The sequence below is a fragment of the Apium graveolens genome, chromosome 5 (assembly GCF_009905375.1).
Source record: "Apium graveolens cultivar Ventura chromosome 5, ASM990537v1, whole genome shotgun sequence".
NCBI classification, from domain to species: domain Eukaryota; kingdom Viridiplantae; phylum Streptophyta; class Magnoliopsida; order Apiales; family Apiaceae; genus Apium; species Apium graveolens.
Window position 1 is genome coordinate 207,551,250 of NC_133651.1, and position 72,089 is coordinate 207,623,338.

The window sequence follows — 72,089 nt, forward strand, 5'->3', positions numbered from 1 at the left end:
AATATGAACTACTGAGAATACAGAGAAATGCTAATAATTCTGCTTACAAATGTTTCTCACTTTTTATTTCTCAGATCTATTTTTCTATTTGCTACTTCTTGGTTTATATATTACCAAGATTACAAAGTCAAAAGACAGGATCATTATAAAAACTATCGGGTCTAATGCTTTGCTACTTTGTTCTCTATTACCCAGTAATAGGCTTCCTCATTCCATTTGCATACACTTCGACGTATGTGACCAGTTATCACTGTCAACAGATATTTGAATTCTTTATCCGTTGAGTACACGATCATCCGTCGACTTTATGATCATCCGTTGATGGCTTCATTTATCATCTGTCGACTGCTATATTAAACATCCGTTGATAGCTATTTAATCATCCGTCGATGGCTTTGATAATCATCCGTCGATGGCTTTGATAATCATCTGTCGGTAGCTATTTTGGCACTTGACTTCAATTCATTTATGCAGAATTACAAGACATCATCTATGTACAATTAATCAACCTATTCTGTATATCTAGTTAAAGTCAACATGACTTATATGCTACTACAGAATTTATACAAAGGTGTATACAGAAATGTGCTACAGACTTATTATTACATAAGCTACTCACTCGATGGATAATAAGTCATCATCCGTCGGGACTATAATGAGTTATCCGTCGGGACTATAATTCTTATCCGTCGAGTGCTACATTATCTCACTAAGTAAAATCTACTTAGGTGTTTTGTTCATGTAATCATCAAGTACACAACATATGCACAACAATCTCCCCCAATTTATGTCTACTGGAATTGTAGCCATAAATTAAGAGATATTTGATGATAACAAAATACCCTAAACATACAGCTTTAAAGAAAAGTAGATAATACTGAAAAGTGCTTCAATTAATCAAAATGTACAAAGTTTGGCTCACAGTCATTTTCAAGATGCTCCTCTAGCCTGAGCAGATTTTTCTAGTTTCTTGAAGGTCTGGATCTTCTTCCAAGCTTTCTGTTATTTTCATCAATCTGATTTTGGAGCTGCCTGTGGAATTCCAATTCATCAGATTCTGAGAGATTTAGTTTTCCTTGCATTTCCAAGAGAGTCTCATTGTTGGAGATGCTCAATTGGTCTTCTAGTCTGAAGAATCTTCTCACACCTTTGTCATCTATGAACTCCATCATCCAGTAGGGCCTTAGATGCACTCTTCTCCCTGTGTATGGGATGATTAGAGTCTTTGGGAGTGCATCTTTAGCTCTAACACTCCTTAGTTCTTCAATCTTCTTCAATACTAGTCTTCTTGCAGTGATATTGAACCCAAAGTTCTTCTTGAAGGATGAATAAACTTTAATCAATACAGCTTGGCTCTCTTGAAGAATCATATGAAGTGGCCACTGAATCTCCTTTCCTCCTTTATACTTGAACACTAACCTTTCAGGTAGGTTTCTGTATGCATCAATTCCTCTCACCTCATCTAGTTCATCCAGATAGAGGTTTAGATCAGAAAATTCTTTGATGTCACACAAGTACAAGTAGTCTCCCTTATTGACTTTGGGCTGAGCTTTAACTACAGACTTGGATTTGAGAGGTGACAACTTCACTTTCTTGACTGCTCTTGACTTTGTCCTTTTTGGCTTGCTAAGAATTGGTAGATTGAAGTCTGGAATTGGTATGTTCTCCCATTCTATTGGCTCATCCTTGGGCACAATAGGTTCACCATGAATATTCATGTAGGGATCCACCACCTTTATGTCTTCAAATACCACAGAAAGCTTTGTTGCTTGAGTTGTAATTGGTGTGGATTTCTTAGGAAATTGATCTTCCAATTCCTTGTCAACAATATCCAGTTTCCTTTTAGTTCTTTTAGCCAATTCTTTCTTTCTTGGAGATTTCTTCTGTTCTTCAACTTGCTTCCTTGATTCGGTAGCTTCAGATGGTTGAGAGGGGATTTGTTGTGATGTGTTTACAGCACGTAGCTTGGCCAAGATAGCAATCTGCTCTCTCTTTTGTTTAGCCTTTTTAGCATCTAGAGCAACCTGCTTCTTTTCCTACTTCAATATAGCTTTTTCTTCTCTCTTTGCTTGAGCAAATTGAGGGTGTCCGGCCACCACACAAATTTCTTTCCCATTTCTGAAAAATTTAGCAATCCTTCTTTTTAAAACTGAATCAGCTGGATCTTTATAGAAGACAATTGATCTTGATAGAAGCTTCTTTTCATCAGGCTTGGGTGTCTCATACACAGTGTCCAAGGGGTTCTTCAAAGATGATTTTGAGTAGTTTGCCCTTGGTTTAAGAATCATTTCAGCCTTTGGAGACTTGATGCAGGAAGATTATCCTTTTTCCAGATAGTTCATGCTCATCTCATGCACACTAATTTGCTTGACTTGAGAGTGATGGATGGCTGACTTAACTGGCTCCTTGACAAGTTCAAACTTTTTCTGTATCTCCTCATCAATCTTCTCCCAGTTGACCAAACTCAACTTTTCCTTCTCAGCAACTTTCAAGTTAGCTACTGCTGCTTGAATCAGATCTATACCATCTGCAACTGGTGGCTTTGAGACAGTAATTGAAGGCACAATTACTTTACTGATTTGTATATGTAGCTTTTCCCCCTCACTTGGTCCTTTCTCCCCCTTTTTGTTATCATCAAGTTGAGGGGTCAAGCCTTGTGCTTTAGCCAATTGCATTAGAAGACTGGTCTGAGAATGTTGATTTTGAAGAATGGTGACCACAGAGTTTTCAATAACTTGAACTCTGTCCTCCAATTTGGCCAGCTTCTTTTCAGCATCTGATTCTCTTCTCAGTCTCAGTAGCAGATGCTGCATGGTACCATAGGGCATTATTGAATCCAGCTTCTCGGAATTGTAGGTCTTCAAGTCAGCTATATCCTTTTTGAGTTCATCCACACTCAGATTCTGTCTTAATTGCTGTAGCTTCATGAGATGTAGAGAATCTAGGTGGGCTTGAAGAATAGCCTTGGTACCAGCATTTGAGGTGTTCTGAATGGCCTTTTGGATATACATGATTTGTTTGACTAAGGATACATTGAATTGTCCTGGTGTAGACTCCTTTGTCAATGCTCATTCAGGTAAATCTGGAATAGAACTTGGGCCTTCATTTCCCCCTAAGTTCATGCTTCCATCAAATAAAATAGAGTCATCATCATTAGAATTTACTCCAAATTATTCAGATGGCTCACCAGCTATAGGAGGCATCAAATTGACAGCAGCTTTATCCCTTTGTAGAGATTTTGAAGTATGTACTAGATTTAAAGTCTTCTATGCCTCCTCATTGCCCTGAGCAGCCAATAGTTGATAGGCTGACACAGGATGAGTAAAAGTGTCAACGTCCAAGGAAATGTTATCAATTACAGCTTTATAATGTTGCTGAAATTGTCTTTCCTTTTTAGCATCATCCACAATCATTGACTCATGAGCAATGGCTGGATCCACCTTTATACCCTCTGTACCTGCTTTTCTCTCATGTTCTCTCTTTTGTTGCATCAGGGTCTCACCCTGGCTCCCCACCCTCACACCCTCACCTTCACCTACTAAGGTGGGACTCCTCTCACTCCCTTTTGCCAATCCTGAAGAAATGGATTGCAGATTTTCACTCATTTTCTCTCCTTTTGCCTGGGAGCAACCCAGCCTCTCACTCAAAACACTCTGCTCTCTCAATCCTAAGAGTGACTGTACAACCACTAAATCTTCTGCACTTGAAATAATTGAAGTTTGAAGTTGTGCAGAGATACTCGACGGATGAGTGATATCCATCGAGTGAGTGGTTTTGCTATCTGACGGATAACTGCTGTTAGGCTTATCCGTCGGGATACAATCACTACTCGACGGATGAGCAATATCCGTCGAGAGAGTAGAAATGAATGAGGTGGGAATAGAAACTATTGTTGACTCTGTGCTGATTGAAGATATTTTAGGCACAAATGACACAACAGTTCCTGAAAGAATTGTCAAGTGAGCCAACAAATCATCTAAAAGATGATGCTCACTTGCACTAGATTTTGGCTTCCCCAACAAAGTTAAAGAAGGGGAATCAGGAATTGATGTGTTTATCATATCCACATCCAGAGAATTTGTTGGTGAGTATGGTGTTTGAGGTGCTTCTATAACTAAAGATTTTGGTTGTGACTCCACATTTATTGGAGCCACATCAAGCTGAATTTGAGAAGGTGCAGTGACTGTGTCTTTAGCACCAGTTTGCACTGTGTGTGTACCCTGTGCATCCCCAGAGGTTTTTGATTTCTTCTTTCTGGCATAAGTTTAGGGTGAGCTTGTGTCCCTAACCCTTTTGGCCTGTGCTCTTGGTTGAGAGCTTTGTTCAATAGCTACATCCTTTTGGGAGGATGCCGCTAGAAGTGAGCTTTTGTCCTTTTTAAGCACTACAGTTTGTTGGGAAACTACAGTGTGGCTAGGCTGGGATTCACTCAACTCTCCAACCTTATTCTTGGGGTTTCTTTTATGTTCACCCCTTCCCTCACCTGACTTACCCTCCTTCACACTCCCCTCTTTGGCTTTTGTGAATTTTTCAACTGGCATCTTTTGAGAGATACTAGAGGGGGTTTTCTTTGATTTGGATTTGGAAATAGTAGTAGGTCTGGCATCTTTGGTAGGCAACTGTTTGGTCATTGGCACAGTTTCCATAGCTACTCCTGAACTCAAAGAAATTGTGGAGATTGGAATAGTTGTAGGGATGGATGAACTTACCTCACTTACCTGAGGTGCTTACATTACAGGAAAGTAGAATATTGGCACATCCTTGTGATGATTGGCCCTGTTCAAATCTGCAATGAGCCTTCTCTCTTGAACCCAACAATCCAGTTTGTTGTTAGGGTTCTCAAGCACAATCTCCTCACAGAGGTGGTTAGCCAATAACATAAGAAATCTAGCATAATACACATTCTTACCTCTTTTAGCTAACTCACCTAATTTAAAACCTAACTCAAACAAAACAAGGTCACTAAAATTATAAAATTTATCAGTAACTAGCATGTATAGCATGTTAAGCATGGAAATATTCACTGAATCAAAATTACTGATCTTTTCTGAGAAAACCTTTGTAATTACATCACACAAGAAACTCCACTCCTTCCTAAGACCCATTCTCCTAATATCACTCAGTTTAGAAGTAGGAAGTGCATAGTGCATAGAATTAAGCATATTGATAATATCAGTGTCATCGTGTGGTGAAGTCACATTGTTATCAGGAATTTTAAAACATGATTTTATCACATCACTATTGATACAGAATTCTTTACCTTTGATGGTTAGAGTGATGGTCTTATCTGTAGAGTTGTAGGTAGCAGTGGTCCATATCTCTTCAACAACTTCACAGAAGATTGTGGGTGATTCCAGCATGGCATAATTGAGCTTGCAATTCTTCACAAAGTCCATCATCTTGTGATAGTCATCCGATTGCTGAATACCCTTGTTAACTAATGCAATGAAATTGTTCTTCTCATAAATGAACCCAGTTTGAGACATGATCTTTACTACAGGTGCCATTGTTAGAGAATAAGAACTTGAAGAGAAGGAGAGTAGGTGCTTGAGAGAGAATGAAATTAGAGTAGTTGAATTTGAGAATGATAAAAGAAAAGCAATTGCAATGAAATAAGCTTTTATACTATCTCAAAAATAACTGATAAAAAAGATAAAGTAAAATAAAGTAACCAGTAGTAATTGCCTAAAATAGCCATTTAAAAATAAACTGTAAAAATTCCACCCATTATCCTTCGTGTAATGCTTACAAACTGTAAGTATACTCGATGGATAATGTACAGGGAATTAACGGCTGAGATTAAGACAATTCGACGGATGAGGATCAACTGTTATCCGACGAGACATAAAATATTCCAGAAAAGTAATTGATTTTTATTAGAAAATTGTATATCGACGGATGACCAAACTCTATGGATAAGGGTCATCCGTCGAGATGTAAATTTTGACTTAGTCAAAATTCATCCAAGACTGAAAAATCAATTAAATTGTTGGCTGCATATCAACTTGCAAAATAACTCAGATAGATTTAAGAGTAATTAAGCATACCTAACTCACTTACCAACCTTGAAAAGGTGGATTCATCCAGTGGCTTGGTAAAGATATCTGCAAGTTGCTTCTCACTTGGAAAAAATTAAGTTCCACAGTATCATTCATCACATGTTCCCTTATGAAGTGGTACTTGATATCTAGGTGCTTTGTTATTGAATGTTGTACTGGATTTTCAGTGATGGCAATTGCACTTGTGTTATCACAGAAAATGGAAATTCTTTCCACTTGTAGACCATAGTCCAGCAATTGGTTTTTCATCCACAAAATTTATGCACAACAACTACCAGCAGCAATATATTCAGCTTCAGCTGTAGAAGTAGAAACTGAATTTTGCTTTTTACTGAACCAGGACACAAGCTTGTTCCCTAGAAATTGACATGTTCATGTTGTACTTATTCTGTCTATTCTACAACCTGCATAATCTGCATCTGAATAACCAGTTAGATCAAAACCAGAATCTCTAGGGTACCAAATGCCAAGGTTTGGTGTTCCCTTGAGATATCTGAAAATTCTCTTAATAGCTATTAGGTGAGATTCTCTAGGATCAGCCTGAAATCTAGCACATAAACATGTAGCAAACATTACATCTGGCCTACTAGCTGTTAAGTACAGAAGTGAGCCAACCATTCCTCTATAACTTGAAATATCCACAGACTTTTCAGTAGTGTTTAATTCAAGCTTAGTTACTGTGGCCATGGGAGTTTTTACAGATGTGCAATCCATTAGATCAAACTTCTTTAAAAGATCAAAAATATATTTAGTTTGACTAATGAATATTCCATCACTAATTTGCTTAACTTGTAAACCAAGAAAGTAAGTTAGTTCTCCCATCATGCTCATTTCATACTTACTTTGCATCAATTTGGCAAATTTTTTGCAAAGTTTCTCATCTGTAGAGCCAAAAATAATGTCATCTACATAAATTTGAACAAGTATACTAGAGCCATTAACATTTTTGAAAAATAAAATTTTATCTACAGTACCTCTTGTGAAGTGATTTTCCAAAAGGAACTTTGATAAAGGGTCATACCAGGATCTAGGTGCTTGCTTTAGTCCATAAAGTGCTTTCAGAAGATAATAGACATATTCTGGAAAATTTGGATCTTCAAAACCAGGAGATTGACTGACATAAACTTCTTCCTCCAAATCTCCATTCAGAAATGCACTTTTGACATCCATTTGATAGACTTTGAAATTGGCATGGGCTGCATAGGCTAAGAAGATTCTGATGGCTTCAAGTCTTGCAACAGGAGCAAATGTTTCATCAAAATCTATTCCTTCTTGCTGACAATAGCCCTTAGCAACCAATCTAGCTTTGTTCCTGACAACTATGCCATTTTCATCCATCTTGTTTCTGAATACCCACTTGGTGTCTATTGGATTCTTTCCTTTAGGCTTGGGCACCAGCTTCTATACATTATTCCTTTCAAATTGGTTTAGCTCCTCCTGCATAGCTAAAATCCAATCAAGATCCAACAAAGCTTCTTCTACCTTCTTTGGTTCTTCCTTGGAAAGAAATCTGTTGTATAGACATTCTTCCTGAATTGCTCTTCTTGTTTGAACTCTAGAAGAAACATCACCAATGATAAGCTCAAAGGGATGATCTTTTGTCCATTTCCTTTGTTGAGGTAGATTAGCTCTAGATGAAGAAACCTCATTGTTGTCTTGATATGTGATTGAGTTTTGATTGTTAGAAACTCCCCCTGAGTTTGTGGATCTTTGATTCGAGAAAGGGGAACTTTCTATTGGTGATCTATCTAGACTTTTTGCTCCTTTTGACAACCCGGCGGATGGTGAATTTTGAGTACCGACGGATGAAGCAGGTTGTCTCCCGACGGATAACGCAGATTGCCTTCCGACGGATAAGCATTAAGCAACTCGACATATGTTCAGTTTTGTGCTTCATTGGAGGTAGATTTATCTGTATTATCCTTAGATACATTCTCTTGATCACTTTCATCATCACTGTCATCACTAACCATCTCCGCATTGTCAAATTCGAGGCTCTCATGGTAATCTCCATCCTTCAGTCCTTCATCTTTTTATCATTAAACACAACATGTATTGATTCCACAATAATGTTGGTTCTTAGATTGTAGACTCTATATGCTTTACCAACAGCATATCCAACAAAAATTCCTTCATCTGCTTTAGCATCAAACTTCCCATTTTGATCAGTTTGATTTCTCATAATATAGCATTTGCAGCCAAAGATATGAAGAAAGTTTAGAGTTGGCTTCTTGTTCTTGAACAATTGATAGGGAGTCATGCATCTTGCTTGATTAACCAGAGAAATATTCTGAGTGTAGCATGCAGTATTTACAGCTTCAGCCCAGAAATATGTTGGCAGTTTAGATTCTTCAAGCATTATCCTTGCAGCTTCAATAAGTGATATGTTCTTCCTTCCCACTACTCCATTCTGTTGTGGAGTCCTTGTTGCTGAAAACTCATGCAAAATCCCATTTTCCTCATAAAATGCTCTCATGACAGAATTCTTGAACTCAGTTCCATTGTCATTCCTGATTCTTCTAACCTTGAAATCAGGATGATTATTGACTTGCCTTATGTGATTGATGATGATTTCACTACCCTCATCTTTAGTCTTTAGGAAATATGTCCAGGAGAACTTTGAGAAATCATCTACAATTACTAGGTAAAATCTTTTCTTTGAGATTGACAATATATTGAATGGTCCAAACAAATCCATGTGAAGCAGTTGTAAAGGTTCTTCAATTGTTGAATCAAGTTTCTTCCTGAATGATGCTTTAATCTGCTTCCCTTTTTGGCAGGCATCACATAGTCCATCCTTTGAAAACTCCACTAGAGGAATGCCTCTGACCAGTTCTTTCTTTACCAGCTTATTCATGGTCTTGAAGTTTAAATGGGATAGCTTCTTGTGCCATAGCCAACTTTCATCCTGACTTGCTTTACTGAGAAGACAAGTTACAGACTCTGCATTGGATGAGTTGAAATCAGCTAGGTACACATTTCCTTTTCTCACTCCAGTGAGAACCACTTTGTTGCTTCTCTTATTAGTCATAACACAGGCTTCTGAGTTGAAGGTTACTGAATTGTCTTTATCACAAAGTTGGCTGATACTCAACAGATTGTGTTTGAGACCATCCACTAAAGCAACCTCCTCAATGATGACATTGTCCTTTGAAATCAAGCCATATCCCACAGTAAAACCCTTGCTGTCATCTCCAAAAGTAATACTTGGGTCAGCTCTCTCCTTGAATTATGTGAGCAGGGTAGAATCACCAGTCATGTGTCTTGAACAACCACTATCCAAGTACCAAAGATTCTTTCTGTTTCCCTGCACACATCAAAATCAAATCAAGTTGATTTTGGTACCCAAGTTTCCTTGGGTCCTACCATGTTAGCTTTCTTTTTCTGTTTCTTAGGTTTTATCTCATTTGACTTGGGAATTTCAGATTCATCCTTAGTCATTTGAGTTGGGCCTTTGAAACCATTCATTGCAACAGAATTATCATGCACATTATGACTAACAGGAAATGGCATGCTATGGGTAAACATGTTATTCCAGTAAGGCATGCTAAATGGCATTTATGGCATACTATACGCAGCATAATAAGGATTAGGTGCAAATAGCATATTAGCAAACTGTGCATCCATGTTCTGTGTAGACATAGCATTAACAGGCATGGGAGGCATGGCATTCATGATAGGAAATTGAGGTTGCACAGACATGGAAGTAGGCATGGCAGATTTGCAATTAACAGACAGATGATTTACACTACCACACTTGACACAGATTTTTCTAGGAGCATATTTATCAGGTGTGTAGTTATTGTGTTTGTTAATCCCTACTTTACCATTCCTATTGTTTTTCCTTTTAGTCTATGTTTTTACCTCAATCTTTTCAAGTCTATCACTTAAATGTTTGACAGTCATATGACCAACATTAGCCTTTTTCCCTTTCTTAACTTGACTCGACTCTCCTGAAACAAAGTTCTTGGAAATAGACCCATACTTCTCATTCAGCTTAACTAGTTTGGCTTTACTAATGGGCTTGCTCATAGCCGACGGATGAGGATTTTCAACATTCGACGGATAACACTTTTTGTTATCCGACGGATAGTCCTCATCATCCATCGAGTCTACATCTGTTACCAGTCCATCTACCAATTTAGGTTCTAGTTTCTCTTTGTTCTTTTTCCAGGCTTCATCACAGAAGGACTCGATTCCTTAAACTTTGGTGATTTGAGCATGGACATCTCTGGATGTTTTCCATGCTTTAATCACCTCTTGTTCACGCTCGAGCTGCTTCTTCAAAATTTCTTCCTTCTTTAAGGACTCAGTTAATTCCTCCTTAGCAATCTTACACTCAATTCTTAATTTCTCAAAATAAATAAACTGAGACTCAAGCACATTATTTCTCTCACTCAAAAACAAATTATTTTCTTTATTTTAGCAATTTCTTTAGTAAAAGACTTAAGTGTAACACGCAAATGATATAATTCTGTAGACATGTCATTTATGGCATCATTACACTCAGCTTTAGATAAATGTGCAAGGTTTGTAGTAATTACCTGATTTCTTGAGGAACTTGTCTCTGTCTCATCAGACTTGGCCATTAGGGCTAGATTGACGCTGACATCTTCATCTTCATCCAGACCATCTGCTGCCCAGTCATTTTCTTGTGTAATAAAAGCCCTTTCCTTTTGCTTGAGTAGATCAAAATATTTTTCCTTATAATCCACAGACTCAAACTTTTTCTTACTGGAATCTGACTTCCTACACTCATTGGCAAAATGCCCTGCCAAGCCACATTTGAAACATTTGAATTTTGACTTATCCACCATGTTTCTATTTGGCTTGGCTGTTCCAAAGTTCTTCTTAGCTTGAACTTCCTAGACTCAAAGTTCTTCTTCCCTTTTTGGTCATGCTTAGGTCATCATTCTTATGTCATCTTCCCATGCTTGTCCTCTTCTTATTGGTTTGATGACATCATAATCAATAACCTCTTTGATTAGCTCCTAATTACTTGGCTAATGAGCGCTGATCTGCTATACGGTTCACTTAACTTTCATTTTCGTTTATCATTTGAGGAATCATACCCGGGATCTTATTACTTGGGTTTCCTTAACCTTTCTCAATACATTATATTCCTTTTATGACCCTCTATTATAATCCTTGAATTTAAATCCTTTTTATCCTGTTACCTTATACTCAATTCTTTCGGTATCTGGTGGATTTTCGGGAAAAATCAAAGTGTTCGAATTTGAATTCTGAAGATCTTTACATACACTTATATACCATACAGAGTACTAATAAGATCTCAGAAGAACAATAAAAGAACCCCTACATAGTGTGGCATGAAAAGTTTTCTTATTCAGCATAATCAGCAAATACACTATTCATAAGGGTTACAAAAAGTTCAAAATTTTGGGGTTATTACAGTCACCCCTCCTTAAAAGGATTATGTCCTGGAATCAAATAGAAAACAAATGGGGGTACTTTTCTAGCATTGCGCTCTCTAGTTCCCAAGTTGATTCTTCCACATTATGAGTCTGCCATAGCACTCTGATTAGCTTGATCACTTTATTCCGAAGCACATGCTCCTTCTTATCCATAATCTTTACTGGTCTCTCCACGTAAGTCAGATCTGGTTGCATATCCACCTGCTCGTACTCCACTATGTGTCTGGCATCCCGATGATACTTCCTTAGCATTGACACATGGAACACATTATGAACCTGTTGCAAGTTCGGGGGCAAGGCTAGCTCGTAAGCTAACTTCCCAATCCGTCTTAATATCTCAAAAGGTCCAATGTACCTGGGGCTTAATTTCCCTTTCTTTCCGAACCTCATTAATCCCTTCCAAGGGGATACTTTTAACAGTACTAAGTCCCCCAATTCATACTCCTTGTCCTTTCGGGCTAGGTCTGCATATTTCTTCTATCTGTCTTGGGCTGCTACCAGCCGTCCTCTGATGAGATCCACTATATCTTTGGTCCTTTGGACCACTTCTGGTCTGAGCATCTTCCGCTCTCCTACTTCATCCCAGTATAAGAGAGATCGACACCTTCTTCCATACAGGGCCTCATAAGGCGGCATTCCGATGCTAGCATGAAAGATATTGTTATAAGAAAACTCGATCAACGGCAAGTGATCATCCCAACTTCCTTTAAAGTCTATTGTACAGACTCTCAACATATCCTCTAGTGTATGGATGGTCCTTTCACTCTGCCCATCCGTTTGGGGATGGTAAGTGGTACTCATGTTTAACTTGGTCCCCGCACATTCTTGAAAGCTCCTCCAAAATCTGGAGTTGAAACTGGGGTCTCGGTCTGAGACAATGGATGCTGGGACTCCATTTCACGTCACTATTTCCTTAAGGTAAATGTCCACCAGTCTATCGACTGTGTATCTCTCATTGATAGGAATGAAATGAGCTGACTTTGTCAGTCGGTCTATAATCACCCATATGGCATCATGGTTGGCTTTCGTTCTTGGTAAGCCGACAATAAAATCCATGGCTATCTGTTCCCATTTCCATTCGGGAATCTCCAGGGGTCGTAAAAGTCCACTGGGTCTCTGGTGCTCTGCCTTTACTCTTTGGCAAGTCAAACATTTGCTTACCCATTCTGCTACGTCCCTCTTCAGGTTGGGCCACCAGTAATACTCCTTCAAATCCCTATACATCTTGGTGCTTCCTGGGTGAATGGAATACCTTGAACTATGGCTTTCAGCCAAAATCTCGTCTTTAAGCTCTTGAATGTTCGGAACCCAAATCCGGTAGGAGTACCTCATTATCCCTTTATCATCTCTCTCAGTATGGATCTCTTTTCCAGTCATTGACTATCTGCCTTCATTCATTACTTTCTCTTGGCACAATCTAATCTTTTCCAATAACTCTGGCTGCATCGAGATCTCAAACAGCTTTTCAGTTCCGGTTCCGGTTACCTATACTTCTATTTCCATTCTCTCGAAATCCTTTATCAATTCTTCCGAAGTCATTATCATTCTGAGTCTTTCCTTCCTACTAAGGGCATCAGCCACCACATTGGCTTTCCCCGGATGATAGAGAATCTCACAATCATAGTCCTTGATTAGCTCTGATACCATTTCTGTAACACCCCCAAATCCGGGGTCGGGGATCCGGGTCGTCACGGTCTTTCTTTCCACAATATCACTTAACTTAATTAATAATAAATAACCTCATGCTATGACCCCACACTAACACACACCACAACCCGTTATAGTCTTAGAGATGAAATTGAAATAAGTACAAGTCCTTGAATCCACAATTTAAAAGTTATTACAACCCAAAATTATTACTTGATAAGTTTACCGTTAATTTCCATTATCTGCCACAAGTTATAATTATACATAATTGGTTTCCAAAAGTAGAATGCCTGATCTACCAATAGATCTACCTCTGCAGCTATAGCAGCTACAAGATCAACGGGAAGATGCGGGACGCTTCCCATGCGCTTGCGCTGGGTCTGCTTGAGTCTGACCATCTTTCCTAACTGTTGTTGTGTGATGAAGAAATGAAGCAAGAGTGAGCATTACAGCTCGCAAGATAATATATAGTGTAAACAATAATGCAAGTATCTAAATGGATAACTTACTGGAAACCTTTATCGAGTGTAAGGTAATTACTTACTGGATATAAGCTTAAAGGAAGATGAAGTTACCAATTACTTCACTATACTAATACCATTTTATAAAACTACTTGAACTACCACTATTCAAAGTATTATAGGTTTCAAAAGGGTCATCTCATAGATGAGACCACAAGTTAAGACTCGAATAGATCCAATCTTTGAAATATTATTGAATGAAATGAAGTTACGAGATACTTCATTTGATGAAAACACCATTATAATTGCTTAACCCTGTCAATACTTCGGCAACCACCCATTCACAGCCTTTCGACTGAAATGCTTCGGGTAGTGTTACAGAAATATCCAACTGGATGATGAACTCATTACGGGAGTTTGTCGTGCTAGGAAGACCACTTACGATGATCAGTCGTAGTGCGTGATCTATTCTATTAGATTCTATTAGATGAAAAGGTCCTATCAGTACTATTGGATTAACTGTCCTTCTCTCCCACCATTTTCTACATGTAGAGGAGAACCTGTCGGATTTACTTGTCAACCGAACACTGGACTCCTAAGGAATGGACCTTCTTAGCGGAACTTCTAGGCCATTTGGGCCAATATAATAAGGCTGGGCCGGCGCCACTCGACCACTTACGCCACTCATAGTTCAGATAAAATCCATGACCCTGAAACGTAAAGCTCGTTCTCCCTTTCCCCAAGTAGAAACTTGTTTATACGGCTCCACTAAGAAGTCGTATCTAGTTGGAAAGGAAAACTCACCGATATTTCCCAGGCGATGCCTGTTAATGGATTAACTTGTTCCTAGAATTTTACTTCCCGAGTGTTGGGTAAGTAATCAAAAACTCTTTTGTCAACACAGCAACCTTGTTGCGAATATAAAACACACCACAGAGCCGGATCCCTCAGGTTTTGAACGAGTATTTAAATCCCCTTCGAAAGGAAGATCTTAAATATAAAAATGGGTTTTGGGATCCGCCCTAACTTTTAAAAATCATTTTGAAGTCTCGAAAACATTTTTAAAAATGTTTGGAGTAATGTTGATTTAATGAAATAAATCAGTCCCGATATATTAGAAAATATCCGAATATTATTAATTAAATAATATTCCCATAAGGATGATCTTTTTAAATATAATCGAAGTAGAAGTTTCAAAACTCATACTTGAAATGAATATTAAATAACCAAAGATATACTTATACGAAAGTACTATCTTTATTTGTATAATCAAAAGAAAGTTTGATTATCGACACAATATTCTTTAATAAAATAAAGAATATTAATTAGTAAATAATCGGAGTCATAAGTCCTCGAATGAATATTCAAATAATATTCATTAAATAGAATAAACAGAGTCATAAGTCCTCGAATGAATATTTAAATAATATTCATTAAATAAAATAAAGTTATCGACTAAACCTTATTCGATTAATAGTTTTGAAAACTATATCTTATATATATATATATATGTTATACTCGGGAACATCGACTCCCGGTTTGTAGAAAATGTTCACCTTTGGGTCCCTTATACTAAGGGTATACGCAACTACTGCTTATCTCTAGCATAGGTATTATGCAACTATAAGCATTGAAATCAACAGATAGATAACCAGATTATGAAATAGACATGCATATATATACCATATCAGTATGCTTCAATATATCGCAAAATTTGCTAATTAACCAACATGCATCTATCACAAGATAATGCATATACATATATACATCACAACAACAGTATAACGAGTAGAAAACTTCCCTAAGCGACTGGGGGTGGTAAAAGTCCTGGAATGAGTCTGGTAACCTATAAACCACATATAAGTTGGAATTAAACCAAAGTCGCTTATGAATCTATACTTTAACCAATTAGACTATAACGCTCGCTTTGCGCTCAACGATTCTCTTGAGTCGCTCGAGTACCCTCGGCTCCACCATTTTTAATAAATTAACCATTAAGAGTTTTAAGGCGATTCTTTCGCGAGCACCTTACCAACTGCCTAATCCACTTTACATAAATGTTTCATACTCCAATTAGTCATTTAAGGTCTTTAACCAATGTTTCAAAGTAAGGGGAGGGGTAATGGTTCGGTCGCGAAGCGCCGTTACTTAAAACGGTCGTTTCTCCTAAACCGTACATCGAATTCAAACGAACCACATATCAAAACGAAGCTCGTAACATGAACTATCTAATCATGGAAATGGTCCTAACAGTGAGTTCACGGGTCCTAATGTCAAGAAGAAAAACAGTCTAGGGTAATCGGACATTACGACGGCTATGTTTACGCGATTACCAATTTCGTACAACTCCAATTCAATTCACAAACAACCCACAATCATTGTTACAACCAAACTTCCTCCATATACTACTACAACAGCCCCAACAACTCAATATTTCCAATTTATACTACTTCCCAAACATGAACTAAAAGCTTACTTAAGTTCTTTAACTAATCAACAAGATTTACAACTCCAAACACATCACAAAACCAACACATCTCTAAATACACAATAATCAAGCTTCTCATGAACCATACCAAACACAAAAACTCTAAATATACAAAAGTAGGGCTAGGGTATGAGATTATACCTTCCTTGGTGAGTAAAAGTATCTAAGGAGCTTGGAATCACCCTTGAAAGTCCTTACCAAAGCTTAATCTAAACAAAAACTCAAGAACAAAATTTCAAGTTCTTGAAAAATACTATTCACCCTCTTCTTCCATGAATTTTAGGAAGAGATGGTGAAGGAATTTGAAGCTTAAACTTATAGGATATCTATATCTATGCACAAGGAACCTTAGATAATTACCTCACTAATTAATGAAGCTTGGAACTTGGATTTGGGTTTTTCTTTTCTTGCAAAATGGAAGGGGCCGAGAGCTTTTGCTTGAAAATGGGAAGCCAACTTTGTGTTTTTGGTGTTATGATTTGTTTGTTGGTTGTTTTTGCTTTTTGTTTTAATTAATTACCTTTTAACCATGGTGATTGTAATAACCCCAATTTTTGGAATTTTTGAAACACAGATGAATAGTAACTTTTGCTGATGATGCTGATTAAGGAAAATTATCATACCACACTATATAGGAGTACTGTTATGGAAATTCTAAGTTCGTATTAGTATTCCATAAAGTAAATAAGTGTATGTAAAGATCGTCAGAATCCAGATCCGAACACTTTGATTTTTCCAGAAAATCCACCAGATACCGAAAGAATTGAGTATAAGGTAACGTGATTAAAAGGATTTAAATTCAAGGATTATAAGAGAGGATCATAAAAAGGAATATAATATATTGAGAAAGGTTTAGGGGAACCCAAGTAATAAGATCCCGGGTATGATCCCTCAAACGATAAACGAAAACGAAAGTTAAGCGAACCGTATAACAGATCAGCGATCATTAGCCAAGCGATTAGGAGTTAATCAAAGGGGTTAATGGATGATTATGTCATCACACCAAAAAGAGAAGGACAAGTGTAACAAGATGACATAGAAGGATGACATAAGCATGACCAAAAAGGGAAGGAATTGTTGGTTGATTTTAAGCCATTCATTTTTTACCATGGTAAAAGGTTAATTAACAAAACAAAAAGGAAAAGCAACCAAGCAAACATCATCTTCTCCCCCCCTCATTCTTTGCTCTCGGCCTTTCCATGAAAAGCAAAGGAAAAATTTTCAAAACTCAAGCTACACACCTTCAAAAATTAAGAGGTTTGTTTCCTTAGCTTCCATAATTCATGACTTAGTTATGTTATGAGTTTGAAGCCAAGATTCCAAGGTTTACTAAGCTAATCAATTCATCAAAGTTCTTGGTGAATAGTGTTTTCAAGAAACTAACTTGTGTTTTCTTATGTTTTCTTCAAGATCCAAGCTTAGTAGACATAGTTAGGGGTTACTTAAGGCTTCCTAAGTGATTCTCCACTCTCCAAGGAAGGTATAACTTCTCAAAACCTTAATCTTAAGTTTTGTTGGTTTGGATTTCATAATGTTTAGATGATGGGTTAGTGTAATGGGTGTGTACTCATGTTTAGAGCTTGTTATGAGTAGTATAGTTCATGAGAAGCATGGTTATTAAAAATTTAGAGATTAGTTGGTTTTGTAATGTTTTTGGAATGGTAAATCTTGATTATTAGTTAACGAACTTAAGTATAAACTTTTAGTTCATGATTGAGAGTAATATAAATTGGAAATCTTGAGATGTTGGGGCTGTTGTAGTAGAGGATGGATGGACTTTGGTTGTAGTAATGATGGTGGGATTGATTGTGGATTGATTTGGAGTTGTACAAATTTGGCAATCGCGTAAACATAGCCGTCGTAATGCCCGATTTTCCTTAACTGTTCTGTTCTTAACATCAGGACCCGTGAACTCACTGTTATGTTTTGACCATTGCCATGATTAGATAGTTCATGTTACGTGCTTTGTTTTGATATGTGGTTCGCTTGAATCCGATATACGGTTTAGGAGAAACGACCGTTTTAAGTAACGGCGTTTCGCGAACGAACCATTACCCCTCGCCTTACTTTGAAACCTTGGTTAAGGCCCTTAAATGACTAATTCGAGTATGAAACAATTATGTTAAGTGGATTAGGCAGTTGGTAGGGTACTCGCGAAAGAATCGCCTTAAAACCCTTAATGGTTAATTTATTAAAAATGGTGGAGCCGAGGGTACTCGAGCGACTTAAGTGAATCGTTAAGCGCAAAAGCGAGCGTTAGAGTCTAATTGGTTAAAGTATAGATTCATAAGCGACTTTGGTTTAATTCCAACTTATATGATGTTTATAGGTTACCAGACTCGTCTCAGGCCTTTTATCACCCCTAGTCGCTCAGGCAAGTTTTCTACCCGTTATACCGTTGTTGTGATGTACATAGGTATATGCATTATCTTGTGATAAGTGCATGATTGTTATTAGCAAATTTTGTGATATATTGGAGCATGCTGATATGGTATATATGCATGTCTGTTTCGTAATCTTGATATCTGATTTTTGATTCAAATGCTTATAGGTTGCATAATACCTATGCTAGAGATAAGCAGTAGTTGCGTATACCCTTAGTATAGGGGACCCAAAGGTGAACATTTTCTAAAACCAGGAGTCGATGTTCCCGAGTATATTATATATATTTATATATATATATATATATATTTCAAAACTATTAATCGAATAAGGTTTATTCGATAACTTTATTTTTATTAATGGATATTACTTTGAATATTCATTCGAGGACTTATGACTCGGTTTATTTTATTTAATGAATATTATCTTGAATATTCATTCGAGGACTTATGACTCCGCTTATTTACTAAATAATATTCTTTATTTTATTAATGAATAATGTTTCGATAATTAAACTTATTTTTGATTATTCAAATAAAGATCATACTTTCGTATAAGTATATATTTGGTTAATTATTATTCATTTCAAGTATGAGTTTTAAAACTTCTACTTCAACTATTATTATAAAAATCATCCTTATTGGGAAAATTATTTAAACAATAATATTCAGATATTTTCTAATATATCGGGACTGATTTATTTCATTAAATTAGCATTACTCCAAATATTTTTAAAAATATTTTCGAGTCTTCAAAATGATTTTAAAAGTTAGAGCGGATCCCAAAACTCATTTTTATATTTAAGATCTTCCTTTCAAATGGGATTTAAATACTCGCTCAAAACCTGAGGGATCCGGCTCTGTGGTGTATTTTATATTCGCAACGAGGTTGCTGTTTTGATAAATGAATTGATTACTTACCCAACGTTCGGGAAGTAAGTCCATCTATTGAGTCAGCATAAGCAACATGGGCTCAGTCGGCATCCATGAAAGTGTAAGTGGCTCAGTGGGAGTCCATCAAATGCGTAAGGCCAGGGTGATGACCAGTGGGGAATTCGTCCATCTACTAGTAGAAAAGGTTACTTATTGGTTTCTTTGCCTGATCAGCAGGATATCAGGTTTATGCCAAGGTTTTCTCCTTTCCAAATTCATTGGATATTGCAACTCTATTTATAATTTTCATAACAGAGGTTTTCAAGGAGTGTATGAAATGTATATATATAGGTGTATATATATATCGGGACCTAATGAAGTATCTCGTAACTTCATTTCTTTCAAATGATATTTCAATGATTGAATCTATTCAAGTCTTATCTTGTAGTCTCATCAGTGTGATGAACTTTTGAAACTAATTATAACTTGAACGGTGGTAGTTCAAGTAGTATTCAGAAAAGATATAAGTATATTGGAGTATCTTGTAACTTCATCTTTTAAACTTATATCTAGTAAATGATTATCTTGTGCATGTCAAAGATTTTCTAGAAAAATGTTGAGAAAAGGTTAGATATATGAGATCACCTTGCAACGATATTTTTATACAGTTATAAACTGGATGTATATTATACATGTCAGTGGATTTCAAAGATTGTGAAAAGTATATATGTATATATATATACTGAATATTTTGCGACTTGGTCGCGTTAAGATATCAGCTTGGTTCATTTCTTCTTGACCAAGACTTTCATGAGTACTATGAGAATGCTCATATATTGTTAATTATTATACATATTATTTCGGTGGGCTTGTTGCTCACCCTTGCTTTCTTCTTTCATCACACAACAGCAGATAGCAAAGATGAACAGGACCAAGCTCTCATTTCGCAAGCGGTTAGGAAACATTCCCCAGTATCCTGTAGGCGTTGATGCCATTGTAGCTGAGGTAGGATCTACCAATAGGCTAGGCTTTCAACTTTTGATGTACCAGACTATGTATATTTATGAATTGTAATAATGGCAAAGAATATGTAAATTTTTCAGAAACCCTTTTTAAGGTGAAATGGTTTATAATTGTGGAATAAAATGACTTGTGTTATTTTGGTATTCATCTCTGAGACTATAACTTGTAGTGTGTGTGTGTGTGTATATTATGGGGTCACAGTACGCAGCAGTTGGTTGACTGTTAAGATTAAGTATGGATAAGGGAAATGGAACTCGTGACAACCCGAATCCCCGACCCCGGATTTAGGGGTATTACAGAAATGGTATCAGAGCTAAGCGTTATAAACCTTAGAGATGATGTGGCGTTAAGATAATAAGTTCACTAAGATAATAAGAACTCTTGCCAAGTTCATAGTCAGACTACCAAACGTAGTACTAACAGTTAAAACCCTTATGGGAACCCTTATAAATATCGTGATAGAAGCGTAGTTCGTTATCGTATATGGTAGCGGGAGTCCGAACCCTGAGGTTGAGGAGCAACAGCGCGATGATGTTTTATTACTAATTAGAGATCGGATTGTGGATTCGATAGAGCGTCCTAATGCAGGACCGGATGATGTTTATATTGAGGATGTAGCGGTTGAGGATGTTGTCCTAGAAGGGATTGTTACTGAGGAGGATCACGTGGAGGATCCTGATAAGAATGAATAAAGGACCACTGAGGAATTGATGACCATGGTTAAGGAAACTACCAGAGGTAGGATTGGCTGGTCACTACCGGAGATTCGTTCAAGTTTGTAAAGATAGTAGCCCCTTTAACGCGGCTTACTCGTAAGATTGAGAAGTTTGAAGGGACAGAGAAATGTGATAACAGCTTCCAAGAACTGAAGAAAAGATTGGTGACGGCCCCTGTGTTGGCGTTGCCGGAGGGAAAAAGGAGATTTTGTGATTTATAGTGATGCTTTGCACAAGGGATTAGGGTGAGTGCTTATGCAACACGGTAAGGTAATCATGTACGCATCAAGATAATTAAGGGAATATAAAATTTGATATTCCCCCCATAATCTTGAGCTCACGGCAATAGTTTTACCCTAAAGATTGGAGGCACTACTTGTATAGAAAGAAGTGTGAAGTTTACACAAACCCCAAGAGTTCAAGTATATTTTACGCAGAAAGAGCTCAACATGCGCTAGAGGAGGTGGTTAGATCTAATCAAGGATTATTATTATGAGATTATTTTTCAGCCAGGTAAAGCCAATGTGGTGGCTAACACCCTTAGTAGAGAGGAGAGACTCAAGATGATAATGTCTTCTGAAGAGTTGATAAGAGATTTTGAGAAAATGGAAATAGAAGTGAAGGTAACCGGAGCTGGTACCGAAAAGCTGTTTGAGATTGCAATACAGCCCGAATTCTTGGAAAAGATCATACTGTGCCAAGAAAAAGTGATGAATGAAGGCAGGGAGCTAACAAATAGAGAAGAGATTAATACTGAGAAAGATGATAATGGAATAATGAGGTGTTCCTACAGAATTTTGGTTCCAAACGTTCAAGAGCTTAAGGACGGGATCTTAGATGAAAATCATAGTTCGAGGAATAAGATTTAGGGAAAACCCTGAATGTGATAGTCAGGGAGGTCGCCATCAAGATAGAAGGAACCATAACATAATGAAATGAAAAACAAGGATTTTAACGTATAAGATAACCCTGATTATGGGAGAAGGATAAAACATTTCATACTGAGAAAACAGAAGTCGAGCAAGATAAGGAAACCCGAGACAGTACTCCTATACGGAAATTCATGGACCTGTCTAAACAGAACTTATACTCTTATTCCCAACCACCACCTTGAGGAAACAATGCGGTAGGAAATCCTTTCATGACCTTTAAGTCGCTAAGCTGTCAGAGTGTCAAGGAACAGGTTGACCCAGTCGAGGCAAGAGCTTGGCTAAAGGAAATATAGGAATCATTTGAGATTCTAAATGATTAACGAAGCGCAAAAGACTGTTTTTATCACTTACCCTCCTAAAAGAGAGGCCACCCGCTGGTGAAAGACCAAGAAAGGCACGGAGCCAGAGGTTAGAATAAACTGGTTAAAGTTCAGTCAATTTTTTTAGGAAAGTAATTCCCAAGGTTATGGAGATAATGTAAGAGCTTTAGAGCCAGAACAAAGGCGGACGAGTATGATGAATTATGAATCTAAGTGGTAAAAGTTGTCAAGATTCATTCTGAGGACACAAATCCCAGAACGACATGATGTTTGAAGTCAATGATTAGTGGGTTCATGAAATGATTGTAATAGAAAGGAGTATAAAGGCAATAGAGTTTGAGGAATGATAAGGGAGTTGGGTATGAGGAAACCCTAAAGACTCATAGCAATAGAAATAGAAAAGTATGTAATTGTCAGGATGAGAGTGATTCACCATGAGTTAAAGCTGATGGATGAAGGCATGAGGGACACATATATTTTATCCCCTTTAAGTTGGGAGGATTCGGGGAAACCTTGAGATAGTTTGAAGAATAAATAATGAGACGTGGATAGACTGAGGAGACAAGAAAGTAAGAAATTAGGAAATTGGATGAAGGAAGTGACCTTTAAGAATGTGAAGTGTAAGTAACACATGTGGCTTGATACCCAGAAAGGGAGACTCCAGGTATAAAAGATATCTCATCATTGAGATGACTATTGAGATAAACAATAAAAGTAAATGAGGATTTAGTAAATAGAAGTTCACGTTGAACACAAACAATATCTTCCAGAACATCCATGTGATCATTACCGAATCAGGCAAGAAAAGTGGATAACCATTATTGTCTTTTGGAGGCCATATGGATTGGCCTCATTTTGGATAAGGATACTATTATGAAATTTGGTATGGAATATCGAGGTGAAAATGATTGGATAAGATACCCTTATCAGGGATATATGACTTGATTTATCCATGGAAGGATGTAAGTACCTTTTTAAAGGTGGAGTTAAGGATATAACCTCAGTAACTTGAGATGAACCATGGGGGAATGCATAAAGGTTGACATTTCACCCTTAATAGGGACATTATGAGTTTGGGTAATACGGAATGAAGGATTAAGGCAACAATAACCTTTAAAGATCAGTAGAGAAATTTTTCAGAAGTACATGGACAATGGCTCTAGTATTAGTAAATGGTATTTTGATATGCCCTGTATCTAGGGAATATATGAGGAAGGATTTAAGGATAACCTTAGAGGTTTTACAAGGAGAAAGGAAATATTCAAAATTCTCAAGAATAGAAATTCTGATAAAGGAAGTATGACGTAATAATAATAATGCCAGGTGGGCATGTATTAAACCATAAGAAACTATAGATCGACCCAATGAAGGTCGAGATTGGTGAAAACAAGTAGGACCCAAGATAAGAGTCATCCTATGTATGATCGAGAATCAGTCGTGACAATGTTAACCTTAAAAAGACCGAGGAAATAACTTATGGAAAAAAAATGGTGATATTTTTTCTCACCAAAGCGTAAGGAAGAGCATTTTCACACAAGCAATGATTGGAAATGAGGCAGAAAATTTAGTTGAAGATCATTTAAAATGACATTGATTGTAAGGAAATTTTACTATCAGGAAAGGCCAAAGAGGTGGCCGACACTCTAAGTTTAAGAGAGGAATTATAGGCGCTCGTGCCAGAAGAATACAGTGATGATGGTTGAAGCCGTGAAGGTTGTATTATGGTTTGGAAGATTGACATTCCTTCTAATGACTGTGCAATACTCAACCGTAATAGTAGTTTGGTAAAGGTTTAATTCGTGTAATCGCCATGAGCGGGCTATCTATCTTAGAAGTTACTATCTTGAGATAAGCCAGGACCATGTTACGAAATGACTAAATGAACCTTTGAGATGCATGTCTCCTAATAAAAGCATATGGTTAATAATGGTATTAACCTGCTATCGTTGTTTTCATTGAAACTCTTCTGCAATTTTATTTGCTTCATGTCATGAATGTACGTCAGGATCAGGAGTGTTCTTGATGAATCATGAACGGTGATCATGTTACCTCCTTACAAGAATTCGATACGATATGTATGGACTCCGTATGGTAAGCTATTAAGACTTCATGGAAAACGAATGACTACAGTAGGTCAACGGTGGACCATAGTAATGCAGGAATGATTCTGCGAGTAATGAGCCGATTACTTATGACTGTGAGAGTTGTATTGGGATGGATGTTGAGATTGAGTACCACTAATCGGGTCGCGGTGGTGTACAAGTTATCATTGATAGACTAATTAAGTCAATTATCTACCTATTGAATATTTATTCCTTCTTCTGAATAGAGAGTCATATTACTATACGAGGAAGGTTGCAGTGCAAGCATAGAATTCTAGTAACGATGATGTCTAGAATGAAATCCCAGATTCGATGTTTACTGTCGAGGGAATTTCAACGGTGATTGTTTATAAGCTCGAACAAGAGCATGGGTCCATAGAATGATGAATGGAATAATGAAAGATTCAGGAACATGAATTGCGATGCTATAATACTTGATGTTGATATATATATACGTATATGATTGTTCTCCTATGACAAACCTCTATAGTCAGAGGTAGATTCCAAGCCAGATATTTTGTGGCAGTATTTTTTTATATATATACAATTCTCTTCCGTTCGTTCTTTTCTCTTCTTTTCATTCCATGTAAGCTGAGAAGAACAACCCTTCCAGAAGGGGAGGTATTGCCGAATGACTATCTATCTGTGTGATAGAAGCCTAGTAGGATACCACATATTGTTTAATCGCTTGTCAAGTACTAAAGGCTGGCCACCTTCTGTACTAACTATGCGATATAACAAGTGTTCATGATCATAGTGATCTCTCAATAAATTCTTTTGCTTCTATAAAATGGATCAAGCTTTCAAAGATAGAAGCAGCTAGAAAGGAGTAGTATCAGTGCGGTGGTATTCTGAATCTAACACGTTCGTGATACTAAGGTTGACGTGGTTATTAAAAGGTTATAGAACGCTAACGAGCAAAGTATAACCAGCATAATATTAGGAACGGAAGATAGTAACGATTATGAACTGGAAAAGAATGGGTATTGAGAAGCAAAAGCTATAATACTAGAAGCTATGATGAGAGTCTGTGCAATAGACTTGAAAGAATTTGGAATGGTCACTTAGCACGGATTGAGTTTTCTTATGACAATAGATCGTATGTCAGTATCGAGATGTCGCCTTATGAGATCCTTGAAGGAGCACGATGTCGATCTCCCTTATATTAGGATGAAGCTGCAGAGCGCAAGATACTCGGACCAGCAGTGGTCTAAATGACCAAGGATATAATAGATCTAATCAGAGGCCGGCTGGTAGTAGCCCAAGATGGACACACGAAATATGTTGATTTGACACGAAATGACAAAGAGTAGGAAGTAGGGGACCTAGTGATGTTATAGGTATTCCCTTGGAAAGGATGGATGAGGTTCAAAAAGAAAGGAAAGCTAAGCCCACGAATTGTTGGACCCTTGGATATATTAAGACGTATTGGGAAGTTAGCATATGAGCTAGCCCTACCCCCCGAACATGTAGCAAGTTCATAACGTGTTCCACGTATCAATGTTAAGGAAGTGTAATTCGGATGCCAGACAAATAGGGGCATATGAGCGCATAGACATGCAACCAGACATAACCTATATGGAGCAACCAGGAAGGGTTATAGATTGAAAAGGAACAAGTGCTTAGGAGAAGGGTTATCAAACTAGTCAGAGTTTGATGGTAGAACCACAATGTGGGAAAATTTACTTGAGAGTTAGAAAGTGCAATGCTAAGAGAGTATCCCTATTCATTTTCTATCTAATTCCGGGACGGAATCCTTTTAAGGAGGGGAGACTGTAATAACCCCAATTTTTGGAATTTTTGAAACACGGATGAATAGTAACTTTTGCTGATGATCCTGATTAAGGAAAATTATCATACCACACTATATAGGAGTACTGTTATGTAAATTCTAAGTTCGTATTAGTATTCCATAAAGTAAATAAGTGTATGTAAAGATCGTCAGAATCCAGATCCGAACACTTTGATTTTTCCCGAAAATCCACCAGATACCGAAAGAATTGAGTATAAGGTAACATGATTAAAAGGATTTAAATTCAAGAATTATAAGAGAGGATCATAAAAAGGAATATAATATATTGAGAAAGGTTTAGGGGAACCCAAGTAATAAGATCCCGGGTATGATCCCTCAAACGATAAACGATAAACGAAAACAAAAGTTAAGCGAACCGTATAACAGATCAGCGATCATTAGCCAAGTGATTAGGAGTTAATAAAAGGGGTTAATGGATGATTATGTCATCACACCAACAAGAAAAGGACAAGTGTAACAAGATGACATAGAAGGATGACCTAAGCATGACCAAAAAGGGAAGGAATTGTTGGTTGATTTTAAGCCATTCATTTTTTACCATGGTAAAAGGTTAATTAACAAAACAAAAAGGAAAAGCAACCAAGCAAACATCATCTTCTCCCCCCTCATTCTTTGCTCTCGGCCTTTCCATGAAAAGCAAAGGAGAAATTTTCAAAACTCAAGCTACACACCTTCAAAAATTAAGAGGTTTGTTTCCTTAGCTTCCATAATTCATGACTTAGTTATGTTATGAGTTTGAAGCCAAGATTCCAAGGTTTACTAAGCTAATCAATTCATCAAAGTTCTTGGTGAATAGTGTTTTCAAGAAACTAACTTGTGTTTTCTTATGTTTTCTTCAAGATCCAAGCTTAGTAGACATAGTTAGGGGTTACTTAAGGCTTCCTAAGTGATTCTCCACTCTCCAAGGAAGGTATAACTTCTCAAACCCTTAATCTTAAGTTTTGTTGGTTTGGATTTCATAATGTTTAGATGATGGGTTAGTGTAATGGGTGTGTACTCATGTTTAGAGCTTATTATGAGTAGTATAGTTCATGAGAAGCATGGTTATTAAAAATTTAGAGATTGGTTGGTTTTGTAATGTTTTTGGAATGGTAAATCTTGATTATTAGTTAATGAACTTAAGTATAAACTTTTAGTTCATGATTGAGAGTAATATAAATTGGAAATCTTGAGATGTTGGGGCTGTTGTAGTAGAGGATGGATGGAGTTTGGTTGTAGTAATGATGGTGGGATTGATTATGGATTGATTTAATGTTGTACAAATTTGGCAATCGCGTAAATATAGCCGTCCTAATGCCCGATTTTCCTTAACTGTTATGCTCTTAACATCAGTACCCGTGAACTCACTGTTAGGTTTTGACCATTGCCATGATTAGATAGTTCATGTTAAGAGCTTCGTTTTGATATGTGGTTCGCTTGAATCCGATATACGGTTTAGGAGAAACGACCGTTTTAAGTAACGGCGTTTCGCGAATGAACCATTACCCCTCGCCTTACTTTGAAACCTTGGTTAAGGCCCTTAAATGACTAATTGGAGTATGAAACAATTATGTTAAGTGGATTAGGCAGTTGGTAGGGTACTCGCGAAAGAATCGCCTTAAAACCCTTAAAGGTTAATTTATTAAAATTGGTGGAGCCGAGGGTACTCGAGCAACTTAAGTGAATCGTTAAGCGCAAAAGCGAGCGTTAGAGTCTAATTGGTTAAAGTATAGATTCATAAGCGACTTTGATTTAATTCCAACTTATATGATGTTTATAGGTTACCAGACTCGTCCCAGGCCTTTTATCACCCCCAGTCGCTCAGGCAAGTTTTCTACCTGTTATACTGTTGTTGTAATGTACATAGGTATATGCATTATCTTGTGATAAGTGCATGATTGTTATTAGCAAATTTTACGATATATTGGAGCATGCTGATATGGTATATATGCATGTCTGTTTTGTAATCTTGATATCTGATTTTTGATTTAAATGCTTATAAGTTGCATAATACCTATGCTAGAGATAAGCAGTAGTTGCGTGTACCCTCAGTATAGGGGACCCAAAGGTGAACATTTTCTAAAACCGGGAGTCGATGTTCCCGAGTATATTATATATATATATATAATTTTCAAAACTATTAATCGAATAAGGTTTATTCGATAACTTTATTTTTATTAATGGATATTACTTTGAATATTTATTCGAGGACTTATGACTCGGTTTATTTTATTTAATAAATATTATCTTGAATATTCATTCGAGGACTTATGACTCCGCTTATTTACTAAATAATATTCTTTATTTTATTAAAGAATAATGTTTCGATAATCAAACTTATTTTCAATTATTCAAATAAAGATCATACTTTCGTATAAGTATATCTTTGGTTAATTATTATTATTCATTTCAAGTATGAGTTTTAAAACTTCTACTTCAACTATTATTATAAAAATCATCCTTATTGGGAATATTATTTAAACAATAATATTCAGATATTTTCTAATATATCGGGACTGATTTATTTCATTAAATCAGAATTACTCCAAACATTTTTAAAAATGTTTTCGAGTCTTCAAAATGATTTTAAAAGTTAGAGCGAATCCCAAAACTCATTTTTATATTTAAGATCTTCCTTTCAAATGGGATTTAAATACTCGCTCAAAACCTGAGGGATCCGGCTCTGTGGTGTATTTTATATTCGCAACGAGGTTGCTGTTTTGATAAATGAATTGATTACTTACCCAACGTTCGGGAAGTAAGTCCATCTATTGAGTCGGCATAAGCAACATGGGCTCAGTGGGCGTCCATGAAAGTGTAAGTGGCTCAGTGGGAGTCCATCAAATGCGTAAGTGGCTGAGTGGCAGTCCAGCATAAGGTCCTATTGCGGCCAGGGTGATGACCAGTGGGGAATTCGTCCATCTACTATTAAAAAAGGTTACTTATTGGTATATTTTCCTGATCAGCAGGATATCAGGTTTATGCCAAGGTTTTCTCCTTTCCAAATTCATTGGATATTGCAACTCTGTTTATAATTTTCATAACATAGGTTTTCAAGGAGTGTATGAAATGTATATATATATAGGTGTATATATATATATCGGGACTTAATGAAGTATCTCGTAACTTCATTTCTTTCAAATGATATTTCAAAGATTGAATCTATTCAAGTCTTATCTTGTAGTCTCATCAGTGTGATGAACTTTTGAAACTAATTATAACTTGAATGGTGGTAGTTCAAGTAGTATTCGGAAAAGATATAAGTATATGGGAGTATCTTGTAACTTCATCTTTTAAACTTATATCTAGTAAATGATTATCTTGTGCATGTCAAAGATTTTCAGAAAAATGTTGAGAAAAGGTTAGATATATGAGATCACCTTGCAACGATATTTTTATACAGTTATAAACTGGAACTCTATGTATATTATACATGTCAGAGGATTTCAAAGATTGTGAAAAGTATATATGTATATATACTGAATATTTTGCGACTTGGTCGCGTTAAGATATCAGCTTGGTTCATTTCTTCTTGACCAAGACTTTCATGAGTACTATGAGAATGCTCATATATTGTTAATTATTATACACATTATTTCGGTGGGCTTGATACTCACCCTTGCTTTCTTCTTTCATCACATAACAGCAGATAGCAAAGATGAACAGGACCAAGCTCCCATTTCGCAAGCGGTTAGGAAACATTCCCCAGTATCCTGTAGGCGTTGATGTCATTGTAGCTGAGGTAGGATCTACCAATAGGCTAGGCTTTCAACTTTTGATGTACCAGACTATGTATATTTATGAATTGTAAAAATGGCAAAGAATATGTAAATTTTTCAGAAACCCTTTTTAAGGTGAAATGGTTTATAATTGTGGAATAATATGACTTGTGTTATTTTGGTATTCATCTCTGAGACTATAACTGTTGGATTTTAATCGCAGGTGAGGCATGGTAAAACACTTTTACACATATAAAATCCAAATAAAAGCATATAAATCGTGATTAAAACATAGGGAACGAATACTAACCTTTAATATGCGATCCTTAGCAGCTGCTCCTCAAACATGAAGCACTCCACCGGTATCCACCAAGAAAATGACGTTAAGGAGGAGGAGGAGGTGGAGAGAATTAGGTTTTATAAAATTTTGGGGTTAGAATAAAAATAGGGTTTATAATAGTATATTTATAGGAAAAAATTTCAGCTGAAATTTTTCCATAAAATATTATTATTATTAACCCATTTATTATTCTCATTAATAATTAAAACACCTTTTAATTATTAATCCTTTTTCTAAACACTTTAGAATTAATTCTCTCTCTTGATTTAATTTCCAAAATTAAATTCTTAATTAATAATATTAAGAACTTTTCTTAATTAATTTATAATCAATTAAATCTCATTTAATCAATTATTAAATTTGCCAATTAATTATTTATTTCATAAATAAATAATTATCAGCCATTATTAATTAATTCATCCACCATTAAATCATTCTCTTTTTATGGTGTGACCCTGTAGGTTCAATATTAAGCCGGTAGTAGAAATAAATAATAATAAAACTATTTTATCATTATTTATATAAATTCTCCAATTCATTAAATATGATTAATTAATTAATCATATTTGTTCTACATCGTGAGGGATACTTCTCAGCATATCGCGACTATCCGGATAATACGAATTCACTGCTTAGAATGCCAAGAACCTATTCAGTGAATAGTTACCGTACAATAAACTCCTTCTACCCTACAATGTCCTGATTAAATACAAGGCATGGATCTTGTGTCAAGCCTATCTAATTTAATCACTTGCTTACCATTTACTATGCTTAGTTCTATGTAAATTAGAAACTCCTTTCTAATTTCATTCACTCTGGCCAGAGATTCCTGAACTAGCATAAGTGGATCATCCTTGAACATTCGCTTCCTTCACTGGAAGGGGTAGATCCTTTATTGATCGTACACTATCTTCATGTACAAATTCCTATACCCAGTAGAGCCCTAATAATTGTCCCTGGAGACTAAGAACTAAACCAAAGCATAGTTCAGTGTACACAAGATGACTATGATGACCTCAAGTCTAAGGATACTTGTACAACTATCACTATGTGAACAACTGCTGACACGTGAGTGAACTCCATCAGTTGTTCAGCTGTGCGAGTCATGTTCAGTGAACTTATTCTATAATAAGCACCTACATACTAGCTATAGTGTCACCACACAAATGTCTATGAGAACAGACATCCTTCATAATGAAGCAAGCATAGTATGTACCGATCTTTGCGGATTATTAATTACCAGTTAGTAATCCTATGATCAGGAACTATTTAAGTTTAGAGTTATCATCTTTTAGGTCTCACTATTATGATCTCATCATAATCCATAAAAAGCTTTACTCTAAACTATGGTATATCTTATTTAAACACTTAAATAGATAGAGCTCGTAATAAAAACAAAACAAGTCTTTTATTAATATCAATGAAATCAAAACAGATTACATAAAAGTTATTCCTAAATCCTAATACATGATTGGACTTAGGACATATTCCTTTCAATCTCCCACTTGTACTAAAGCCAATCACTCTGGTATCTAATACCCATCTAGTCTTTATGACGATCAAAGTGACTTTCATAAAGTAGCTTTGTGAGTGGGTCTGCTATGTTGTTATGTGTGTCAACTCTATTTCAATACAATACAAGAAATATTACCGCGCTCCCACTAACCCTTTTGTAGACACATGGTTCATCTACGTTTTTGATAAAACCAAACTCTTTGATTGTCTCATCAAAACGGATGTTCCATCTACGAGAAGCTTGCTTTAAACCACATATGGTTCGCAGCAGCTTACATACTAGGTTTTCATTTCCCTTGGAAAGAAAACCATCTGGCCATTTGTCAGATCTCATAGTCGTAGTAAGCAGCAATCGCAAGCAAAATCCGAACTGATTTTAACAGGGCTACAGGTGAAAGGTTTCATCAAAGTCAATCCATTGCCTTTGTTTGAATCCTTTTGCCACAAGCCTGGCCTTATAGGTCTCCACCTGGCCATCTGCTCTAATCATTCTTTCGTATACCGTATACATAGATTCCTTTTCGGATTTCATGGCACTATGCCATTTCTCTGAGTCAACACTACTCATAGCCTCATTATAGGTCACAGGGTCATCATCATCAATGATCGACAACTCATTGTCATTCTTAATGACAAGGCCATATTGCCTCTCAGGTTGGCGAGACACTCTCCCTGTTCTATGAATGGGCTGTTCCACAAAAGGTTGTTCAGTCAGAACAGGTGTTTCCACTTGATCCATAGTAGTATGTGCTTCTTGAACTTCATCAAGTTCAAATTTTGCTCCCACGGTTTCCTTCAAGGATAAACTCCTTTTCCAAGAAGGTAGCATGTCTGGAGACAAACACCCGATGATCGGTGTAAAAGTAATACCCTAAAGTCTCTTTAGAATATCCCACAAAACTACATTTTAAGGATCGATATTCCAGCTTATCTGGGTCAACTTATTTGACATAAGCTGGACATCCCCAAATCTTAACGTGTTTAAGACTCGGTTTCCTTTCTTTCCATATCTTATACGGAGTTTGAGGAACAGATTTGGAAGGCACCTTATTCAGTAAATATGCTGAGGTTTCCAATGCATAACCCCATAGGAATATTAGAAGATTTGCATAGCTCATCATGGACCGAACTATGTCTAACAAAGTTCAATTTCTCCTTTCAGATACCAATCTGGAGGAGTCCACTGGGAGACTATACCATCTACTTTGAGATAATCTAGAAACACTCCATTAAAGTATTCACCACCTCAATCTGATCGAAGAGTTATAATACTATGTTTGGTTGTTTCTCCACTTCATACTTATATTCTTTGAACTTTTCGAAGGCCTCAGACTTGTGTTTCATCAAACACATATCCGAATCCAGATCTATCATCTATGAAAGTAATGAAGTATGAAAATCCACCCATGGCTTGCGTAGACATTGGTCCACATACATTTGTGTGTACCAATCCTAGCAAATCTGCAGCCCTCTCTCCATGTCCACTAAATAGAGACTGCAGTGCCACAATAAAGTGAGATTTTCATCATCCCTTTTCTTTTATTAGTTTGTTCAATCTGAAGTAAATCATGCTCTATGTCATATACATACAGACCATTATTTAAAGTACCACGTCCATAAAGAATATTATCTCTAAGAATAGAACATTCATTATTCTCAATAATAAATTAAAATCCAGCCAAGTCTAACATGGGAATAATATTCCTCACAATCGAGGGAACAAAATAACAATTATTTAAAACAATAGTCTTGCCCGTAGGCATATGAAAATGAAATAATCCTACATCTTCAGCAGCAACTCTTGCTCCATTTCCCATCAGTAGAATCACCTCCTCTTCTTTAAGAGTCCTACTTCTCCTTAGTCCCTGCAACAAATTGCAGATATGAGAACCACAGGCGGTATCTAATACCCAAGTAGAAATTTGATTTAATGACATATTCACTTCTATCATGAACATACCTGAATCAGAAGCGGCAGTCTCACTACCCTTCTTCTTCTTCAATTCTGCAAGGTAAACCTTGCAGTTCCTCTTCCAGTGCCCCACCTTGTTACAGTGAAAGCAAACAACTTTGCTCTTGGGGTCTTCAGCTTTTGGTGGAACCGGCTTTTCTTCACCTACTTTCTTCTTCTTGGAAGAGTTCCTCTTCCTTTTCTTAGGATTGGAACCTTCACCAATTAGAAGAACAGAACTCTTCTTAGGGGAAAATTCGATTCTGCAGTCTTCAACATGTTGTGGAGTTCAGGCAGGCTGACATCCAACTTATTCATGTGAAAGTTCACAACAAACTGCGAGAACGAACTCGGAAGCGATTGCAACACCAAGTCTTGGCTCAGCTCCCCATCCATGGCAAAACCAAGTTGTCCAAGACGTTCAATCAAATTGATCATCTTAAGTACATGGTCATTCACAGATGATCCCTCGGACATCCTACAACCGAACAGCTCCTTTGATATCTCATATCGAGCTATCATCCCTGCCACATCATACAACTCTTGTAGATGCATGAGGATAGTGTGAGCATCCATATGCTCATGTTGCTTCTGTAGCTCAATGTTCATGGAAGCTAGCATGATGCATTGAGCAACATTTGCATCATCTATCCACTTACGATACACAACATATTCATCATTATGCGCATCGCTAGCAGGTTCAGTAGGCTTAGGTGAGTCAATCACGTATTCCAGCTTCTCAATCCTGAGAACAATTCTCAAGTTTCGAAGCCAGTCAGCATAAGGAGGAGGAGGAGGTGGAGAGAATTAGGTTTTATAAAATTTTGGGGTTAGAATAAAAATAGGGTTTATAATAGTATATTTATAGGCAAAATTTTCAGCTGAAATTTTCCCATAAAATATTATTATTATTAACCCATTTATTATTCTCATTAATAATTAAAACACCTTTTAATTATTAATCCTTTTTCTAAACACTTTAGAATTAATTCTCTCTCTTGATTTAATTTCCAAAATTAAATTCTTAATTAATAATATTAAGAACTTTTCTTAATTAATTTATAATCAATTAAATATCATTTAATCAATTATTAAATTTGCCAATTAATTATTTATTTCATAAATAAATAATTATCAGCCATTATTAATTAATTCATCCACCATTAAATCATTCTCTTTTTATAGTGTGACCCTGTAGGTTCAATATTAAGCCGGTAGTAGAAATAAATAATAATAAAACTATTTTATCATTATTTATATAAATTCTCCAATTCATTAAATATGATTAATTAATTAATCATATTTGTTCTACATCGTGAGGGATACTTCTCAGCATATCGCGACTATCCGGATAATACGAATTCACTGCTTAGAATACCAAGAACCTATTCATTGAATAGTTACCGTACAATAAACTCCTTCTACCCTACAATGTCCTGATTAAATACAAGGCATGGATCTTGTGTCAAGCCTATCTAATTTAATCACTTGCTTACCATTTACTATGCTTAGTTCTATGCAAATTAGAAACTCCTTTCTAATTTCATTCACTCTGGCCAGACATTCCTGAACTAGCATAAGTGGATCAGCCTTGAACATTCGCTTCCTTCACTGGAAGGGGTAGATCCTTTATTGATCATATACTATCTTCATGTACAAATTTCTATACCCAGTAGAGCCCTAATAATTGTCCCTGGAGACTAAGAACTAAACCAAAGCATAGTTCAGTGTACACAAGATGACTATGATGACCTCAAGTCTAAGGATACTTGTACAACTATCACTATGTGAACAACTGCTGACACGTGAGTGAACTCCATCAGTTGTTCAGCTGTGCGAGTCATGTTCAGTGAACTTATTCTATAATAAGCACCTACATACTAGCTATAGTGTCACCACACAAATGTCTATGAGAACAGACATCCTTCATAATGAAGCAAGCATAGTATGTACCGATCTTTGCGGATTATTAATTACCAGTTAGTAATCCTATGATCAGGAACTATTTAAGTTTAGAGTTATCATCTTTTAGGTCTCACTATTATGATCTCATCATAATCCATAAAAAGCTTTACTCTAAACTATGGTATATCTTATTTAAACACTTAAATAGATAGAGCCCGTAATAAAAACAAAACAAGTCTTTTATTAATATCAATGAAATCAAAACAGATTACATAAAAGTTATTCCTAAATCCTAATACATGATTGGACTTAGGACATATTCCTTTCAATAACTTGTGGTGTGTGTGTATATTATGGGGTCACAGTACGCAGCAGTAGGTTGACTGTTAAGATTAAGTATGGATAAGGGAAATGGAACTCGTGACAACCCGAATCCCCGACCCCGAATTTGGGGGTGTTACAGTGATTTTTGTGTGGCTTGAAATCAACCACACTTCCTTCCCTTTTTGGTCATGCTTAGGTCATCATTCTTATGTCATCTTCCCATGCTTGTCCTCTTCTTATTGGTTTGATGACATCATCATCAATAACCTCTTTGATTAGCTCCTAATTACTTGGCTAATGACCGCTGATCTGCTATACGGTTCGCTTAACTTTCGTTTCGTTTATCGTTTGAGGGATCATACCCGGGATCTTATTACTTGGGTTTCCTTAACCTTTCTCAATACATTATATTCTTTTTATGATCCTCTATTATAATTCTTGAATTTAAATCCTTTTTATCCTGTTACCTTATACTCAATTCTTTCGGTATCTGGTGGATTTTCGGGAAAAATCAAAGTGTTCGAATTTGGATTCTGAATATCTTTACATACACTTATATACTATACAGAGTACTAATAAGATCTCAGAATAACAATAAAAGAACCTCTACATAGTGTGGCATGAAAAGTTTTTTTATTCAGCATAATCAGCAAAAACACTATTCATAAGTGTTACAAAAAGTTCAAAATTTTGGGGTTATTACAGTCTCCCCTCCTTAAAAGGATTTCGTCCCGGAATCAAATAGAAAACAAATGGGGGTCTTTTTCTAGCATTGCGCTCTCTAGTTCCCAAGTTGATTCTTCCACATTATGATTCTGCCATAGCACTCTGACTAGATTGATCACTTTGTTCCGAAGCACCTGCTCCTTCTTATCCATAATCTTTACTGGTATCTCCATGTAAGTCAGATCTGGTTGCATATCCACCTGCTCGTACTCCACTATGTGTCTGGCATCCCGATGATACTTCCTTAGCATTGACACATGGAACACATTATGAACCTGTTGCAAGTTCGGGGGCAAGGCTAGCTCGTAAGCTAACTTCCCAATCCGTCTTAATATCTCAAAAGGTCCAATGTACCTGGGGCTTAATTTCCCTTTCTTTCCGAACCTCATTAATCCCTTCCAAGGGGATACTTTTAACAGTACTAAGTCCCCCAATTCATACTCCTTGTCCTTTCGGGCTAGGTCTGCATATTTCTTCTGTCTGTCTTGGGCTGCTACCAGCCGTCCTCTGATGAGATCCACTATATCTTTGGTCCTTTGGACCACTTCTGGTCCGAGCATCTTCCGCTCTCCTACTTCATCCCAGTATAAGGGAGATCGACACCTTCTTCCGTACAGGGCCTCATAAGGCGGCATTCCGATGCTAGCATGAAAGCTATTATTATAAGAAAACTCGATCAACGGCAAGTGATCATCCCAACTTCCTTTAAAGTCTATTGCACAGACTCTCAACATATCCTCTAGTGTCTGGATGGTCCTTTCACTCTGCCCATCCGTTTGGGGATGGTAAGCGGTACTCATGTTTAACTTGGTCCCCGCACATTCTTGAAAGCTCCTCCAAAATCTGGAGTTGAACCTGGGGTCTCGGTCTGAGACAATGGATACTGGGACTCCATGTCGCGTTACTATTTCCTTAAGGTAAATGTCCACCAGTCTATCGACTGTGTATCTCTCATATATAGGAATGAAATGAGCTGACTTTTTCAGTCGGTCTATAATCACCCATATGGCATAATGGTTGGCTTTCGTTCTTGGTAAGCCGACAACAAAATCCATGGCTATCTGTTCCCATTTCTATTCGGGATCTCCAGGGGTCGTAAAAGTCCACTGGGTCTCTGGTGCTCTGCCTTTACTCTTTGGCAAGTCAAACATTTGCTTACCCATTCTGCTATGTCCCTCTTCAGGTTGGGCCACCAGTAATACTCCTTCAAATCCCTATACATCTTTGTGCTTCCCGGGTGAATGGAATACCTTGAACTATGGCTTTTAGCCAAAATCTTGTCTTTAAGCTCTTGAATGTTCGGAACCCAAATCCGGTAGGAGTACCTCATTATCCCTTTATCATCTCTCTCAGTATGGATCTCTTCTCCAGTCATTGACTCTCTGCCTTCATTCATTACTTTCTCTTGGCACAATCTAATCTTTTCCAATAACTCTGGCTGCATCGAGATCTCAAACAGCTTTTCAGTTCCGGTTCCGGTTACCTTTACTTCTATTTCCATTCTCTCGAAATCCTTTATCAATTCTTCCGAAGTCATTATCATTCTGAGTCTTTCCTTCCTACTAAGGGCATCAGCCACCACATTGGCTTTCCCCGGATGATAGAGAATCTCACAATCATAGTCCTTGATTAGCTCTGATACCATTTCTGTAACACCCCCAGATCCGGGGTCGGGGATCCGGGTCGTCACGGTCTTTCTTTCCACAATATCACTTAACTTAATTAATAATAAATAACCTCATGTTGTGACCCCACACTAACACACACCACAACCCGTTATAGTCTCAGAGATGAAATTGAAATAAGTACAAGTCCTTGAATCCATAATTTAAAAGTTATTACAACCCAAAATGATTACTTGATAAGTTTACAGTTAATTGCCATTATCTGCCACAAGTTATAATTATACATAATTGGTTTCCAAAAGTAGAATGCCTAATCTACCAATAGATCTACCTCTGCAGCTATAGCCGCTACAACATCAACGGGAAGACGCGGGAGGCTTCCCACGCGCTTGCGCTGGGTCTACTTGAGTCTGGCGATCTTTCCTAACTGTTGTTGTGTGATGAAGAAATGAAGCAAGAGTGAGCATTACAGCTCGCAAGATAATATATAGTGTAAACAATAATGCAAGTATCTGAATGGACCGTCTTAGCGGAACTTCCAGGCCATTTGGGCCAATATAATAAGGCTGGGCCGGCGCCACTCGACCACTTACGCCAATCCTAGTTCAGATGAAATTCATGACCCTGAAACATAAAGCTCGTTCTCCCTTTCCCCAAGTAGAAACTTGTTTATACGGCTCCACTAAGAAGTCGTATCTAGTTGGAAAGGAAAACTCACCGATATTTCCCAGGCGATGCCTGTTAATGGATTAACTTGTTCCCAGAATTTTACTTCCCGGGTGTTGGGTAAGTAATCAAAAACTCTTTTGTCAACACAGCAACCTTGTTGCGAATATAAAACACACCACAGAGCCGGATCCCTCAGGTTTTGAATGAGTATTTAAATCCCCTTCGAAAGGAAGATCTTAAATATAAAAATGGGTTTGGGGATCCGCCCTAACTTTTAAAAATCATTTTGAAGACTCGAAAACATTTTTAAGAATGTTTGGAGTAATGCTGATTTAATGAAATAAATCAGTCCCGATATATTAGAAAATATCCGAATATTATTAATTAAATAATATTTCTATAAGGATGATCTTTTTAAATATAATCGAAGTAGAAGTTTTAAAACTCATACTTGAAATGAATATTAAATAACCAAAGATATACTTATACGAAAGTACTATCTTTCTTTGTATAATCAAAAGTAAGTTTGATTATCGACACATTATTCTTTAATAAAATAAAGAATATTAATTAGTAAATAATCAGAGTCATAAGTGCTCGAATGAATATTCAAATAATATTCATTAAATAGAATAAACAGAGTCATAAGTCCTCGAATTAATATTTAAATAATATTCATTAAAAAAAATAAAGTTATCGACTAAACCTTATTCGATTAATAGTTTTGAAAACTATATCTTATATATATATATATATATATATATATGTTATACTCGGGAACATCGACTCCCGGTTTTTAGAAAATGTTCACCTTTGGGTCCCTTATACTAAGGGTATACGCAACTACTGCTTATCTCTAGCATAGGTATTATGCAACTATAAGCATTGAAATCAACAGATAGATAACCAGATTATGAAACAGACATGCATATATATACCATATCAGCATGCTTGAATATATCGCAAAATTTGCTAATTAACCAACATGCATCTATCACAAGATAATGCATATACATATATACATCACAACAACAGTATAACGGGTAGAAAACTTGCCTGAGCGACTGGGGGTGGTAAAAGTCCTGGGATGTGTCTGGTAACCTATAAACCACATATAAGTTGGAATTAAACCAAAGTCGCTTATGAATCTATACTTTAACCAATTAGACTCTAACGCTCGTTTTGCGCTCAACGATTCTCTTGAGTCGCTCGAGTACCCTCGGCTCCACCATTTCTAATAAATTAACCATTAAGAGTTTTAAGGTGACTCTTTCACGAACACCTTACCAACTGCCTAATCCACTTTACATAAATGTTTCATACTCCAATTAGTCATTTAAGGTCTTTAACCAATGTTTCAAAGTAAGGGGAGGGGTAATGGTTCGTTCGTGAAGCGCCGTTACTTAAAACGGTCGTTTCTTACATCGGATTCAAACGAACCACATATCAAAACGAAGCTCGTAACATGAACTATTTAATCATGGAAATGGTCAAAACATAACAGTGAGTTCACGGGTCCTAATGTTAAGAACAAAAATAGTCTAGGGTAATCGGACATTACGACGGCTATGTTTACGCGATTACCAATTTCGTACAACTCCAATTCAATTCATAAACAACCCACAATCATTGTTACAACCAAACTTCCTCCATATACTACTACAACAGCCCCAACAACTCAATATTTCCAATTTATACTACTTCCCAAACATGAACTAAAAGCTTACTTAAGTTCTTTAACTAATCAACAAGATTTACAACTCCAAACACATCATAAAACCAACACATCTCTAAATACACAATAATCAAGCTTCTCATGAACCATACCAAACACAAAAACTCTAAATATATAAAAGTAGGGCTAGGGTATGAGATTATACCTTCCTTGGTGAGTAAAAGTAACTAAGGAGCTTGGAATCACCCTTGAAAGTCCTTACCAATGCTTAATCTAAACAAAAACTCAAGAACAAAATTTCAAGTTCTTGAAAAACACTATTCACCCTCTTCTTCCATGAATTTTAGGAAGAGATTGTGAAGGAATTTGAAGATTAAACTTATAGGATATCTATATCTATGCACAAGGAACCTTAGATAATTACCTCACTAATTAATGAAGCTCGGAACTTGGATTTGGGTTTTTCTTTTCTTGCGAAATGGAAGGGGCCGAGAGCTTTTGCTTGAAAATAGGAAGTCAACTTTGTGTTTTTGTTGTTATGATTTGTTTGTTGGTTGTTTTTGCTTTTTATTTTAATTAATTACCTTTTAACCATGGTGGTTTTTGTGTGGCTTGAAATCAACCACACTTCCTTCCCTTTTTGGTCATGCTTAGGTCATCATTCTTATGTCATCTTCCCATGCATGTCCTCTTCTTATTGGTTTGATGACATCATCATCAATAACCTCTTTAATTAGCTCCTAATTACTTGGCTAATGACCGCTGATCTGCTATACGGTTCGCTTAACTTTCGTTTTTGTTTATCGTTTGAGGGATCATACCCGGGATCTTATTACTTGGGTTTCCTTAACCTTTCTCAATACATTATATTCCTTTTATGATCCTCTATTATAATCCTTGAATTTAAATCCTTTTTATCCTATTACCTTATACTCAATTCTTTCAGTATCTGGTGGATTTTCGGGAAAAATCAAAGTGTTCGAATTTGGATTCTGAAGATCTTTACATACACTTATATACCATACAGAGTACTAATAAAATCTCAGAATAACAATAAAAGAACCCCTACATAGTGTGGCATGAAAAGTTTTCTTATTCAGCATAATCAGCAAAAACACTATTCATAAGGGTTACAAAAAGTTTAAAATTTTGGGGTTATTACATCCTTGGAAGTTTTGTAGTTGATAATGTTGTCAAACATGTCTGCATCAACTCCATTAAACAGAATATTCATGGCCTTTTTATCCTTCCTGACTTGTTCAATGTCAGGATCAGACCATTCATGCCTTGGCTTGGGGACTGATGGCTCGTTTCCTGTTGCAACTCTCATTGGAACATGAGGGCCTCTTTCTATGCAGTCCACATAGGCCTCATCTTGAGAAAGCATATGAAGATGCATCTTTACCTTCCAATGATGGTAATTATCTTTATCTAGAAAAGGAATCTTGACTCCAACATCCTTCTTGTTCATCTTGCTGAATTGTTTTGATCTTTAAACTCTTTATAAGTTAAGAGCTTGCTCTGATACCAATTGTTAGTCCCTTAACAATATAGCAAGAATTACAAAAGGGGGGTTGAATGGAATTCTTGAACCTTTTTTTCTTAAAATAAAAATGTTCAAACTCGAATATAAATATAAGTGTATTGATTAGCACAATGCGGAATAAAAAAACTTAAGTGAACCAAAACACAAGTAATTAAAAACAAGAGTCTTTAAAAACTTTCTGGTGGATTTAAACAATTCCACCAGAGATATATATTATATCGAGAGAACTCTGTGTGCAAGAATGCTCATAGCTGCTTACAAATATGAACTATTGAGAATACAGAGAAATGCTAGTAATTCTGCTTACAAATGTTTCTCACTTTTTGTTTCTCAGATCTATTTTTCTATTTGCTACTTCTTGGTTTATATATTATCAAGATTACAAAGTCAAAAGACAGGATCATTATAAAAACTATCGGGTCTAATGCTTTGCTACTTTGTTCTCTATTACCCAGTTAATAGGCTTCCTCATTCCATTTGCATACACTTCGACGCATGTGACCAGTTGTCACTGTCAACAGATATTTGAATTCTTTATCCGTTGAGTACACGATCATCCGTCGACTTTATGATCATCCGTTGATGGCTTCATTTATCATCTGTCGACTACTATATTAAACATCCGTTGATAGCTATTTGAGCATCCGTCAATGGCTTTGATAATCATCCGTCGGTAGCTATTTTGGCACTTGACTTCAATTCATTTATGCAGAATTACAAGATATCATCTATGTACAATTAATCAACCTATTCTGCATATCTAGTTAAAGTCAACATGACTTATATGCTACTACAGAATTTATACAAAGGTGTATACAGAAATGTGCTACATATTTATTATTACATAAGCTACTCACTCGATGGATAATAAGTCATCATCCGTCGGGACTATAATGAGTTATCCGTCGGGACTATAATTCTTATCCGTCGAGTGCTACATTATCTCACTAAGTAAAATCTACTTAGGTGTTTTGTTCATGTAATCATCAAGTACACAACATATGCACAACAGGTTTTAAGATCGGATCATAATTGCATAAGTGACCGGGATGGATGGTCTAGCGGAGGGCTATTTTTAAGTGTCATATGGAATATTATGACATAATTTTTGCCACAGGCAGGTATATTGCCTTTTTGTTTGAGTACTCGTGTTTTGAGGACATGTTTCTACGAATCATGACCTTGTGCTATCACACGGGCTGATCAACATGTGATAGTACGTCCGTCGGAGAATAATCCCAATCTAAATTATCATATCGTTTTTGATATTCATAGAATAAATGGTTTATCAACTGTCTAGTTTCGGAATAATGGTGAAATGCAGTTTTGATTCAGTTATGATTTATGATGATACTTACTTTGTTGTTAAATATCAAAGGTGGTATTAGTATAGATGATTGATGCTGACTTCCGTATGGGATGTTGTGAGCATCAAAGTTCGTATTGATATCTAATTTGATATGGCATCAAAATAAGTATTAAATTCAAGAGTTCGGTTTTGAGTAAAGTTTATGATTTAATCCATAATCATTCTTGTTATTGTTGTTTACGATATTTCCGTAAACACTGTGTTACGAGTTTTATTTTCGTCAAGATTCAAAGTATTGCTGAAGCATTTCGCTCAAAAATATCAAAATGGTTTTGAATACAATTAAGGAACCAATCCTGGGGTTCCTCAACTAAAATTTTATGATTCAGCAATTATGATTTTAAATGTTCTGCTCTAATGCAGATGTCGATTTTATATCAAAACGACCCTATATTCGCTATAATGATCTTGTTGAGCATTTCTTTCGCTCACACTTGCCTATTTTCAAATTTAACCTCCGGTGATGATTAACTTGCGCTGCTTAGCTGCGTAATTCGAGGAAGCAAAGAAGAAGCTTTTGGAAGGTGGTTGGTCCAGGGTTTGCGGACTAGTGTAAGTTTTATTGTATAAAGTTATTTATATTATATTATATTATAATTGTATTATTTTATAGTTGGGCCTAGTATACTTCTTTTCGAAGTTATACTAGCGGGTTAAGTTTTGAGATTGAGAATTATTGAAAAGAGTTTTAAAATAAAGTGAAAAAATTATTTGTGGAATTTGGAATTCTTGTTTCTAGAACTGTAAACTTAAAAGATCTTGGATTAGTTTGGGGTCATTTTTGCTAAATATCTTCCGCTGGCATTTGTTTATTGATTAAGCGGGTTAGTTTGGATTGAGGTTTCATCGTGACGACCAAATCCTCTGATCCCGGATTTGGGAGTGTTACAGAACCACATCGAAGTTCCCCAAGCATTTTGCTTGTTGATAGAAATAGTTTATCTTACAAAGATATAAATATATATATATATACGTACTTCCGATATTTTCGGAGGAAGTACTAAGGATGTGAGTTGACCGTTGTCAACAGATAATTAGATAAAGGGGGGGAAAGTTTCTCCTTGAAACTATATTCAAAATATTAAATAAGTCAAGATAATATTTTCCGACGATCTGAAATATTCGAATGATTTTCCGAAGTCAGAAAGTATAATTTAAATCAGGATCTATGATTTTTAAATCAATAATAAACCCTTTAATGAATAATAAATAATTACACGATAATCGATAAATAATTAAACCTCGAATGAGTTTACTCTCTAAAAGAATATTTAAAATAATATTCCTCAACTAGTTTCCGTCTACGTAGTTAATAATCTTTAATGTTTAATCAGGTTTGAAATAAATAATCGTGGGGGTATACTACTCTCATAATAAAGGATTAGGTATATAGTATTTATTATTCGAACCATAAAATATAGTTGAGGGAATATGATCGTTGGGAAATCGTTTTAATAAAAGTTCGAGGTATTTTAATGTTTCGTAAGTGGACGTTAAGTCCCTTTAAAACGTACTATTATGGACTTGTAGTCATCCTATAATATCACCGGAATGATTCCCGGGTTTTTATCTTAAAATCCCGACCGACTCTCGGTCTTATAATCATACGTCACACTTAAAGCGGAAATTAAATATTTTACGATATATCCTTATCGTACAGCATCGCTACATTATGCGAAAAATTCAATTACTACGTATCATGGCAAGCATGGTATTTATGCAATGATAGTAAAACAATACTTTCACAACACAACAGTAAAATGGAGTTCGGTTCGTAAACTTGCCTGGGTATTTCGAGGTGGAGGATGCTCTATGTTCCGCTCGGAAATTTATAATCATAAACACAATTCGTTAGGTCCCGTTCTAATTTACGGCGACTCGCACTCATGCGCTACTTATTATGCACCCTCTCAATTTGTACTACCCTTATTATTCCTTTAAGTCCTTATTCACATCCTGGTGGCTTCATTTTTCTAAGTATCTTAGAATCATTTTCATTATCTCTGTCGGCTCCGCTTATGGATTCTACGGTTTCTAATCGCGCGGTCTCGACTCTGATATTTTTATAAAATTGAAAAATTATTATTTTCACTTGAAATTTTTGTGGAAGTTAGGAAACTAAATATTTTACTCTCTGTAAACATTTCATGATTTATGAACACCTTTAAGTCAATACTTTATATTTTCAAAGTACGTAATTCAGAGCAGACTTTGTCGCATAAATCACTTTTAGTAAATCGGCCATAACTTTTGATCCGTAAATAGGAATCAAGTGATTCAAGCGCCTAAACGATCCTTATAAAATTGTCTATCATAATCAAGGGTTATTTTTCAAGAAACTATAGTTTACATCTTCGGTACTTTCTGCAGAAACTTAAAGTTACCATTTGTTCGTTTTAACGGAATTACGTTTACAATCGGAGTTTCGTTTACGCCCTAAATCTTTATACAGCCACCAAAAATCATCATATCATCATCAACACACAAACTCCTCTCAAGAACATCATGTTCTTGATGCAACAATAATCAACCTTAAATCTACTTAGCCAAACATCAAGATTTCAACAACATCACCTCTAAAACTAGGTTTACAACTAAATACTAAATGGATCTTGAAATTGAATCTTAAATAAAGTTGGGTCAAAGATTTTTACCTTTATTAAAAGATTGATATGTGTTCTTGGGGATGGTGGAGTCTTGGAAGTGCTTGGTACGATTTTTGGAACCTAAAACCACCATTGAAATCAAGAAACCAAAGAAGAGTTACTCTTCATACTATTCACTAGTAACTTTCTTGATTTTATTTCACCCATCAAACCTTGATAAAAAAGAGATCAAAGAATTTTCTTACCTTAGTTCAGATTACTATTATAATTAGAATAATTTATGGTTAGCTTAGTGTTGTTAGGAAGCTTGAGAATTAATGGGATGATTTTACCATGGTTAGAACTTGAGATTTGATTTTGAGTTTCTCCCTTTTTCTTGAAATAGCTGAATGGGAGAATGAAAGGGGGGGTTATGCTCACTTCCTTAGGTGCTTCTAGGAAATGGGATGGTGATATCTTTCTATTGATTGTTTTTCTTCCTAGTATAGAATCCTAGGTTTATTCCTTGTTGCAAATCTTGGGGACAAATCCAAGTAGCTTGCTAGTTTACAAGTTAAACTACATGTGCTAGCTTCCTTAGCACACTATTTGGCTAGCTTGCTTTATCATCCTATGTTTAGCTCACTATTTGATAAAGTAACCATGGTTACTTTCTTACCTTGGTTAGTTAGTGTGTTATGTTTATTTAATCGTTTACGCGTTCTCTCGGTCGCTTAAGCGTTTTCGTAATACATACTCGCAAATGGTTCACGACGTAATTCCTTTCGTATTTATTCCTTATATTTAAAATTATCGTACTTGGATATAAATCCGTAGGTTTTTAATCTTGTAATTATATTGTGATTCCCGTAATCCTTGATAAGTCGTAGATACGGTCGTTTTTCAAAGTTCGTTTTCTTCAAAAACTAATAGTGTTTACATACACTCATTTGGTACGTATAATCATAATATCAACTCCGAAACTCATTTTCTCATGCACTACAAGGTGTGGGCTCAAAAGTTTTTTCCGTTCGTCAGGGTTACTATTCATTAAACGTTTTACAAGGTCTCAAAAATTCGAGTTATTACAGCTAGTCTGTAAGTTAGTCCATCATGGAGAAATAAGATCAATTTCTCCTTTAGATTATCCTTATAATGTGCATCTATCATAATTTGAGCAGACAGCACTTTGTCAAGGTGCTTTTGTTTGATTTGTTCATATGGTTTGTCTGTCTACATGAAAGGATCTCTTAGAGTAACTTCTACTCTTGTTTGTATTTTCTCTTCATCAGAACATAATCCATCTTTATCTCTAGGTCTCTTGGCTCTTAACCCAAATGTTGCGAGTTGATTAATCAAAAGATTGGATTTTGGTTCAACTGGAGTAGCTTTCTTCTATAACAGCTTCTTATTATCAGCAATTGTCATCCATTTCAAATCAACTTGATCATAATTTGATGTTTCTTCTGTAACTTGTTGTTCTTCATTCTGAACAACTTGAGCAGTGTCAGAGGTTATTTTAGATTCTTCAATTATCTTTCTTCTCTTCAGAATTTGAACAGTTTCATCTTCTATCAAATCATCATCATGCATTGTAGTTTGATAGACTGGAACGGAAGAACTTATCTTTTTCTCAATCGTTAAAGGTTCACCAACCTTTTATTTTCCTTTTGACTTAGAATCAATCTCAGTTTGTGATCTAGTCTTGGACTTTGAAGTCTCAGAATTTGACTTTTCCCTGATCACAATGCCTTTTTCCTTAGGCCTTGGAGGTTTCTTTGCATCAGAAGCTTTAGACTTAAGATTTGTCTTCTCAGCTGCAAATCTAGCTTCTTCCTCCTTGAGAGTTTCCAAATCCATTCTTGGATTTTGTTTCAGAAATAATCTTCTAGTTATCTCCTCATCAAGTGTCTGGATTTTAGGATCTTTGTAATAAACAGTAGTCTGCTTCCCTTTTAGCTTCAGAGTTTATAAAAACTTCTGAGAGTCTTTAGATCCTGATTGAATCAGAATATCAGAACTTGACATCAGACTTTGCTTATCAGCACTTGAATTCAGACTTTTAGCATTCACAACATCAGAACTTGACTTGTTCTGTGTAGAAGATTTTCCTTGAACTTTTCCTTGACCTTTGCTCTTATCAGAGTTTCCCTGGTCATCACCTTTATCATCCTTCTTCTTCAGTAGTTGAGTAGGTGAGCATTTGGACTTAATTACCTTCTCCCTCTTTTTGGCATCATCAGGAAGTAAGAGAAAGAGAGAGAGAGAGAGAGAAGAAGAAGTTCAACTGAAGATTGGATTTCATCCAATTGAGCTTTCTGAGAAGCTTGGTTAGCCAGGACCTCATCAATTTGGGCATGTTGCTTCTCTTGAATCTTCTCAATGGTTTCAACTTTCTCAAGAGTAGGTCTGATATATCTATTCTTGTCATGCTTGATCTGTAGATCTATCTTATCAGCATGTTCCTTTAGTGTATCAACCTTTTTATGAGTAGACGAATGTAGACCTTGAAGATGTTTGGTAGATAGAGCAGTGATCTTCAGTTGTGTCTTTAAATCAGCATTTGTGAGCAACTCATCAGCTTTAGCAATATGCTCTGTCAGAATTTTAGGGCTTGGAATAAAATCAATGTCATTCCACTTCTTGGTCCACTCCACACCTCTGTGAGTATCCTTCCTAGGAATAGGTGCTTCCTTTTCAACAAATTTCTTCACCAATGCTTCCTTGCCTAGAATGGGAACTGGAGTCTCAATAGAAACACTGTCTTCAAAACTTGAGGAAGACTCATTATGTTTTGACAACACAAGAGTGTGTGATGCTACTGGAGATTCAGGAATAACATTATCTAAATTCTGAGCATCAGAATTTATCTCCAGAGCTGGTGTGGTTGGTGTAGATGGTATCTCAGCATTTAAAATTGGAGAATGAGTTGGAGATTGCTGAGCTGCTGTGGATGGAGCTTCCAGATAAAGAACAGTTGGTATATTCAAATTGTGAATATCTATTTCAGAAGTTGTAGCTTGTTCTTCAGCATCATCTGTAGCTTTAATAGGAGAGACGGGAGGTGTTTACACAGTATCCTGAGCTTGAGTAGAGAATGGCAGAGCTTCATTTACCACAGGTTCTGACGAGATCAGAGATTCCTGATCCCCTTCCTCAGCTTTAGTTGAATCCTCAGATATAGGCTTGGCCTTGTACCTTTCTGATCTCATTTTCTTTAGTCTCCTTGCCAGTGAAGGAGTTGCTTTAACAGCTTCAGAACTTACAGATTTCCTCTTCAAAGTATCAGAACTTTGAGCTGCAGTTTCTTTCTGAGAAGTAACATTCTCAGCTCCAACTGTCACAGGTTCTGATTCATGAACCTGTGCTTCAACTGTGTCCTCTTCATCACTATCAGATTCATCTCTGAGAATCATCTTCCTTCTCTTTTGTGGAGGTTGAGGAACAGACTTTGTCCTCTTTGTCCTGGAAGATGAAGATCTGATGGTATGTGCTGATGATTCAGGTTGAGATGATTGAGTTGATGGTTTAAAAGATGTTCTGATGGTAGATTTTGGTTGTGGTTGAGAAGTTTGAGGTGTTTGGGTAGTGGTGGTAGGTGTTGATGGTTGAGGTTCAGATGGTTGGACATCGGGATATAGTACAGTGTATGTAACTGGATCATAGGTTATTAAGGCTTGTTTGACAGATAAAGGAATTTGAAGGGGTCTTAACACAGCCTTTTTATTATCAGTAGATAATAAGTCATTAAAAGCTCTTTTAGCTAGTCTAAATGGTGAAATTGATTCACTAGCTAATTGGGGCTTATCAGAACAACAAACACTATAGATAAGCTGACGGAATCTAGAAAAATAGACAGTATTCCTATCTTCTGTCATCCTATCCCCAATAAAGCCTAAAACAGCACTTGCATAATCAAAATCAGTTTGATTAATCAGAGCATACCCGATTTGTTGACTGAGTATGGGGATTGCATCGAAATTAGAACATTTGTTGGCGAAGGTCTTTGTAATGCAGTCAAAGAAGAAACTCCATTCCCTCCTTATCAAAGATCTCTTCAATTGACCCAGCTTTGCCAATGTCTTTTCATACCCCAGATTGGCCATCATATTTTGAAGAACTGGCTCCTCAACAATTGTATAAGCGCAGTTCTCAGGCAACTACAATGCTTGGCGAACTGTAGCCAAAGTCACGATATGCTCATCCTCCCCTGTTGTAAAGATAATACTTGGGGACCCTTGAGCACCACCATCATCATAGATTACACTTCTGCAAAACTTCAGCACTTGGGTTCCATAGATTACTTCAGGTTGGGTCAAAGCATACCCAATATCATAATTAGCAAGGAAATCCTGAATAAAGTGAAGTTCCGATGGAGCTTCAGCCTTGCTAAAAATAGACGAGTAGTTGTTAGGAACAAACTTAGCTTCATTGAAAATCAAGTCTTTTGGTGCCATCTCTGTAAGAAATTAAGTGAGAAAATATATTGCTCGAAAGGTGTTTGTGAAAATGCCTGTAAGAAAAACTGCTTCAGAGAATATTAGTGGGTGAGAGAAAATAAGAGAGATAAGAGAATAAGAAAAGTAGGTAAAAGATTAGAAAATCTTTTAACTCTCTCATTTATACAGCCCATGTGATAACGGTTAATATTTGAAGCATGGCAGACAAATTACACCTGGCAACGTGTGAACAGTCAGTAAAAAGTTGAACCAGGAGTTAATGGGCATGGGAAATAAGCAATAATTACCGTGCACATGCAGTTTTTCAGGACTTACACGTTTACCACTAACCCTTAATGATTATAACTGTTTTTATCTCACCTAAATATATTCGGATTAAATATGACTATTTCAGTTTTTACCACAAATAAGTCAAGTAAAGAATAATGCCACGTAAGCATCAAAGATTCCATCAGGATTTAATATCAGAACTTTAACTTATATCAGATTTTAACAGTCATCAGAATATGGCTTCTGAACTCAAAAAGCAAATATCTTTTTATGTGATTCTTCATACAAATACTGACTTGATTCTATAGAGTTTAATCATCAGAACTTGTCCTCGGAATTTATGCAAATGACACTTAACTGTTTGTCGAAAACAACTTAATCACCACAGTAATTTTCATCATTCATATGGAGTGAAACTAGGGGTGAGCATCGGTCGGTTTGGGCGGTTTGGAGGCTCCAAACCGAACCAAACCGAAATTAGCAATTTCCCTAAAATCCAATCCGAAACCAAACCGTTATGTGAAAAAACCAAACCAAACCAATCCGTTTAAAACGGTTCGGTTCGGTTTGGTTTCGGTTTAAACCATTTTTCCCGTAAAACAAAGTTAAAAATTAAATTAAACTTGAATTTGTAAATAAGAATTGAAATTTTGTATCATATTATAGAATTATATTTTCTTTTATAATCATATTCAAAAATAATATATAAAAATAATGATTTTGAAAAATAAAAAAGGCAAGAAGACGAAAAAGATGCGACCAATTCTTATGTTTTTATTGAATAAAAATAAAAATAGTAAAAACATAACACATTACATAAATATTTATATCTTAGAATAAACTATATTATGATTAGTTCTTTTATATGTTTTAGTTTACACATATGTTGTACATTATAATTTTATTATTAATTTCACTTACGAATATATGTATATTAATGTTTTAATTTAAATATTCGGTTCGGTTCGGTTATATCGGTCGGTTTGGAGGTAAAAACCGAAAATAAACTGAAAAATTTCAGTTTTTAAAATGCCAATCCGTAACCGAACCAAACCGTTAATAAACCGTAAAATTCGGTTTGGTCGGTTTGGATTGGGCGGTTTCGGTCGGTTTGGATAATTTATGCTCAGCCCTAAGTGAAAGTGTGTGCATTCAGCAGAATATCAGATAAATATTAAAGTCTGATAAACTTCAGTACATCTTAGAAATAAGGCATAACTAAGAAAAGTGTTTAAAATCTGTCATCAATCATGAAGTCTACTCAAGAACAAATTTATACAAGAGTCCACCTCAACTGTTTGTGCTCATTTTATGCATCTTTTGAAATTCCTTTTTACAGTGGCTTCTCAGTGTAAGTGAGTCACAACTGCTTATCAGAATTTATGCTGTTATCAGAGTATTTCTCCAGTAATCAGAGATTGTAAAAAGTCACCAAGAAAAATTTATTTGCTTTTCTAATGCATATTACTTAATACCAGCAATGCACTTGGGTCTTCACTTCCACATATTTACTCTAGATCTCAAAAGAGTACCTGACTTTTATTTTCTTTTCTTTTCTTTTGATAAATGAGTCTTATCAGCATTTAGTTTATCCTTAGGGTTTACTGACATCATAATTTGACAGATAAGAAGCAAGAATCTAGTTTGTGACTTAGTAATAAGATACACAAAGTAAACTTGACTAAGCTTAAAATTAGAATTTGCTTGTGTTAATGAGTTTCCACATAAATAACTAAATCAAACATGGGATGTCTAGTATGTTAAAGAATACTAGGTCAGCATCTAGCACAGTTATCCTCATTGGATTGAATAGTCACAGAACATTCAAAACACTATCAGAGTTTAAAGATCCACATCAGATAACAATCAGCATTTAATGAATTTTAATTTAAACATCGATTATATGAAAATAAAACAATCTTTAAACACTGATCATAAAGTCTGATGCATGAGAACAAAAACTAAGCAGATTTAAAGGAAGAACCTGAAACCATTCCAAGTTCATTTACCAGTCTTGTAAAAGTAGCTTCATATAGTGGTTTTGTGAAGATATCTGCTAGTTGTTGATCTGTTGGAACAAAATACAATTCCACTGTACCTTTCATCACATGTTCCCTTATGAAATGGTATCTAATGCTGATGTGCTTTGTCATTAAGTGTTGAACTGGATTACCTGTCATAGCAATAGCACTTTGATTATCACAGTAAATAGGGATTTTAGAAAATTCTAACCCATAATCCAGTAACTGATTGTTATTCCCAATGAACTAACAATGAGATTTACAGAAGAGGGGTTGAATATAAATCTCAAAACTTTTTCAAGTTTTGAGCAATTTCTAGGCTATGTGTTTTGATGAACAAGTATGTGTGAATTGCTTTGAGCTAATACAGACAGATATATATATTCAAACACAAATATAAAGAACACAATAGACTTAAAAACTAGTCTGGTGGATTTGTTGTTCCACCAGAGATGTGTTATTTCAGAAAATCTGTGATTCAAAGAATTAAATCACAGCTGCGTCCTAGTACAAACTAGATGATTTTCTCTCTGGATTTTTCTAAACAGCTCTGGAAAAATTCACATCTAATTACTACCTGTTACTTGGTTTATATATCACCAAGTTTACAAGTGAAGACAAAACTGTAAAATATAATTAAAAGATTCTTCACATGTTTCTTCTTCATTTCTCTATCCAATGCAATTTAGGTTTAGCTGTGAATCTTTGAATACTTCCTTGTTTGCACCAGAATGGAAATGTTGCATTTTCGTGATTCCTCCTAGAGGCTGCCACATTCCAGTTTGTCTCTGTCAACCCATGTGCCTCTGTCAGCTTATGAATTGTCACTATCAACTGCTATTGAACTAAGCATCCGTTGAAGCTTTCATCCGTTGATGACTTTTATCCGTTGATGCATTAGCAGTTGAAGCTTTATCCGTTGAAGCACTCATCCGTTGATGGATGTTATCCGTTGAAGCTTTAGAGACATCTGTTGAAGCTTTGTTTCTCATCCGTTGAAGGCCTTTAATATCAGTTGATACTACTTCACTTATACAAAATTACAAGGCATGAAATATTTACAATTAGCCCTCCTATTTGCATATTCACTAGTAGTCAACATGACTGATAATTTCCCATAACAACTAAGAATTACAACTTAAATACAGAGAATGAAATGTGCTACAATACTAAACTTATTTCTAAGTAAAGCTACTCCTTCAACGGATAGCCAGAATGGTCTTATCCGTTGAGGCTACAAACATTGGATTTCTACTTAAGTGTTTTGTTTAACTTATCATCAAACTAATACACATATTCCTAACAATCTCCCCCTATTTATGTCTACTAGAACTGTAGGCATAAATTTGGGTTTAACTTGATGATAACAAAACACTTAACAAATATATGAACTGAAATAAAGTAGAAATTCAAAAGTGCTGCAAAAGTGTGTATACTGAGATAGAATTGAAGAATTACATTGTTTCCAAGGGTGCTCCTTTAGCCTGAGCAGATTAATTTCTTTTCCTTTGATCCCTTGTTTTCTTCCCTAGCCTCCTGTCAATCTCCTCTATTTGGAGTTGGAGTTGTCTGTAGAACTCAGCTTCATATTCTTCATTGATGTCCAACTTAGATTGCATATCCTTGAGAGTTTCATTACTGGTAATCTTGAGCTGATCTTCAAGTCTGAAAAATCTTCTAACTCATTTTTTGTCTCTGAACTCCATCAACCAATGAGGTGATTTATGAACTATAATTCCTCTCTCTGGTATGAGTAATGTTCTAGGCAATGCATTGGGCTCCCACCAAGTTTTCCTTATGCTGGAAATCTTGTTGAAAATCTCAGTTTTGGCAGTCCTGGTAAAGCCAGAATCCCTTTTTATGGCTGAGTAGACTCTAACCAAGGTAGAATAGCCTTCATTCAGAATTCTGTAAAGAGGCCAAGTCCTTTCCCCACTTCCTTTATATTTGAACACTAGTCTTTCTGGAAGCTGTCTGTAGGCATCTATTCCCCTTACTTCCTCCAGCTCATCCAGATAGAGTTCAATGTCTGAAAATTCCTTTATGTCACAAATGTGAACATAATCATCCTTTCAGGCTTGTGGCTTGGGCTTAGGCTTCTGAGTGAATTTGATTGAGGTTAGAGGAGGTGTTGATTTGATTTTCCTTTTCTGTTTCTTTGATGGTGGAGAAGTGGTTAAGAAGGTGGGCAATTTGATGGTGTCCCAATCAATTGGTTCCTCCTTAGGAGTGATTGTTTCACCATGGATGTTTATGAAGGGGTCAGGCACAGTGGGTTCAGGAATAGAAGGTAGTGGTTTGGATTTTGATTGGGTTTCTTCAGTTTCATCTACCATCTTCCTTTTTGCATTGGCCTTCTTTCTGTTCCCTTTCTGCCATTCCTTTCTTTCCTTACTTCTTTCTTCCACATCATCACTAAGCATGTCCCCCATACCTACATCTTCACCCTTGTCTTCAATTTCTTTCTTTTCTTCAGCTTGACTTGACTTTAGCTGTTTTTTAAGCTTTGCTTGTGCTCTTTTGTCAGCCTTTAGCTTTTTAGCTTCTTCCTTTAACCTTCTGGCTTCTTCCCTCTTGGCTATTGAGAATTTGGGATGTCCTTGTATCACACAGATACTCTTTCCCTCTCTAAAGATAATAGCCATGTTCATCCTTTCAACCACATCCTTGGTCTCCTTGTGCTTCATGATATTACCACCCAAAACCTTATCTTCATCAGGCTTTGGAAGAGGAAAGTCCACTTCTTTCAACTGAGCAAGGCTTAAAGGGTTCTTTGTAGAGTCCTTATTGGATCTGTTGTTGGGCTTGAGAACCATAGGTTTCAGATACTTGGAAGAAGTCTCTCCAACCTTATTCCTCCTTACTGGCTTGAGCTCCATAATGATTGGCTCCACCTTTGTGCTATGCTTCACAGATTGTGATTTTGAAGTTGTAGAACCAAAAATTTGTTGCATCTTTTCATCAATTTTCCTCCTTTGCTCTTTGACTTTCATCTCAGTTGTTGCTATCTGGATTAGATCAATTCCATCAAGCTTTCCTTTGATTTGAAGAGTTGGAGAAGTGGTGATGGCAGGAACTAGCACTTTAGATATTTGAACTGTTGTTGATGGCTCTCCTTCCCCTTCCCTTTTATTCTCCCCCTTTTTGTTATCATCAAGGATAGGGGTCAAGCCTTGTGTTTTTGCCAGCTGCAATAGTAGATTTGTCTGAGATTGTTGATTTTGAAGAATGGTGACCACAGAGTCTTCAATGACTTGAACTCTTGTTTCCAACTTGGTCAGCCTCTTGTCAGCATCAGATTATCTCCTCAATCTCAGCAACAAATCTTGCATTATACCATAAGGCATGACTGAATCCAACTTCTCAGAATTATAGGATTTCAGATCAGCAATATCCTTTTTGAGTTCATCCACACTCAAATTCTGTCTGATATGCTGCAACTGCAAGAGATGCAGAGAGTCTAGATGAGCTTGAAGAATAGCCTTTGTACCAGCATCTGTAGTCTCCTGAAGGGCCTTTTGAATATCCATTACTTGCTTGACCAAAGCTACACCAAACTGTCCTGGTGTAGATTTCTTTGTCCATGCTCATTCAGGTAAATCTGGAACAGAACTTGGGCCTGCATCTCCCCCCTAAGTTCATGCTCCCATCCAAAGAATTAGAGTTATCATCATTAGAATTTACTTCAAATTCTTCAGATGGCTCACCAGCTTGAGAAGGCATCCTATTAACAGCAGCTTTATCTCTTTGAAGAGATTCTGAAGTGTACACTATGTACAAAGTCTGCTCTGCCTCCATATTGCCCTGAGCAGCCAACAGTTGATAGGCTGAAACAGGATGAGTAAAAGTGTCAGCATCCAAGGAAATGTTATCAATTTTAGCTTTGTAATATTGCTGAAATTATCTTCCCTTTTCAGCATCATCCACAATCATTGACTCACTAGCAATAGATGGATCCACCCTTATAGCTTCTGTACCTGCTTTTCTCTCATTTTCTCTATATTCTTGCATCAGGGGCTCCCCCTGGCTCACACACACCCTCACACCCTCACCCTCACCTACTAAGGTGGCACTCCCCTCACTTACTTTTTCCATGCTGGAAGAAATAGCATGCATATTTTGACTCTCAACCTCTCCTTTTGCCTGAGAGCAACCCAGCCTCTCACTCAAATTATCACTCCCTTCCCTCAATCCTAGAAGTGATTGTACAGTAACCATGTCTTCTACACGTGGAATTGATTCAGTTATATGTGTAGAGACCATCAACGGATAGGGAGTATCCGTTGAAGTGGAAACTGATGATATCAACGGATACCTGCTGTTAAGCTTATCCGTCGAAGAACAACCACTTGTCAACGGATGAGAGATATCCGTTGACGAAGGAAACGATGTAGATTTTGAAAGTGACATAATTGTTGAATCTGTGTGAATTGATTTTAAGTGAGGTGACACAGATTCTTCAACTAAGTCTGAAAGAATTGGCTGATGATCCAACAAATCATTTAACAGATGATCACCAGGATTTGAGTGGGGCTCCTCCCTGAGTTTTAAAGAGGGAGAATCAGGAATTAATGTGAATATCATATCTACATCCAGAGATGGTGATGGAGAATTTGGTGATTGATGTGTGTCTATTATGAGAGAATGGGGTTGTGACTCCACATTTGTTGTAGCCACATCAAGCTGAATTTGAGAAGGCAAAGATACAGATGGATGTATCTGTGCAGTGTGTACCCCCTGTGTGGAAACTAGGGTTTTAGCCTTCTTTCTTCTTGAAAAGGCTTTGATAGGTGAATGTGTGGCTTCAGTGTCCCTCCCTCTTTTGTTCTGTGTCCCTGGTTGGGAACTATTTTCAATAGCTGCATCCTTTTGGGAGGATGCAACTAGGGATGTGTTTGACTCCTTTTGAACCACCACAGTCTTTTGAGAAACTGTTGCTTGGCTGGCTAGGGTACCACTCACCTCTCCCACCTTATCCTGGGGGGTTTCTTGATGTTCACCCCTCCCCTAACCACTCACACCCTGTTCACTCCCTTCAGGGTTTATGGTAGTTGTTACAATTGTTGTCTTTTGAGAGACAACAGAGGTGGTTTTCTTTGACTTGTGTTTTGGAATTTTAGTTTTGGTGGCTTTGGTAGGAATCTGTTAGGACAAAGACACAGATTCCATTGCCATACTAGAAGGCAAAGAAACAATGGGGGTGGAAGATGTAGGAGTTGCAGAAGTATTTACCTCACTTACCTGAGGTGCATTCATTATTGGTAAATATACCAATGGCACCTGGCTGTTGAGGTTAATTCTCAAAAGGTCTGCAAGGACCCTTTTCTCTTGTGCCCGGCATTTGAGTTTATTGCTCTCATTAGTTATGACCAACCCTTCAGCAACATGGTTATCCAATAACATAAAGAATCTAGCATAGTAGATGTTATGAGGTCTATTAGCTTTGTTACCTAACCTGGAACCTAATTCTAGCATGACATAGTTGCTAAAATTTAAGTACCTATCAGAAACTAGCATATAGAGCATATTAACAAGAGATGAAGTTATGGCATCAAAATTGCTAATCTTCCCAGAGAAAACCTTGATAAAGGCATCTCCAAGAAAACTCCATTCTTTCCTAAGGCCCTTTCTTCAAATGCTCCCTAAACTAGCAGAATCAAAAGAATAGCCTATGGAATCTAACATAGCAGATACATCATTATCAGTGTGTGGTGTCATGGCATTATTCTCAGGTAGCTTAAAGCAAGACTGTATATCATCACAGTTAATACAGTAATCCTTACCTTTGAGAGAGAAAACAATGGTCATATATGTGGAGCTGAACTTTGCAGTTGTCCAAATCTCCTCAATTACCTCACAATAGATAGTTGGAGCTTCCAGCATTGCATAGCTTAGTTTGCAGTTCTTGATGAAGTCCATCATCTTGTGATAATCTGAGTGGGCTTCATTCTTTTCCACCAAGGCTAAGAAATTGTTCTTTTCATAAACAAAGCCAGACAAGAGACATAATCTTGACTACTGGTGCCATTGTTGTGAGTAGAGGTTGCAGAGAAAAGATTGAGAGTTTTGGGAGAGAAAGAGAGTAAAAATTGCAAGAAAGCGTAAAGTAAAAATAAGAATTCAATGGGCTTTTATACTTTCTCGAATTAAAATGTAAATAAAATGATTAAATGATACTTTTAAATAAATTACAACCGTTTGAGAATAAAGAAAACTGTAGAAATTCTGAAAACTGCCTTTAATACAAATACATACAACAATGTATATATGTATCAACGGTTAAGTAAATAAATCAACGGTTGTGACTCACTTAAAGTAACTGATGTGACACTTCAACGGATGAGGTAAATAGTTATCCTTTGGAGATTAACACGGCTTTTATCCGTTGAAGGATAAAATTACCAGAAATGTATTTGTCTTTCAACGGATAATAAACATTCGTTGATAGAACAATTTTGGCTTTCAACGGATAGGGAATATCCATTGATAGAATAATCTTTACTTAAAGCCAACTTTGTTCTTGCCACAAATTCATTTCAGGCTTCAAAGCAGATTACAATGAGGACATGAATTTATGAATAATTAAGAATACCTAGCTCACTTACTAAATTTTGTGAATGTTGATTCATCAAGTAGCTTGGTAAATATGTCTGCAATCTGCTTTTCACTTGGAACAAAATGAAGTTCCACTGTATCTTTCATCACATGTTCCCTTATGAAGTGGTACTTGATGTCAATGTGCTTGGTTCTTGAGTGCTGCACTGGATTTTCAGTAATGGCAATGGCACTTGTGTTGTCACAGAATATAGGAATTTTGTCAACAGTTAGTCCATAGTCAAATAGTTGATTTCTCATCCACAGTATCTGTGCACAGCAACTGCCAGCAGCAATGTACTCAGCTTCAGTTGTTGATGTTGAAACAGAATTTTGCTTCTTGTTGAACCATGACACGAGCGTATTCCCTAGAAATTGACAGGTGCCAGTTGTGCTTTTCCTGTCTATTTTGCAACCTGCATAATCCGCGTCTGAGTAGCCAATTAGATCAAACCCAGACTCTCTAGGGTACCAAATTCCTAGATTTGGAGTCCCTTTGAAATATCTGAAAATCCTTTTAATAGCCACTAAGTGAGACTCTTTAGGGTCAGCTTGAAATCTAGCACAGAGACATGTAGAAAACATTATATCAGGTCTACTAGCAGTTAAATATAAAAGTGAACCAACCATGCCTCTATAACTTGAAATGTCTACAGACTTTTCAGCCTTGTTTAATTCAAGCTTGGTGGCAGTGGCCATGGCAGTTTTTGCAGATGAACAATCCATTAAGTCAAACTTCTTTAAAAGATCATAAATATATTTAGTTTGACTAATGAAAATTCCACCACTAGCTTGTTTAACTTGTAAACCAAGAAAATAAGTTAGCTCTCCCATCATGCTCATTTCATATTTACTTTGCATTAACTTAGCAAACTTTTTACAAAGTTTATCATCTGTAGAACCAAATATAATATCATCTACATAAATTTGAACAAGTATTGTAGAGCCATTAACATTTCTAAAGAAAAGAGTTTTGTCAACAGTACCTCTTGTGAAGTGATTATCTAGAAGAAATTTTGACAAAGTCTCATACCAGGCTCTAGGTGCTTGCTTTAGTCCATAGAGTGCTTTCAACAGATAATACACATAGTCTGGAAAATTTGGATCTTCAAATCCTGGAGGTTGGCTTACATAAACTTCTTCCTCCAATTCCCCATTCAGAAATGCACTCTTGACATCCATTTGATAGACCTTGAAATTGGCATGGGCTGCATAGGCTAGAAAGATTCTGATGGCTTCAAGCCTGGCAACTGGAGCAAATGTCTCATCAAAATCTATTCCCTCTTGTTGAGAATAGCCTTTAGCAACCAATCTGGCTTTATTCCTTATGTCAATTCCATTTTCATCCATCTTGTTTCTGAATACCCATTTTGTGTCAATATAACTCTTGTTCTTTGGCTTGGGTACCAGCTTCCATACTTTGTTCCTTTCAAATTGGTTTAGCTCCTCTTGCATTGCTAAAATCCAATCTGGATCCAATAGAGCTTCTTCCACTCTCTTAGATTCCTCCTGTGATAGAAAGCTACTATTCAGACATTCATCTTGAGTAGCCCTTCTAGTTTGCACTTTAGATGTAGCATCACCAATGATCAGTTCAAAAGGGTGATTTTTGGTCCATTTCCTTTGAGGTGGTAGATTAGCTCTAGATGAGGTTGCCTCAGTATTGTCATGAAGTGAGATAGAATGTTGATTGGTTGAAACTCCCCCTGAGTTGCTGATCCTTTGAAAGGAATTGGGAGTTCTATCAACTGATGAAGTGAAATGATTATCTGTTGATAGACTGTGATCAACGGATGCTTCATTATGAACTTCAACGGATGATGCACTTTGTCTTTCAACGGATGCTGCATTGCTTCTATCAACGGATGCTGCATTGCTTCTATCAACGGAAGCTGAATTATGACTTTCAACGGATGCAGCATTTTGTGCATTATCCAAAGGCAGACTTTGAATTCTTTTCGAGGTGCCTTCTCCATCATTCTCATCTTCACTATCATCACAATATATCTCAATGTTATCAAATTTGAGTCCTTCATGATGTCCCTCATCTATTAGTCCATCAATCTTTTTATCATCAAACACAACATGCACAGATTCCATGACAATGTTGATTCTTAGATTGTAGACTCTATATGATTTTCCAGCAGAATAACCAACAAATATTCCTTCATCAGCCTTTGCATCAAACTTCCCTTTGTGATCAGGTTGATTCCTTAGAATGTAACATTTGCAACCAAAGACATGCAGAAAGTTTAAAGTTGGTTTTCTTCTCTTGAATAATTGATAGGGAGTAATGCCTTTTGCCTGATTAATTAGAGAAATATTCTGAGTGTAACATGCACAGTTAACAGCCTCAGCCCAAAAGTATGTTGGGAGTTTTGACTCTTCAAGCATTGTTCTTGCAGCTTCAATTAGTATTCTGTTCTTCCTTTCCACCACACCATTTTGTTGTGGAGTCCTTGGAGCTGAGAACTCATGCATGATCCCATTTTCTTCACAGAACAACTTCATGGTTGTATTTTTGAACTCAGTTCCATTGTCACTCCTGATATTCCTTACTTTGAAATCTGGATGATTGTTGACTTGCTTGATATGATTAATAATGATTTCACTAGCTTCATCCTTTGATCCAAGGAAATAAACCCATGAAAACTTTGAGAAATCATCTACAATCACTAGGCAGTACCTTTTCCTTGAAATTGACAATACATTGACTGGTCCAAAAAGATCCATGTGTAGCAGTTGTAATGGTTCATCAATTGCTGATTCAAGCTTCTTACTGAATGATGCTTTCTTTTGCTTTCCTTTCTGACAAGCATCACACAGTCCATCCCTTGTGAATTCCACTAGAGGGATTCCTCTAACTAAGTCCTTTTTGACTAGATCATTCATTGTCTTGAAATTCAAATGAGACAGCTTCTTGTGCCATAACCAACTTTCATCTGGACTTGCTTTGCTGAGAAGACAAGTAATTGATTCTGAATCTTTAGAGTTGAAGTAAGCTAAGTACACATTCCCTTTTCTAACTCCAGTTAGAACCACTTTGTTGTCCTTCTTACTTGTGACAACACAGGCTTCAGAATTGAAGGAAACAGTATTCCCTCTGTCACATAGTTGATTGATGCTCAATAGATTGTGTTTGAGACCATCAACTAATGCAACTTCATCAATGATGACATTTTCTTTTGAAATCAAGCCATATCCCATAGTGAACCCTTTGCTGTCATCTCCAAAGGTTATGCTAGGGCCAGCTCTCTCCTTGAACTCTGTGAGCAGGGTGAAATCTCCTGTCATATGTCTTGAACAGCCACTGTCCAAGTACCATAGATTCCTTCTTTTTCCCTGCACACAACAAAATCAATCAAGTTGATTTTGGTACCCAAGTTTCCTTGGGTCCAGCCTTGTTAGTCTTTTTCCTAGACTTCATTCCTCCTGCATCTTTTGACTTAGGTAACTTTGGGTCAACCTTGGTCTCAGATGTAGTTAGTTGAAGTGTAGGGTTAGTCACAGAATCATTTAGCACATTTGATTGAATTTGATAAGGCATGGATTGTGCAAACATATTATTCCATATAGGCATGTTGTATGGCATCTGAGGCATACTGAATGCAGTAAAATAAGGATTATTAACATATGGCATGTTTGCAAAATGTGCATGAGGATTCTGATGAGACATAACAGGCATAACATGCAGAGGTGACATAGACATGTTAGGCATGGAGGGAGTTAAAGGCATGGGAGCATTCTTAACAGATTTGCAGTTATCAGATAAATGATTAACATTTTTACAATGCACACAGCTTTTTCTAGGAGCATACTTATCAGGTGTGTAATTGTTGTATTTGTTAATCCCTACCTTCCCATTTCTATTAGATTTTCTTTTAGTTTCCTTTTTATCCTCAACTAACTTAAGCCTATTTTTCAGCTGATCTAAAGTCATGTGTCCTATATTCACCTTGCTGGCATCTTTGGATGTGCTAGCTCCTTCTTTGACAAAGTTCTTGAAAGTTGAACCAACCTTCTTATTGAGATTATTCTTTTTAGAATCACTTGCCTGTTTTAATTGATGAGCTTTCAATGGATGCTCTTTTTCTTCCTTCAACGGATAACTTTCATCATCCGTTGATTCCACATCCGTTGACAATCCATCAATTAATTCTAACTCCTTTTTGTTTTTCTTCCAGGCATTCTCACAGAATGATTCAATTCCCTAAACCTTAATAATCTGAGCACTAACATCCCTAGATGTTTTCCAGGCCTTGATTACCTCTTGCTCACTTTCTAACTGTTTAGAAAGAATTTCTACTTTCTTAACTGCTTCTTCTAGTTCACTTTCAAAAGTCAAGCATTTAATTTTAATCTTCTCAAGCTCAATTACCTGATCCTCTAACACAGCATTCCTATCACTTAAAAACACATTATTCTCTTTGATTCTTGTGTTTTCTTTAGCTAGTGATTTAAGGGAAACACGCAAATGATATAATTCATTGGATATATCATTTATGGCTTCATTGCATTCAATCTTAGAAAGCTGAGAGAGATCAGTAGTAATTACCTGGTTGCTTGATTAACTAGTTCCATTTTCATCAGAATTAGCAATCAGGGCTAGGTTGACATATTCCATATCATCATCTTCATTGACTCCATCTGCTGCCCAATCATCTTGAGTCAGAAAAGCTCTTTCCTTTTGTTTGAGCAAATCAAAATACTTCTTTTTGTAATCAACTTGCTCAAATTTCTTTTTATCAGAGGTTGGCTTCCTGCACTCATTTGCAAAGTGTCCACTAATGCCACAGTTATAACATTTGAACTTAGATTTGTCCACCATGTTTTTGTTTGACTTAGTGAATTTAGTATTTTTCCTGAATTTCGTCTTTGCAAACCTCCTGGACAGAAAAGCCAGATGTTCATCAACATCATCAGAGTCATCTTGACTGGAATTGTCTTCATCCTCAGCTACTTGCTCCTTTCCCTTGCTTGATTCTGATTTGGTTGTGCCAATTTTGAGACTTGGCATTGTCTTTTCCTCATTCCTGGCTTCAATCTTCTCATTTCCAGCTACAAGTGCAATTGATCCTCCTTTTCTCTTTCCCTTTTCCAACAACTCATCTTGCTCCATCTCAAGTTCATATGTCTTCAAAATTCCATATAATCTTTCAAGTGTGAAAACCTTATAATCTTGAGAATTTCTTAGAGAAACAGTCATAGGCTTCCATTCCTTTGGTAGAGACCTCAAAAATTTTAAATTGGAGTCCTTGACTTGGTACACTCTGCCATACAGCTTCAATTCATTCAACAGTTTCTAAAATCTGTTGAAGGTATCATTCAATGATTCTCCTTCTTCAAAATGAAAATATTCATACTGTTGAATGAGAAGCTGCATTTTATTTTCTCTAACTTGCTCAGTACCTTCATAGATAAGTTGTACAGTATCCCAAATTTCCTTAGCAGTTTGGTTGTTAATGACATTGTCGAACATTTCTTGATCTAGGCCATTAAACAGAATGTTCATGGCTTTCTTGTCCTTGTGAACCTCTTCAATATCTTCAACAGTCCATTCTGCTTTTGGCTTGGGAATAGACTGCCCAACAGCAACTGTTGCAGTAGCAGCTGTGGCCACCTTGTGAGGGATGTGAGGACCATTTTCAATGTAGTTGATGTAGCTTTCATCTTGAGAGAGAAGATGTAAATGCATCTTTACTTTCCAGTGATGATAGTTATCTCTTTCCAGGATTGGAATCTTTACACCAATATCCTTCTTACTCATGATGTTAGCAGAATAGATCTTTAAACTATTTGTGTGTTAAGAGCTTGCTCTGATACTAATTGTTATTCCCAGTGAACTAACAATGAGATTTACAGAAGGGGGGTTGAATTTAAATCTCAAAACTTTTTCAAGTTTTGAGCAGTTTCTAGGCTATGTGTTTTGATGAACAAGTGTGTGTGAATTGCTTTGAGCTAATACAGACAGATATATATTCAAACACAAATGTAAAGAACACAACAGACTTAAGAACTTTTCTGGTGGATTTGTTGTTCCACCAGAGATGTGTTATTTCAGAAAATCTGTGATTCAAATAATTAAATCACAGTTGCGTCCTAGTACAAACTAGATGATTTTCTCTCTGGATTTTTCTAAACAGCTCTGGAAAAATTCACATCTAATTACTAGCTGCAATTAGATTTAGCTGCAAAACTGTAAAATACAATTAAAAGATTCTTCACATGTTTCTTCTTCATTTCTCTATCCAATGCAATTTAGGTTTAGCTGTGAATCTTTGAATACTTCCTTGTTTGCACCAGAATGGAAATGCTGCATTTTCTTGATTCCTCCTAGAGGCTGCCACATTCCAGTTTGTCTCTGTCAACCCATGTGCCTCTGTCAGCTTATGAATTGTCACTATCAACTGCTATTGAACTAAGCATCCGTTGAAGCTTTCATCCGTTGATGACTTTTATCCGTTGAAGCTTTATCCGTTGATGCATTAGCAGTTGAAGCTTTATCCATTGAAGCACTCATCCGTTGATGGATGTTATCCGTTGAAGCTTTAGAGACATCCGTTGAAGCTTTGTTTCTCATCCGTTGAAGGCCTTTAATATCAGTTGATACTACTTCACTTATACAAAATTACAAGGCATGAAATATTTAGAATTAGCCCTCATATTTACATATCCACTAGTAGTCAACATGAGTGATAATTTCCCACAACATCTAAGAATTACAACTTAAATACAGAGAATGAAATGTGCTACAATACTAAACTTATTTCTAAGTAAAGCTACTCCTTCAACGGATAGCCAGAATGGTCTTATCCGTTGAGGCTACAAACACTAGATTTCTACTTAAGTGTTTTATTTAACTTATCATCAAATTAATACACATATTCCTAACACTGATTCTTCATCTAAAGAATCTGTGCACAATAGCTTCCTGCAGCAATATATTCTGCTTCTGCAGTTGATGTGGAAATTGACTTCTATTTCTTGCTAAACCAAGAAACCAATCTGCCTCAAAGAAATTGGCAACTTCCACTAGTACTTTTCCTGTCTATTTTGCATCCTGCAAAATCTGCATCTGAGTAACCTATTAGCTTAAAATCTGATTCTCTAGGATACCACAATCCTAGATCAGTTGTACCCTTAAAGTACTTCAAAATTCTTTTCACATCTATTAAGTGAGGTTCTCTTGGATCAGCCTGAAATCTTGCACAAAGATAGGTAGCATACATGATATCAGGTCTACTTGCAGTTAAATAGAGTAAAGAGCCAATCATACCTCTATCGTTAGTAATATCTACTGATGAACCAGTATCTTTATCTAACTTGGTTGCAGTGGCCATGAGAGTGGATGCAGTTGAACAATCTTGCATTCCAAATTTCTTCAGTAAATTTCTGGTGTACTTGGATTGGCAGATAAAAGTACCTTCTTCATTCTGCTTGACTTGAAGGCTCAGAAAATAACTAAGTTCTCCCATCATACTCATTTGATATCTTGACTGCATTAGCTTTGCAAACCTCTCACAGAGTTTGGCATTTATAGAGCCAAATACGATATCATCAACATATATCTGTACCAAAAGTAAGTCCTTTTCATGGTTGAGGTAGAACAGTGTTTTATCAATTGTACCTCTGTGAAATCTACTTTCCAGAAGGAATTGAGCTAAAGTCTCATACCACGCTCTAGGAGCTTGCTTAAGTCCATAAAGTGCTTTGTCAAGCCTGGAGGTTGTTCAACATAGACCTCTTCTTCCAATTCTCCATTAAGAAAAGCACTTTTCACATTCATTTGAAAGACTTTAAACTTTTTGTGAGCAGTATAAGCCAAAAAGATTCTTATGGCTTCTAATCTAGCAACTAGTGCAAATGTTTCATCATAATCAATACCCTCCTGTTGAGAGTAACCCTTAGCAACCAGCCTTGCTTTGTTTCTTGTAATTATGCCATCACTGTCGGTTTTGTTTCTGAACACCCATTTTGTGCCAACAATGGATCTGTTCTTTGGTCTTGGCACTAGGGTCCAGACTTTATTTCTTTCAAATTCATTTAACTCTTCCTGTATTGCTTGCACCCAATCAGCATCTTGAAGTGCTTCTTCCACTTTCTTTGGTTCAGTCTGAGATAGAAAAGAATAATAGAGACATTCATTTGATGTTGCAGTTCTAGTTCTGACACCTGCTTCAGGATCTCCAATAATTAAGTCAGGTGTATAAAATTTGGTCCACTTCCATGCAGATTGAAGTTGACTTCTAGAACTGGATCCTCCCCCATGATCTATGATGTCTCCATCAGCATTTTTTGATGCTCCCCCTGTAGTTATGTTCTCTGAGACTTCAGAATTTGACTTGGATCCTTAAGGATTTGAAGTATCAGAGTTTGCAGAATTATCAGAATTTGGCTCATCAGAACTAGATGAATCAGAACTTGAAGAGCCGGTGACAGGTTCTAATGCTTCTTGAGAGTCTTGAGATGTGGTAGGATCTTCAGTTTGCTCCCCCTGGACAGGTGCATTTTCCTTTGGAGTTGTTACCACAGATTCAATGACATTAGTACTTACAAGATCAGAGTATAAGTCATCAGAATTTACAGAATCAGAATTTAAGTCTTCATTTTCAAATCTCAGCTGATCGTGATCATTGAAATCTTCAAGTCCAGTAATCTTCTTATCATCAAAAGATACTGTAACGACCGGGAATACGTTGTATTATATCATATTTATAAGAAAATATGTATATTAATATGTCAGTTATGTGTGAATATCTGTTAAACCCTAATTGTTACGTGCTACGTGTATTCTGTACTGTATTTTTAAGGTATTTTTCAGATGTTTTATATCGTATTCAAAGGTTTCATTTCAAACATTTTGCAACCCAAACAATGATTTTAAAGCCAGTATTTCAAATAAAATAATGGGCCTTATTTTTCATCAAACGGCTTTTACAATCGCAATATTCTGAACATCTAGATATTTTATAAATTTTCTCGTTTTACGAAAAATGACTTTTCCGGGCCCCATTGGGTGTTAAAAACCCCAGAAAAATCACATTTTTATTTTTATAAAATTATAGGACTTTTATTTATACCATTTCTTTGTATTTTTGAATTATTCACAATTTTTGGGAATTTTAGACATATATATTGTATATATAAAATATTTATAAATTAAATTTTAATACCCAAAAATTATGAAAATTACGGCCAAATATTTTTATTAAATGTATAATTAGCCCCTTAATTTTATTTAGGAGTATTATTTTTCATACTATAAATACTCTAATTATTATTAATTAATTCATAATTCTGCAAATTAATTCCCAAATTCAGAAATTAGGGTTTGGTGTTCTTGAGATTCAAGCAGCGATTTGATTGTGATTCCGACTTCCAAATCAGACATGTGAGTACTCAATCAAAAGCTCTTGATCCCTACTTTCTAATTCTGTCATCAATTTTGTGTTTTATTACGTTGATTTTCAATTCGTAATTCTAGGGTTTATACCCGATTTGGTACTTTTTGATTCTGGGGTTATTTGTTGAAATTGATATTGTAAATAGCTTTATTTGATGATGTATGTTTGATTTCTGATAGTTAATTTTACTGACGATAGCTAGATATTGAAGTTCGATTTTTAGGGTTCTTGAACTGATTTGGGTATTTGTAAATCGTTGAGTTTTGGTTGATGAGAGTTGTATGAATAGGTTGCCCAGGTTGTGTAGATGATTATACGTATTTTTAATTGATTTTTCTATTCCTAGATTTGTGATTCGTATTTTTAGTGTTCGACCCATTTTTGAATTAGGGTTTTGAATTTGAGTGATTGTTAGACGATTTTGTTGTTAGAATCGTGTAGAGTGTTGAATTTCCAGTCGATTGGCACCGGTTTGGTGTGATTTGCATTCGTTTTTCGGGTCGCCGGAGTTTGCAACGAAGCTCGCCGGTTTCTGCTATGTTTTCGCCGGAGAAGGAGCTGTAGGATTCGTCGGCCAATGAAGACATGGGGGAAGGATTTCTGCAGTCAAGGGGAATGATTTTGCATCACAAACGCATCGAAACCGTGCTTATTTGGCTATGTTTCTGTCTCGCCGGAAACAGACCGCCGGTGCCGGATTCTGGGCAGCCGGACGGCTGTTCTTGGCAACCCGTGGTCGACCCGGTATCAACCCGGTAAACGACTCGGTTTCGATCCGAAATTCCCCAAATCAGTTGTCTGAAACATGTTTCTGTGATTTAATTTATTTACTTTTATTTTTATAAAACATAATTTAATTTTGTAAATTATAAAAATCAAGTAAAAAATCAGATTAAAAATCTGAAATATTTTGTAAATAATTCCTAAATTATTTTCTTAAATTATAAATTTGAATTTAGTGATTTAATTAAGTATTTAATTATTTATTTAATCATTTATCTATTTATTTATTAATAGTTAATAATTAATAATTAAGGATTAAATTTATCGAATATTACAGGGAACGATTCGATAAATAAGGGAATTAATCGAATAACTCGTGATTATACGATTAATTGAGTGATAAGTTCGATTATTATTATTCAGACGATAGTTAATTATTCGTATAATATCGTAATAATTATTCGTAATGAATGAATAAATACAGATAATTGATTTAAAACATATACGTGCAATAATAACAGTAATGTTTCGATAATTAGGCAAGAAACGTGAATAACTCGTAGAAATACGAGTAGTGGATCGTTGAATTGAAATATGATTCGAATAATGACTCATTTATTCAGTAATTAACGTACCAGTTAATGATATCAATTAAATATTTATAAATAATCGATCTAATCAAATAAATAACGATAAGTTGTAGATATTTGTAAAAAAAAATTGTAACTAATCCTAATAATTTGGGATTAATTATTTTAAATTATTAAATAATTATTTATTAATTCATTATTAGTTATTTATTTATGAAATATTTAAAAAGTGATTAATTATTTCGATAATTAATCACATAATTTTCAATAAATCATAACTTCTTCATTTTAACTCCAAAAATTATAAAAAAATTATTTTTGACTTTGATTTTTCTTCAATAAATATTTAAAAATTATTTTAGGATTTAAAAGGTTGTAATAATTGTTTATATTGAATAATAAATTGAATTATCAGTGTTTAATTGATAATAATTCAACCGTTAATCCGATTCGAGTGAAACGAAAGCCATTTTACTTAGAAAAATGAATTCTTTTTCTTAAAAATAATATAAAGACCTAATTTCTTCTCGAAATTAGTTGTCTTTATTGATTGCTTGATTATCAGTCGAAATACACGACGAGACGAGTCCAAAAAATTCCGTAAAAATGGGAAATGAAGCAGAAGGTGATCAACGGAGCAATCAGCGAGTCGATTTTGATTTTAAAAATTATTTTAACTATAAAAATGATTATGTGCTTATGTGTATTATGTGGTTAATCGAGTCTTACTTGCTTATATGTAATATAAGAGTCAGTTATACGCACATGGGTAAATAATAGGAACGAAATGAAGTCAATTCAAGATGCAAATTGAAGTACAAGATGACTTAATCAGTCTATTTTGCTAACAGAAGCTAAGCCAGCAAGGCAGGTCAAGTAGGGGATAGACGGAAGTGATTTAATTGCAGTAAGTCGCGTAGAAGGCAAGTTTCTTCCCTATTCTAATCTCAGAATAGTAATATTCATTTCAAATTCTTATTACGCTTGTATTCCTTTAATTTTTTATTCATATCTCAGTTCGATTCTTGAATTATTCTTTTCATTTGAATTTATTATTCATATTCCAATTGTTACTCACAATTATTGATATATTCTGGTGATTAGAATATACCAAAGCATACCGATTGTTCCGGTTGCTATTCCAGGGACTGGATAACACTACTTTTGGGATTAAGTCTACTTAATCCTAAGGACCGGGACATAACCGGATCCTTGAAACGGGTCGTAGTGCCTGGGTGCCCGACGGGATCTATATAGTGAGATATAGATCTGCACTGTATCCTGGCTGATCAGCAGGGTATAGTTGCGAACTTGAGTCCAATTTAGTTTCTTTACATTCGCCAGTAATGGCCTTCTTTCGATTCTTATGAGGTTATATCTTTGCAGATATACCTAGGTTACGGATTCAATTATAATGCTTTAGTACTGTTTATATTTTGTGGACTTGTTGAGCAATTTTGGCTCACCTCTTTTTGTTGTTATTCACTTTACTGTTTTCAGTTAAGAAGGAATATGAAACCCATCAGGACACGAGTGGTAAAGAAGCGGGTCAAGCCTCGGGATCCTCTCATACCCAAGGTGTTGATCCCAATTCAGGAAGAAAGCTTTGAGTTAACCGAGCAGGTGGAGTGTTGATAGATAGTATGTGTGTGTTTGAATAAAAGCTAAACTTAGTTTAAAAATAAATTAGACAATGGTTTATAATAAAGAGAGTTTGTGAGATTTTAAATGTTGGTTTGTAATAAAAGTAGTTAGTGGTTCTTGTTTTCATACTTCAAACTAAAAAGGTCCTGGTTAGTGATAAAGGGGTTTAATTTCATTTCTTTATTATTCATTAATAAGCTTGTAC